The sequence below is a fragment of the Micropterus salmoides genome, unplaced genomic scaffold, assembly GCF_014851395.1.
Source record: "Micropterus salmoides isolate LMB-PRFRI ecotype aquatic unplaced genomic scaffold, ASM1485139v1 Ms_hic_scaffold_21, whole genome shotgun sequence".
NCBI classification, from domain to species: domain Eukaryota; kingdom Metazoa; phylum Chordata; class Actinopteri; order Centrarchiformes; family Centrarchidae; genus Micropterus; species Micropterus salmoides.
The window spans coordinates 24,222,408-24,283,355 of record NW_024041262.1 but is presented as its reverse complement, the minus strand read 5'-3'; the positions used below and the strand labels follow the sequence as shown (position 1 = coordinate 24,283,355).

Sequence of the window (60,948 nt, the reverse complement as noted above, 5' to 3'; positions counted from 1 at the left end):
GACTATATTTACTTTAACGCTAACCTTCACTCCTGTAATGCCACTCTGGTCTCTGGGTTATTTTCTGTTTCTGAGCAGCACACACAGAGTCACCGATAAGATGACCAGAACTCCAGCAGTCTTCATCCTTAAATCTGCATCTGGAAACAAAACACACATGTACATGTCTGAATATCCTTTACTGTAAAGCGCATTCGACATCTGCAAGTAAACTGCTGTCTGAAACTTTAAAAAATGTAAGAAAACAAACCTGCCGTGAGAGTCAAATAATCCTGTGAGGACTAAGCGGACGCTTTCTTTTGAAGTTTAGTCTCTGCAAAGGAGGGACGGTCTTCAGCCTCCACTCCCTCCTGAGGCTCACAGCATCATTCATCAGGATTTCACTTCAAAGTCTTTTCTCTCAGTCGCTGTTTTCTAGCAAGAAGTCCATTGTTAACTTTCAAGAGCATCAAAACAACATGAAAACAATTCTTGTCAATAATAATAACAAACATTTAACGAGGTATGAAAATGTATATAAGGTGTACACACTACAATGTGCTCTCTCCGTCCGCCGGGTCCTTCCACAGAGGTGTTTGATGTTTTACGGTCACGTCCACTTACACATTCCTCATCTGTTGTCCATCTGCAGTCCTGAGGAGACACTTAAACTGGACTCTGCCTGCTCTGATCGCTTGTTAAAGATTGATTATGGTGGATTTATTTTTACAGTGAGGCAGTGAATAAATCAGCATGTAGGGGACTTTTGTAACATCTCAAATTGCACCAATCAGAAACGAGACAGAACCATGAAACTCATCATGCACGCTCTCTGTGGCCATCACTCTCTGCCTGCCGAAGGACAAGCCGATGAGACATACAAACATTTTTCTGAGCTATGAAAGTAATTATTTTCATCTATCATCAGTATTTTTCTCACACCATCTTAACCATTAATTTCTATGAATTTAATGGTCTTTTTTTGATAACCATTTTGTTGTCTAACATTTGACATCATTGTCAAATATTAGCTGCAATTGTAACACCGTGTTAAATAGTATCCAGCTTAGAAAGATCTATATATATATATAATTTCTGATAATATTCAGAAAAGTCTTTGTGGTCAGTTTAAATATCTAAAGTATATTCTATATAATATGTGTTTTGCAGCATAGTCCAAAAGTTAAATCTTTTCATTCTGGTGACGGGGGTTCAATTCCCACCAAGAACCAATTGCTTTCAGTATCTTCAGTGAAATACTGTAATAACAATCTATAAACATATTTATCAAAAGACATTATTTTGATTTTTAGTTTGTAATAGTAGCATAGTACCGAAGCTCAATACAGAAAATAATAGATGATAGTATCTTTCTAATAGTGTCAGAAAAGCGTTTTCAGTTTAAACGTTTCTGTGTACGAATGACCTTTTGCTTACTACTTTGTTATTATTAGTCCAGAGCTCAGTGAGGCCTGTACTATGTTTGTCATGTGACCTTATACCACTGTGTTAATTGTGTGTGTTGTTACAATCGGCCCTACACCTGGGGGCAGATGTACCATTTCCCATCTAGTGTTTGAATCAATTTGATGACTGTTAACAAGTAAAACACAAATACAAGTTCCCTCTATAAAAATTGCCCCCAGTCTCCGCTACTCTGGTGACTGTAAAGGCAATTTAACCAGATGGAAATGTGCACAGAGGGTATTGTGATTCTGTGAGGTGAATGTGATGATGAAAACCAGGTTGAAACAAATGTTCACTTTTCTAAACACAACATATGGCCAAAAGTATGTGGACACCAGAATGTTACATAGGCGTTAATCAGCTGTAACAGACTCCACTCTTCTGGTTTTCCACGATAGGCAGGAACCTGAGCATTAATGTCCAGCTCACAGTTGGCTAAAATTGGAAAACCATTTTTTTGTGCACACATGTATTGTCATTACAGCTACAACAATATATCGGCTGATCTTAGCTGATTACAGATATACAGTATTTGAATCAGTCTATTTGTCGGCCAATTAAGTCACAAGAATTGCAGCGAGATGATGCCACACGAGGTTTGAGCTATTTTAAAAACAGCATTTCCATTTCAGTTTGACCACCAGAGAGCACAGTAGCTATAAAATGTCTCGCTTAGTGTGTTGGTCACAATTTGCATCACAATTTTCATTTTCACTGAACGAACGTATTAAAGTCATGATGATGTGACATTTGTTGGGGGTCTGTACCAAACACGTTTTCCTACATCTGGAGTTTACACTGAGGCCTCTCTGCAGCACCACAGCACTTCATCATAATGCTTTTGCTTCACATTTTAACTTCTTTAAAAAAAAAAGCTCCTGAGATTTGGATATTGCACTTGGCCATATTACGATTTGGATAATATTTCTATTGACAGTTCTATATAAAACAAATCTAAGCATCCATTTCATGGTCAAGATTTTTTTATACTTACATATATTCAGTATCAGTCGAGCTGTAATTGTCTCGTTGAAACAGAAAAGGGCATTCCCCAAACTGTTGACCCACAGCTGGAAGATCAGTATTGTCTAAAATGCAGCATTAAGATTTCCCTTCACTGGAACGAACCATGAAAAACAGCTCTAAAACAAAAAAGTAAGGGTGTCCAAATACTTTTGGTCATGTTGTCTAGAAGTGGTTCCCACTAAAAATAAAGCTTCATCTAATCTTTTATTTTTATCCTTTTGCATTATAAATACACAACAAATGAGAACTCAAAGTTATTTGAAAACACTTTGAAACACTGTGCTTCTATTCACAGTTCGATGATTTGATTTACCCAGACAGCTAACAAATCAAAGACATTATTATCTGTTGTTTTTTTTATTTTATTTTGTTTCAAATCCAGGTCAACAGCATTCAACTTTCAGGGTCCTCAGTTAGCTCAGTGGAAAGTGAGAACCTGCTGTAACTCCAAGAGCATGCTTGCTCAGCAAACGGCCCCTGGATCAATACAAAAGGAAAAGGTCACTGCCGTCCCTTAGCTTCATGACATCAGATAAATTGCTCTTCACACATTGGGAAGGGGGCGGGACAAAAAAACAAATCCTCCAAGCTTTGTAAAATTAATCTACAACTAAAAATAACTTCATCAGTGGAATTACTGTCAAGCTCTTACGAAGAAACACACGTCTCATAGATAGCAAATCTGCAGCCCTCTTAATCGAAGAGGCCCACTTCCCCGTCAACGACCCCAACGAAGATCAAAAGGATTTAGAGATTCGCTCGGTTTTCCTGCCGGTTGGACCATCCTTTCACCCGAAAAAACAAACAAAAACAAAAAACACCATTTCTTGAAACAGTGCACGGAGTTATGAGGGAAAAAAAGACAAATGCAGAAGCCAAAACATGAACAGGTGATAAAAAGTTTGAGGATGTTTTCAGGGACGCGGAGTCAAAGAGATCTTGCTGGTCAAAAACTAGTTAATCAGGATTATTATTATAAATGTGCAGTTTGTAGCTTTTCGTTTTAGCATCACTGTCATTAACTTTTGTAATATTTATTTACTTTTTAATCAGTCGTAGTTAATCCTCCAATTCTACATGAGCACTAGAAAAACTGCGAAAGCATTCAAGTCACAAAAGATCATTTTGGTCAAATACATCAACCACGCCACATCTGCCAGCTTCAAAAATGTACGTATGTATTTTACATCTGGACTGAAAGGCGATTCGTTTCCGGCACCACACGAGCTTAACAAGATCCCTACACAACTGTGTGCGAACAATATCAACGTGTTTTGATTTTGCTGAATAGGTGCATGTTACAAATGCTAAGAGCGTTTGGGTGGAGCGGCTCAAAGTAACATTCTGCTGCCAGATGTTTAACCAGAAGTGAACTTTCATGACTTAAATGATCTCATGAGGTTTGGTCCCAATATCAGCCTCACGAAAGAAAATCCAAAACATTAAAGTAATAAAAAGAGCCATCGTAAAAGCCGTGTTAAAGGGTTAGTTCACTGACTTTAAATTAAAACATTTATCTACATATGGATTAGTGTTTGTTTGTTTTGATGTTTGTGAAGATGTTTCTTTCTGAGATTTCTGCCTCCTCTTTCAGACAACTTTCTGCCTATGAAAATTGTTGACAGTATTTAAGGGTCACATTTTGTTGCTCTTAGCACCACGTTGTAGCGGGGTGTAGGCAGAATCTCTCTCACACACACACACACACACACACACGTATAACCTATTCGTTTGGCTAAATACAACTAGGGGTTAAGCGAGAAATGTTCACCGAGGGGAGTTAAGTGCTTTTCACGTTGTTTTCAGGCTCGGGCCCCTTCTTACGCCACTGACGCTGCAGCTCTACAAAAGCGGAGAAAACATCAATCTGGACTTGCGTGCTTCAACATCATCCAGACGGCGCTCACTTCAAGGTTTTCGACATCCAGCACAAACATCAGCTGAGACAAGCGAAATGTCAGGCATCTTTTTCCTCCCCCGTGGTGACCCGCGACCCCGTGCACTCTGAGCAGCAAAGTCTTTGAAGGCTGAGTGATTTCGGAAACGGCACCAGCAAGAAAACAAAAGGCAGAAGAACCACAAGTAGGGAGTGACAGAGAGGGAAGTGGCGAGCACCAGTTGTTTCTAGAAGCACCTCGCGGCTAATAAGAGTGTGATTCAGTAACAAATATGATGATGATGATGATGATGATGATGTCTGGGGGCGTTTTTATCAGAAACAGAGCATACAGCTGATAAAGTAAGCTACATATTATGCCTGTTCAAGTTCAATCCTCCAAATCCAAAAGCTACAACTCCAACAAACCAGCGAAAAAGATCTTTAGGAACCACGATAAGCTGGTGGGACGTCAAGTTAATAATCACCAACAGCAGCACACTTCTGTAGTCAGTGGAGAAGGTGTCAGGGGTGAAGAGCTTTTTGCGTGTGCCTTTTCAAATATGGGATTTATTTCTAAAGTAATTTAATACTGAAAATATAAACTCTACTAAAGGTGGAATTACACTTTTCAGGTCTGAGCTTTGACCAATGATTGTACTTTAAAGGAGCTTGGCAAAGAGACCAAGACCTATAAAAACCTGACTGAGTCCGTGCTGAAGATTCAAAACGTTAAGGTATCGCTACAATCAGATAAAAAAAGGAAAAAAAGAAGCTTAATTAAATAACAGTATCATTCCTCAAACGTATTTATACACAGCAAGATTTTCAAGAAGACATTGTGAGAGTGAGCGGGGCACTGATGTGAGAGAACATCCAAACACTCGAGTCTTTGCTGTCGTCCTGAGTCACAGCAGGATTTATTTGAGGAGGGGGGTTATTCAGGGGGGGACGTGGGTTGGGGGAAAGGGGCCTCAGTCAAAAGTGCTTTAAACGAACCCTGCCAGAGTCGCTGTGGGGGGGGGGGGTGTACGAAAATCATAACACACAGTCTGGTTTTATTTTATTGAACGCATTGAATTCGATGTAAACGAGTGCGTCCCTTTCAAGCGTCACAGCAGCCCGTGAGATGGGAAGGACAGAGGCTTCAGAGTGAGGCGGAAAGAAAACACAAAGGGGGTCCAAATCTCGCAGCTGGTCCTGGAGCAGTGATGTCATTGGCGAGTTAAGAGGAGGGCTGGGTGGGTAATAAGATCAGGGCAGGGCAGTGTGGAGGGAGGGGTTTTTTAACTGCGGGGCAGGCTGCACATTTCACAGTGCTCTGTGCCAGGCTGGTTCATGAAGGTGCAGTGGAGGCAGGACCACATGGCTGAGGACGAGGCGGGGACTGAGGGGCCGCCCATGGCCCCGTAACCCACAGAGCTGGAGGGCTGCCCGCCCACTGTACCTGGAAGGACGGGAGAAGGATTACAGGATATCAGGACAGCTATCATTTATCAACAAAATGTTTTTTTTTTTGTAATCTAATCAAATGTGTTGGTTTGACAATAAAGTTGTTTATTATACTAGTGTTGTATACAAGAGACATTCAAAAGCAGCGACACAGGCGTTTCACATTGATAGGCTGTCAAAACAGTCAACAAATCAACTAATTATTTCAACCCTAGAGTACAAACTAAAGTAAGATCAGGCCAGGTAATCAGAGTGTGTGACTTACTGCACAGCTGCTCGATGGTGGCCCACTGCTCTGACTTCTTCCAGGTCTGTGCCAGATCCTCATCAGAGGTCCTCACTGCGTCTAGCAGCAGCCCGATGCTGTCCTGCAAACACAAACACCAACTCTGTTCTCTGCACTGGACAACAACAGATTCAGGAAACTGAAAAACAACCCACCAGATCAACGTTTTGTAAATCTTGATTTACTGCAACAGTTCATTATTATCTAAATACTTTTAAAATCCACTTTTTTTTTTAAAACAAAAGATGCTTTTGATCGTCATAAAAGGGCCACAGGCCAGTTTTGAAAGCATCCACACACCAGTAACCACTTCCAGACTGGAAAAGAATGCAGAACATATTTTCTGCAATACTAATGGAAAACTCTAAAAGTAGAGGTTCTGAAGAGTTGGCTTACTCTCAGGGGCATGACGTCATTGGTAACGAGGAAGAGGAGCAGATGGAAGTCTGACACGATGTCCAGGAATGCTGTGGAGGTGCACTGGGACAGGTATGTCGCTAAACTGTGGAAATTCTGCAGAAACACAAATAACAAAACACAAGATGTATAAACTTCTTCTGACCTCTGGAGGTTATGGAATCCAAAGGTTATCTTTATTCACTCACTGAGCTGTGCCTGGTCATGTCAAGTTAAAATACAGGCAGAGATAAAAGCTTAAGTGGACTCAAGTAGGTCTGACTGGCACTACGATTATCTGGGTTATCATGTATCTGCTGGAACTCTCTCTGCAACATGCATGCTCAATAATTTGGGTTGATTTTATTTTTTACTGCTTTCCATTTCTACACATCTGATCTAAACAAAAACAAAAACTAAAAAAGAAAGAACAACTTTGGATGTGGTGGAAGGTTTAAAGAATATTTCCCAAATTTAAGACAGTTTCTTTAAAACACAATATTCCTCAAAACTATATTTAACATAACAATGCAGGAAATCATTTTGCCAGCGACGTTCAGACATCGTTTTATCTCTTCACGGGTTGAATCAGAGGCGAGAAGGTTCAGATAAAACAGAAACAAGTTACTTGTGTCTCCCCCAGGATATCACGGTTCTCGATAGGGAAGCGTTGTGTGGAGCAGAAGGTGTACTGGGGGTCCTTTGGAAAAGTTGTAGTTATCTGTAGAAGACAAAAAAAATCCGGTAAATGATCTAGCAAGGCAGTGGCAGCACATTTACTTTTTTTAATGGAGAACTGATCCTGATTTAATGGAGAAAAAGATCTGTAAAACAAAACACACACCTGCTGACTACAGACAAAAGCCATGTCTTACTCACATCTATGATAAGGTACTCCACGGGGAGAGGCCGGGCTAGAAATGTGACATCATTTCCAAATTTGTCTTTGTCCTTTTGGATGGAAGGAGGAAAAAAATAGCAGGGTCAGAATCAAACAAAAATGTTAACATCTGGATGAACCGACTCTTAATACACGGACCCAATAGCAAAATAAGTCACTGTGTATTCTTAAAAACAAACCACACACCATTATATAGTATGGATATTTCGTTGTAACGTAGGTCGTTGCTTCATGTGTGGAGTCTTACCTTGTAGAAGACGTCCGGTACGTACTGCTCAGGGGTGGATTCTTTAGCGAAGCCGAGCTCGGGAGCGTCTTTGCAAGGCAGTAGGCACTCGTCTCTCACCAAAGCCATGCACTGATTGGACACCTGATATCCTTCAAAGTGCACCTGGTTATCTGGACCACCTGCACACAGAGTACAGGGACAGAGAAATGTATTATAGTATTGGCTGAAGCAGAATCTTAAGCCTGGAGTGGAAAAGGGGCTGATGACCTACATTTTTAGGGGTGGTGATGGAGCAGTGGATAAGACACATGCCTTTTGTGTGTGAGACCTGGGTTCCATTACCCACTTGTGTCCTTGAGCAAGACACTTAACCCCAGAGGCGTGTGACCTCTGACGTATATAGCAATTGTAAGTCACTTAGGATAAAAGCGTCAGCCGGATGAAATAACGTAAATATTGTAAAATCGATAACACTGACATTTGTCAACTTTTTATATCACTCATGAAACAAGTGGTTGTTGAAATGTGTCACTTCACTTGTCTATAAAGATATTTAAATTTCAAATGCCCATGACAAACTAATGATACCATCAAATGTAGTAGTAGGAGTAGTAGTAATGTCATAAATGTAAAATACTCAAAGACGTTGTGCACACTACTTTAACATTATGAAGCCGTTATGTCAGTGTCAGCCGGGTTTGCTCAGAGCCTGTTTAAAGGCTCTTTACACATGAAAGTCATTTACGAAACAGACCTCGTCTTTTCACAAGGGAAAGTAGAACAGATGGACTTTGAGATTCCTGGCGTTGGATGTGTAGCCATGACATCAGCTTTGCCTGCCAGTGCCTCATTAATGCAAAGACAGGGTCGCTGCTACATTTTGTGCTTTTCTGGAACACATTTACAACAAGAGGTCTTAAAAAGTTGTAATGGAGGGAAGTGTAAACACTTGGCCTTTATCCCATCGACCAAACAAAGTCTCAGAGAAAGCGCCTGGCTTGTATTACACAACTACTCAAACTGGCACCTCACAAGCCGGAGCTTCACTTTCACAGTGTTAGCTGCAGCTAAAGCTGCGTGTCGACCAAAGGAACGATACGGCACTAGGAACCTTGAGAGGAACACACTGCGTTTCCACCGCAGGGATCAGGGTCTAAATTTAGTTCTAAGGTCTTTATTTTACCCCCCCCCCCAAAATAAGTGGGTGAGTGGAGGCTACTGGCTTTAAATCGAGCATGTTGGCTGTTTTTCTAGACTGCTCCTCTCTTTTTCACTGATGTTTGCAAACCAATAAATCACAATCAGATAGCCACACAAGTCCCGCCGACGTCCGCCTGAGATCGTACGTCGTGCATTAAATGTACTGCTCGGAAACAGCAGCCAGCGTGCAGCGGCGTGTTTACAGTGAGTTACGCTAAATATCGGAACTGGAGTTCTATGTTGAACCTCTCCTGCTTCAGATGTCAAAAAATTACATTTTACAAACAAATTAAGGGCTTGAGGGCAGAAAACAAGACTTAAAAAAGGAGAAGAGTAAATACTTTAGCTAATATTAACACGCATTTTTTCATACTATCATATGAAATAAGCTAGATTATTTTCAGCGCTCACTTCAGAGAGCACCAAAACGTACCTGTTGCCACCACCGTCACAAATTTGGAACCAAACTGTCCGTCTCGAGAGAGTCTGCAGGGGTTTGGATGATGATTCTGGAAGTATCCCGCTGTGATGCACTCCTCTGCGCTCAGGTAGTGCGAGTCCTAACAGAAGGAAGGACAATGATGAAACACGGTGGAAAGCGGCTTATTAGTCTTTGAGCGAACTGCCTCCTCACATTGTTTCTCGTGTAGCGGACAGTGCCTATCCTCGTATCCTCAGAGAGCAGGTCAGTGAAGATCCAGCCCACCTGAAAACCACAGGAGAGAAAACCGATCAAACAATTAGTTGATTAATCTACAACAATTTTGATTATCAAATCTACAGATTAAACCATTTGTTTAAAAGCAAAATATGTTTTCAGCTTCTCAAATATGAATATTTGCTAGTAGTGAACTGAATATCAAGGATTTTAGACTGTTCGTCAGATAAAACAAGACATTGGAACATGTCATCTTGGGCTTTGGGAAATTTTAATGGACATATATACTATTATAATCCAAATCATTAATCATGACAATAATCGGCAGATATGAAAAGAATTGTTGTTACGTACAGCTAGGTTTGTTATCATAACTGCATTTTATGCCTTACATAATATTAATCTAACAGAATAACAAGTACACCGTTTCAAAGAGCAACTGAATATCTGATACATTGAATTTGAATTTAAATGTAAAAAAAAAAACCAAAAAGCATTCAAATATCCTAAATAAATAAAAACAAATAAAATAAAACCACACAAACAAAACCATAAATAAAACTGACTCTCAGGCACAGGGGCAAAGAGAGTCATTCAAGATGAGCCAAGTAACATAAAGTCAGGCAACACATAAATTCAGTTTAGGACTCCTCCTTTAAGAGACTCTATTAAACTGGACGGGTTGATTATGTTTCAGATGACCTTTTAATGTTCGCTGTATTGCCAATTTTCGTTGCCACTGTATTTAAACAATTGTCTCTCCTCTCTCGTTCCGCTTAAAGCCAAAATGTTCCCACACCCGAGGTGTGGAATGCGGCCTGGAAAGTCCATTTGCACTTAGCCTAATCTTACAAACTTTCTGGCTGGAGTTACACAGTGTTCAGGAAAAACACCAATTAAAACACCTAATAGACTCGAGTAACACGTTATCTTCACCTGTCGCTGTCCGCTCTGTGTGTGGAGGAGCTTCCTGGGCCCCGCCTCCGACACAGAGAGCAGCTGGCTGAAATGTTGCGACGATCATGGTTATGTAAACAAACACGCATGAAAACACAATGGGCTATATCGTCATATTATTGTTTAACAATGTGAAGCAGTTTGCTTTACTAAAAAAAGCTTTTATTAATAAATCACTTCCTGCGGCGAGACAATGCTAAAACCTTAAAAAAAAAAAAATAAATGCCTTGAACCTTAAAATTTTCCACGCTGCTGGAGTGCAAACTAAGTATTTAGTGTGAAAATAAAAGGTAAGAAAACACAGTGTTAAACAGAGAATGCATGACAAGAAGATCAACCTTGCAGAGGCCCAGTTTGGCAGCGATTTCATCTACAGCTGCAGCTTTAGGATCTTCCACCAATTCCAGACTGTTCTGAGAGGCATTCTGAAACACAAGTGTTACGATCAAATTAAAACTAATAGTTACAACAAGGTTAAACAATTACAATACATTAAAAACCAAGGAAACTAATCACTCAAATTGAGTGGAGTTGCAGCAGACAGCGATGTATTTAAAAGGAACCCCTCACCTGTGGTGGCTCGTAGATGGCAGCCACCTCAGCTCTGATGCCCAGAGGGATGTCTGTGTGCTCAGTGTATTTGCCATACAAGTACCCCATCCTCTGACTGCCCGTCTTCCTCCAGAAGTCCAGGAAGCGGTCAGCAATGGTGTGGTTCTCAAACATGATGTTGTCCACGTGTCTGTATTTCTGGGAGAAGAACAGAGAAGGCTAAATTCATGCAACTCGCTCATCAGTTCTGAGCTGAGGTTTGTTTTCTCAGTCACGAGGCAGCTCATGAGGTAGAATCCACACTGCTACGGCAGACAATTGTGTCCTCTTAAATTTAATCTTCTATGCATGTTCTTTTACTATTATTGTTATTGACTTATAGATATATTTATGTATTGTGTTTTTATCCTTAACGTTTCCTTCTTCTATGCTCCTTATATTAGTCCGTCCACATTTACTGGGACATTTGGGTCAGAGCTGCGAGATTGTTTTGGTGTTTTCCTCTCTTGTTGTTCCTCTCCTCTCCTTGAATGTTCATTCAAGGTCGAGAGAGGATCTCTGTTCCCAAAAACATAGAAACCTAGACTGTGTAAATGATTACGCATCCCTTTGCCCCGCAGATTAACGTTGTAGTACTTCTGTTTATTCTCTTTTTGTTAAAAAAAAATTCTTCAAAGACAACAGTTGGTTATTACTCAATTATTTGCTCAATCCCTCACCAGCAATATACAATTTCCACACATCACATCACGTGGTTGGCGGTTTGGTCCCCAGCTCCTCCTTTCCACATGTCAAAGTGTCTTTAGAGAAGACACTGAACCGCAAATTGCACAAATTGATAGCTGCCCAGCACCTTGCATTGTAGCTCGCTGCCATCGCTGTGTACATGTAGGGACTGGCCCGAATGTCATTTTTGAGCTTTGAAGCGTTATATAATAATTAACAGGGATTAATTGCCGCAGCAGGGGGGTAGGGTGGGGGGGGTACAGCGGTTATGCAGATTGTCTAAAATTGTCAGTTGATAAGCTGGCTGTCATGAGCTACAGCTACGATAGATATTAGCAGAACTGCTAGGGAAGGATAAATACCCAAGAGGTTCTGGCAATGACATGAGTGAGGGAGAATCTGCTGGGGGAGAGATGACAGCGGCTGATTAATGTCTGTGTGTGCGTGTGTGTGTGAGAGAGAGAAATAATTATAATACTCACAGCGTAGGCTAACTAAAACAGCAAGTTAATTGTTACCAACACTTTGTTTTTAACTGTTATGTCAGCGCTAGTAGACCCTCGTGCAGGACTAAGAGAATAAGGAGTTAGATAAAAGAGGAATATTTACTGCAGGGTTGAAGGGACGGGAGATAGAGCCGGCGAGGAGGGGAAGATTAGGTGCTCGCCCTGCAGAGCATGTTTGAACCGTACCTGCCTGAGAGTCCAGACTGAGAGGCTTATAATAGACGGACCGGCGTCCAACCAGAGCACACAGGATGAGCGCTATTTTCAGTAGAGGGACTAAAACAACACGTTAATCTGCGTGATCACTTTTAATTTAGTATATTAGACCAGTGTTTCCCATACGTTCATTTATTTGTGGCGGCTCGCCACAATATCAACGCTGACCGCCACATGTTGATTTTTATTTTTATTTTAACTAGGCCTATTTAAAATCGTATTTGATTGCAGAGCGCTGTAGCGTGTTAACACAGCACATCCTCTCGCTCGTCCCTCGTGAATACAGCTGCACAAATCAGTCCAACACAACGATGTCAATGTCGGAGACCAAGCTTAAAAAAAAAGTTATTAGCAAGCATGTAAGGAGCCTAGCTGACACTAAGTTATTGTTAGAATGCAGCTGGGCTTTTAGCCTACTGTTTAGGCTGCTGATTAAATGTAGGCTATTTCTCAAAATCTAAACTCGAATCTGTACCCAACAATCAGATATTCGGGTCCAGCCCTGTTTACATGCATCTCAAAAGAGATACGTGCTGCTGCAATATTATGCGCCATTCAAGCATGACAGGTTCCCTGTTTTGTCTCTCCCAAGAGTCTGAAAAGTCTGAAAACTATACTGTTTTTCAGGCACATTTCAATGGAAATTGTACAATCTGATGCTTTTAAATATATGTTGTTTTGTTATATACTTAATTATTTTCTACTCATTCCAATAACTTCTAGACAAAGTATCTTTTCTGAGGGTATCAAGGACAGTATAAGCAAAAATGAAAATCAGAAATATAAACAAATGATTAATTGTAACAGCAACACAGGTGATGATCTGATTGAAGACGGACTCTGTATTGAGTGGAAAAGACTAGAAAGGTTCTATACAAGTACGGAGCATTTTACATTTAACACTTCTTGCTATTGGCTGTTTGTAATTTTGGTCATCAACTCTACTGTTGCTCTCACTGAAAGCTTCACTGCCACAGACATATTGGTGCGGTCACATACCTGTCTGTTCAGAGTGATGGCACTGGGCTGGCACTTGGTGCAGATCCCCTCCGGCCAGGGAGGGTGGCCCTCACAACCCGACTTGATCTTACAGCTGATGTTCTCCAAAGCCGCAAACTTCCCTCTGCAGGAAATCAAAACCTGTGTTAGAAGTTGACTTTAATTTTTATGTTTTTCCGCTGAAGAAATTGAAATGAACTTCTCACTTATCGGCTCCACCGGTCAGCTTGCGAAGGTATGCGTGAAATGACATGTGCTTCACTGGTGGGTCGAGGTGATTCAGGTAGTCTTCGTCAAAAGGCTGACAACACCAAAGAAGCCAGGGTTTCAGTACGGAAAATCAGAATGAACTTGTCTTACATTAGTGGTGCAAGCATCACAGCTCGTCAAGTTTAAGAAACAAGAATGGATCGTCTTACCTCTAATGGTACACAGTGCACACATTTTCCAAGGGCACCATGGCGACATCTGTAACGAGAAGAGAATCAGTAGGTATATGACATTTGCATGTCATTTGCTTGCAGTGGCTGTTTTTCTTACAGCTGTGGATCTTTGTTCCTGTAGATCTTGCCGTCTTGCTTGGCCAGATACTGATCAATCTCATCCTCCTGGACCTGGGGGGCTGAGAAGGACCGGGGGATCATGGAGGACGAAGAAGAGGATGAAGAAGATGAGATGGATGGTAGTGATGACGATGAGTGTGGGGTGGCCGTGTCCATCACCTCCCCAGAAGAAGAAGAAGGGGATCCTGAGGGGAACAGATACAGCATGTCGCCATGCCTACGAAGGAGACGAGACAAAAGAAAAAACACGTTAAAAGCTACAAAAAAAAAAAAGGGAGATGCAAGTAGCATTTACTGAATTCTCAATTCTTTTCCAATAAATGCAGAATTCCGACTACACTTTGTGTATCCCAGAGTGGTCACATTTATTTCACCTGAAATTCAATAACTTATATTTAAGTATGATCAATGAGAACGTTGAATCACTGCATCTACGCTTGGGTGTCTAAATGGTAAATCTGAATATCATCTATTGTTTTTTCTTTTTTGATGAGCTACAACCTTTAACTCTGATACTGAATACTGTTTTACACACTGGTCACTTACGAGCCTTGAAAATCTTCAATGGAAAACCTTTTTCTTTTCATCACTGCTTAATCCTGCAGAAACATAACTTGCTAAGCTAGCAGCAAGTTTAAATTTGCCTACTTATATCTATATAAATCTCTCTCTCTCTATGGAAAAAAGCCTTCAGGCTTATTCTGGCATATTTACATTGCTGAAAAGTTAAGATGTCCATTGATATGCACTGTCTCTTTAAGGCTTTTATTCCTTGAAGCAGATGCATCCTTTTAGCAAACACTTGATGTCAATCAACAAAAAATAAAAATACATACTACAGGTGGGTCGCAGAGCTCAACTAAAATGAGGCATGAGTTGTAAACTTAGACATAACACTTACTTGATCTTAAGCAGGCTCAGGGTTTTGTTCTGTGAAACGATTTCTCCGGTCTTGTTGCGGTTCAGGTAAACGGAAAACCCATTGGAATTGAACCCAAACTCTTTGCCCACCTGAGAGAGAAACAGTGTGCTGATTAGACTGGACAACAACATAGTGTCTAAAATTTTAAACAACTTTAACTACTAAATTTCAGTCCCATGAAATACATTTGATGTTTAGAGGATCAAAATACATACAAGCTTAAATCAGTCTGAGCTAATCATTGACATAATGTCTCAGAAGATTTCCTCTTCCTTGGAATCCACTTTAGGAAACAATTCAGATCAACATGTGCACGTGTACTTTCAAAATGATGCCAATTGCCATATTACAGCAGATTAGCATAGAGCCTCTTGGCACGAGAGAAACTCAGGTCAGGTCATCACAAAAGGGAGCTGACTAAGCTATTAGGAGCAGTCTGAGGTGGCCAACCAACAGTATCCCCGAGCATTTATCATCACAGGCTATCTGCGTGATTTCATCACTTGAGGTACCTAATTCAACCATTAGTGAACATTTGAACTGTTAAATGGTCATTTCAGAATTTTTAAACAAATGCCCTATTTCTGACATCTTTCAACATTACTAGTAGGTGCAAAAAGCTGGCAGCTGTGAACATTACTCCAACACAACAAATTCCTTTCTCCAACGCTGTCAGACCAGAAACTGAAGTCTCACTCAAGGACAATTCGCCCTCTGAAATGTCATGAGAGGCCGGTTGTTGCAGGAAGATGCTGGTGGAAACGTGAGTAAGAGTTGGAGAGAGGAGTTTGTTGTGTTGAAGTAACGTTAAGAAATAAAGTCTTGCTAGCAGCTCCTCTACGTACACAACAAACTTGTCTCTCCAACTCTGACTCCTGAGATTTCAAAGTAAGAGTTGTCCTTGAGTGAGACAAAGGAACGTGTTGCAGCCGGTTTTCAGCCGCCGGCCGACGCCATCTACTGCACGGACTCCAAAATGTTTTGTACCTAAACCAACAGGCATTATTTATCTTTAAGGTCAGTGCTTGTAAAACTGAGTGGAGAACACTCAGAGGCATTGAAGTTCTTGGAGCATAAAATCATTATTTTTCTGAAGCCACAAAAAAGAACACAGTGTAAGAATTATTACTGTGTGCCGGGTGAAACTGTATGAGACAGAATATCACTCTGAGCTCCTTTTATTCTGTGTCAGCTGCAGAAATACAACCTGCAGGGCTCCACCGTGTCTGCCCATGGTTTTCTATTCCACCCATCGCTGGCTGCATATCAGCAGGGAATGAAAGCTACTCTTTCCATCGATCTGCAGGCAACACCATCCTGCCTTAACACGGATACATACATTTTTAATGAGGTCCTGCTGCAACGCTCCGCTGTGACCGGTCTGCTGGAATACGGTTCTATTTTAGGTTCAAATCAACTGAGTCAAATAAATCTGTAATCATGTTTGTGTGCTTATGTACAAAATAGAAGTCGTATGGAAGAAAACTAAGATAGGATCGTTCTTACAAAACATATCCAAATTCAGGACCAAATGTATATCTATTTATTTTATGCGTTTACCATCTCCATCTATATTCTCTGTAGTGACTGGGTCGTAAACCACAACCTGGTAAGCAGCGTTGATGGAGGCAAGTGACCAAAGCAAAGTATTCACTACATGCTCTGAACACAAAGCTACATGACAGTGGTGGAAGCCAGCAGAACACACAGGAGCAGCGCAAGGCTGACCGATTCTGGCACCTTCTGCACAGCGTCCTGCATAAATGAACAATGAGCAGGCACGAGCAGAAACCCACAGAAACACAAGTGGACTGCATATCGACAGTGTAGACTTTGGCTCTCGCATTACTGCAGAGATGTAGTACATGTGGTGTACATGTAGTACCCTTTAGAGAATGACTTGTGACAATGTGATTAATATATAACTAAAAGACAAGATGACAGCATACTGCTTGGTAAACAAAAAACAAATATTACTTAAAACAGAATAACTTTTGTTTGTCTGACTGCAGCAATAACGTTAACTTATACACAGATGTGTACCTTACATAATACTTACGTGCAGATACCTTTCCCTGAAATTTATTATGCTTCCATTCTTACAGTCTAACAAAATATGATACTCGTATCCCAGACTCGTATCCCAGACGATAAAATTCTACATACATATCACATGATGTCGTACTTCTAAGCTCACTCTGCCACTTTTACATAAACTGGTCTCACAGTCTCGGCTTGACATTTAGTTTTAACCAGTTTATGTTTCTGCTTTTAGTTAAGCTAAAAGCAAGACGAACCACAGTCATCCAGGATGTGCTTCACATGCAGTACCCATGATGACGCAGATAGTTTTACATTATTCGGGTTGTGTTTAGTTTCTTTAACTTTTATCGGCTTCCCATAATAACCATTAATTCTCATTTTAATTGCGACACAGCGGGTACCTTCCCAGTTCCCCGCACACCATATTAATGCAGACTGAACTCTTAACATTTAGGATGCATTCAAAATGAAATCTGGGGTGTAGTTTTTCCCCAGTATTTCTATATTTTAAAATCCCCCACACTAGGGGTGCACTCAAATCCGTTATCGCAATATCATATCGAAAATGCCACGGAAAGTTTGCAATATTAGGTTTATTTTGTGGAGAGATAAGTCCGTTACTGTGTGGCTCAGTTATGTTCGATTTAGTCGAAATCGCTGTATAATAATCATGTCTCATTGTGAGTGAACGGGTCGACTACAGGAGCATACCCCATAGAGCGAACCATATCATGTGCGTGCACACTTCCACATCGTGCGAGTAGAGAGAGAGAAAACAACAACAACAACAACAGCAGCAACGGAGATCGAAGAAGAAACATATCAGAGACAGGGCCCATTCAACTTTTGTGTTTTAAACATAAGAATAGGTACGTGACTGTCTCCACCATCGCAGCTGCCGTCTTGGTTCCAACAGACGTAACTCGGGATTTTCCCTGGCAACTTGCAGTGTTATGAAAATAAATGCTCATGTTGGCTTGATTCTTGATTGATTACACCACCAGAAAAACCATAGATACCTCCTCGTTTCAAATCTCTGTCTTTTTCACGTTGAAATACCGGCATTTTGAGCAAGCCAAAGTTTGTCTGTAACTGTAATAGACATTTAGTTTAGTTGCTAAACTACAAGTGAACGAATTTTCAATGAATTTGAACGACGACCTTGGGAGTTTTATTGCCCGCAAAATCTGCTTCCATTGGCTAACAACGTAAGAAGCAGCCAGCAGAGTGTGCTTTAGCCGTGCCGCAGGGTCACACCTTTTGCTTTGACTTCAGTGGAAAACAGAGGACAAAATAAAGTGACTACTTTTGGCTGTCAAATGACCAGTGTTGTGCGATTATTGAACCTATAAACACGGTCTTGGTATCATTTTAAAGGATATTTCAAGCTCTTTCTATCTGTACAATTTGTTTTAGCATTTAACCATGAAAATTTTGTTCACATACCTAATAAGAATATCGAAATTAATATAGTTATCGTAACATTCATGATCAATATCGTGCAACCCTACCCCACACGCACATACAACAGACAGTACCTTCTTTAAAAAAGCAGCAGCTGTCTCTCTCTTGGTGGAAGGAATTTTCTTCATCCCATCTGGGGATTGAACCCTGATGATCTGAAACAAAAGACAAAAACAACAACATTAAAAGAACAGTCAGCTGTCTGAAGTCAGCTCCATTGTTAGGCACTCACTCAAACAAAAATAACATGGACTTGACACAGCTTCAATATGACTTCCCTACACCTGTCAGTCCTAACTACTCCCCCCTCTTCTCCCCTCTTCACAGTGGTGTCAGTGTCAGGATATTATGACAGCGATGACAGTGCAAAAAAAGTAATGTTAACGTTAGCTTATGAGCCTCCACTTCTCAACAAATTAATTTTATAGTGGGCCATTAACATGCTGACGCTGAACCAGCCAGCGTTTACTAAAGCCGTCGCAGTCAAGTCAACATAAAACCACTTTCTTTTTAATGAATCAACAACATCTTGTCTTCCATTACAATCCACCGAGCATATTCCAGCTAACGTTAATGTTTGGCTAATGAGCCGAGCATGCTAAACGCTGTTTCATTCGTTTTTATTCCTGATTTTGCGCCGGTTATGCGGCTTTCCAGTTGACCGTGGATGCCTTTATTTATTCGGATGTCTCCAGCTAACCAAAGAGCGAAGATTAGCCGGTTAGCTAAACAGGCCTCAGTCACTTTTTTTCGCTAATGACAGCGAGCGTTAGCTACCAAGCTAATTCTGCTGCCTCATCACTCCGGACTTGTGCTAACAGCGAAGCTAACGTTAGCCGAGTCGACCGCCGTTAATACAACCTGCTGTTATACTCACAATGTTATCTGCCATGTTGGACCGGTGAGCGCTTCCGATAGATATCAACGTGTTAGTAGACAGACACACTAGATAGAAAATTCACGTAGCGCTGCTGTCTGTCAACGAAACTCCATCCCGCAACTCAAACACCGGTGTAGCACACATAAATGACCGACCGTGTCCCACCGGTCCCACACTGAAGCGACCCCGGTCGAAACAAGCGTTGTTGTGTTTGTGTTTTTTTTTTTAGTTGAAAACGCACGTTACACTTTTATTTTTTAACTGTACGACAGCTACAATGTAGAACATTAATAAATTCAGGGCAATTTTCTTTAAGATTTTGCATTTTGCATGGTTTTTACCCAGTGAAATCCTTTCTGGTGAAGAAAGAAAGAAGGAAAAAAGATCTTAATGAAGAAACTATAGCTCATTTATTCTGGCATTGTAGGCTACTCACACCAAGAAACTGTGGAAATGTCCTTGTTTCCAAAAGAAAAACACAGTTTTGTCCATTAACACAACAACAGATTCATCCGAAATACAGTGTGGATTTAGTTACATTACGCTTTTATCCAAAGCGACTTACAATTGCTATACATGTCAAAGGTCACACGCCTCTGGAGCAACTAGGGGTTAAGTTTGCAGTCAGGGCCCCGAGGCTCTGGAACAGCCTGCCCGAGGAAATCAGGTCGGCTGAGTCCGTGAACTCTTTTAAGTCCCTTCTTAAAACATACTTTTATAGGAGAGCCTTTCCTGATCTTATTTGACTTTATTTTATCCCTTTTATTTTATTGTATTTTACTAATTTTATATTTATCTGTATTTTAGTCTTTTCAATGTTTTCATGCTTTTATCTTGTATTGTTTTTGTATTATTGTCTCTTGGGTATTATTGTCTTTACACTTGTTAAAGCACTTTGTAACTTGTTTTTGAAAAGTGCTCTACAAATAAAGATTATTATTATTATTATTATTATTAAGTGTCTTGCTCAGGGACACAATGGTGGATGTCTCACAGTGGGAATCAAACCCAGGCCTTTCACACCAAAGGCAAGCATCTATCTATCTATCTATGCGCCATCACCACCCCTTTAGTTATTTTTGTAAATGACTGTTGTTGCAGCAAACGGCTGAGTTGTAATTGAATATCTACAGAGGCATAAAGAGGCCCATTATCAGCAACCACCAGCCCTGTACTACATGTAATGGCATGTTCTAAAATTATAAAACGCTAATTGATCATTAGAAAACCCTTTTGCAAACATGGTAGCACAGCTTAAAAACTGTCGTGTTGGATTAAGAAGCAACAACACTTCTTTAGACTGTGGACGAGGACAAATACATTAGAGGGTGTAGTTTGAGAAACAGACGCCTCAAAGGTCCACGACTGGCAGCGTATTTAAAAAGTACCTGAAAAAACAACAGCCTCAACATCAACAGTGAAGAGGCAACTCCGGGATGTTGTTTATAATTTAACTCTTTCTGAGTATTCTTTGTTTTTCCCTTACTATGTTTATACTCCCCTGGCAAGTTCTACGTTTTGTATCCACATTTTGTCTGTATGTTATATTGAAGCAATAAAGGTTTATAAAACAAACAAACTACAATGTGGAACAGTGGTTCTCAAACTTTTTTATATCAAGGCCACCTTAACTGACACAAATTAGACCACGGACCGCATTTGATAAGATTTTTGCTTTTAGATGTATTATTACATAAAGTGTAAACTAGCCACATATTCTGTCATTGTGTTACTAATGTAAAAACAAAGTTCCCTTTTTTGTTGGGGACCCCCTGGAATCCCCACAAGGACCCCTGGGGGAGATACAGTGCAACAAAGCAGCCACAAACATTAAATAACGTTGTAAAATATTGGCAATTTATGCAGGACCAAGGCTGGATTATCTACTGCGGCTCATAATGAAGCTGCTATTCACAGTCTGCTGTGTGCATTTATTTAGTGGGAACTTGGAGGGACAAGGTACATACACAATGCACATGCTGCGAAATGTTCATATCAGTCACATCTGTATAGTGAACATAACTCTTATTCTTATTTTTCTATTCCCACTATTTCTCAACTATATTTTTATTTTGATCTAATGTGTATTCATCTTATCTGTTATGTTGTATCTACAGCTGCCGTAATAAAGGTGATCTTATCTTATCTTATGTATATATCGTTTTTGTCAGAATATTACAGGTGAGTGCACAACTTTCCCTCCTTACTTTGCATTAACTGGCAGGCCTATTGTTTCACAGTGAAATGCTACCACTAACACTACTTTATTTACTTTAATAATAATGAAGTATCATTTATTTTAGGCCTATGGTAAGGTGTAATGTTTAAAATCTCAAAGATAAATTTCACTTTTCCTAGTAATATATTTTACATTAATGAAATGAGTTGCAATAATTCCAAAATGTTGTAATGTGATTGATGTTTTTTATATAGTTATCTATTTGTATTGTAACCACACTAATATAATGACATGGCTGAGATGATATTATATTATATTATGCAACTTAAATTTTTCTGGCGTTTGCTGTGACACCATAACATATTTAAAATGTGTTTTTCTGGTCGTAAAAGCTGCATTCCAGACCTGCTTTTCCACTCTGCAAATCATTGTTTTTCTCAGAGACTTTTGATTAAATACTGTATAAAAGCACCAATTATAAAACCCAAAATGTTCATAATAATCCAAGAAACAGTTTTGGTGAGAATAAAAAAAATCTCCATTGGTATTTTCCTCTTTTTATGTTTTATTTTTTCCCTCATCCTGTAGAGAGGTCAACGCCCCATTACACATCTCGTCACACCTGTTTGTGTACTGAAACATCCATCCCACTCATCCCTCTGCCATCCCTCAGTGCACGATTGTAAACATAATTTGAAGAAAAGTCCACCAACTCTTCCATCACCGGCTTTATATCACCAGGGAAAAGTTACCAAGTTCTTTGTTATTATCTTGTTGATTAGAAGAATGTTGCTGCTGAAATAATCAGGACTACAGAAACTCCATTACATGTTGAAAAGCTAAATGCACCTAAAGGCGTGCATGCATTGATCTTATGTGTACAACACATTAGTACAAGTTTGACTGAGGAGTTCGATACTTTATAAACTGTCTAAACATGAACAGAATGACATTTCAATGAAGATGAAGAGGAGAATGGAGATTAAAAAATGATGGAATCAAACACATATAAGGGTAATGATGGATGAAAGATGAAGGACAATGAGGAAAAATGTAAAACATTCTAATCTACAAGATAACAACAAAAGAGAGCTAAAAAAAACGAGCTTAAAAACACAAATATAAACACAAAGTTCGTGTGAAAGTATGAGAAATAAACATACATTTTTTTTTCACATATACACGGGAGATTTACAAAGAAGAAATATGAAACTAACGTTAACACAAGCTTACAGGATGATCAGCTAAGATGAGTTGTCAGTGTGGGCAAATGATTCAAACTACTGCCCTGCCAAATCACACACTGGTATGTTGCAAAGATGGAACTATTCCCCACGTGCATCAGACTTTATCATGTTATGAGTGAAGAAAATTTGAGGTTGGTCAAAACAGAGGGAAAAGAGGGATATCTGATGACAGAAAGATTACGCTCAGCAACGGCATGCTGGTGTCCGGTCTCTACAGAACTCAGGTTTTGTATTTTATATGTTCGGCGTTGATGGACAAGCCTCTGAGAGGGCGAAAGAGGCACCGAAGCACGTGAAACGGGAACCCACCCACTTCACGGGTTTGTCACTTAAACTCAACTTGAGGCTGCCTTGCTTGCGTAAGTTTCGTGTTTTGGTTCGTGAGAAGAATAGAAAAGAAGAGGAAAGTAGAAAAGAGCAAAAGGAGAGAAAAGGCTGCTGTTAGTTGAGAGTGACAGTGCAGATCTAGTGAAGATGTGAGAATCAAATAAAAAGATCCTAAACATGAGCAGATGTTGTGTGTGTGAACTGCAGAATCAGAAGAAGAATCCAGAGAAAGATGACAGAAAGGTATTTTTTAGTAGATATTTTTCTCTTTTTCCATTTTTTGTGTTTGTTACGGTTCATTATGGTATTTTGTTTGGAATAGTTCCATTCAAGGTTAGCAGATGGAGCCTGAGGCAGATGGTTTGAAGTGCATGGACATGGCCTGTAATCCCCAGAGGATTTCAGGGAGATGCAGAAAGGCTCAGATGATCCCGTACTGGGCCAGCTCATGCAGCTCCAGGTGATTGAAGGCCTCCCAGGGGCAAATGACAGTGATGTCTGCAAAAAAAAAAGACAGGGATTTCAGGTTGTTCATGGCCCCCCCAGATCATAGAAACTGACATGAAATGCTTTTTTTAAAAACCTAAAGCAAACTCACCTGTGCCTAAGCCCTCCATTCCAGGGATATCGTCACCAAAACTGCAAAGAAAAAACAAATTACACTCCATGACCTGCCATTATTTCTGAACCGCTATACAAAAAAATATGCATTGCTTGAGGCATACCCCTGGATTCCCTTCTTCGGAGGCTTGCTCTTGAACTGACGGGTCTGCCTCTGCTTGAACTTGGGTGGTCCCTTGCGTGGGGTGGCGGGGCCTCCGCTGACACGGGTGGCCGACTTGATCTCAGCTTTGGGCGCCTCAAGATTCATTTTGACCAGTTATGATACCTTTGTGCAGGCTGTGGACTTTAGAGACACCTCTCTGAAACGTGTAGTCGTCGTGATGATGATATCTTTTCATTTTGGGAAGGAGAAAGAAAAAGTCAGATAATTCATGCAAACCTAAAGATGGAAGGAGTAAGCCACTTTCACCTGTTTAGTCTCTCTTAAGATGCTCTGTTTAACCAGTAATTTCATGTAACAGATAACGTGCAGCCTCTGTCACCTCTGTCTGACATTACAGACCTTAATCTTCTTACTGATCTGACAAGCACCAGGCAGGATTTACACATTTCCCAGTGCTTGAAATGTATGAGACAGCGTGTTCTGTGAGGATGACCCAATTTTCCCATAATCCCTGGCTCAAGTTAATAAGTATGCCCCCCCCCACACACACCCCTTTGTGTTTCAAGCTGGCCGTCCACATGTAATCTCGTTAGAGCAAGGACAACACGGCCGATATGCTTAGCATGCACTGAGGGTCTAAATGATCAATCCGCTCAATCCCAGTGACAATGACAGTCCTGAACAAGTCTGAACCATTAATGTGGTTATAGTGGTTTAATAATAATATGAATAATAATAATGTGCATAATTTAGCCATGAAAGCCTTGCATACATTGTTCATGCCAAATATACTGCATATTTAGATATCAAAATATAACTATAAAACTGTTGACACATGTAGTTTTTAAGTGGCTTGTTTATCTAGTCATGTAGGACATCCAGCATTTTCAGTAAGCTTTTTAACTGTTGGTGAGAGATGGTGATGCGGCACTCACTTATTCAATCTTAAATTATCTTTAAAGCTCTAGAATAAAGTATTCTGTGTATCGAAAATAAGTTGCATCGTTGATCTGACAGTGTTTGTAGGGCTAGGTATCGAACATTAATACTTTCTTGGTGCCAGCCGAAAACGTGCGCACTGAAAACTGGTACGTACCAAAAGCTGGCATTGGATTATTTGATCAGACAGTTTTATCCTTGCATTGTTTTTGTACATTTGATTGTACTTGAGTGAGATTTATTATTATTTATATTCATAAATAATATTTTATTATTTTACTACATGTACACTAGTGTCAAAACATTTCAAACAAACCTGACCAAACCATAACTACAGAACATCTACAGCACGACTGATTGATCAATCTTTCATAACTGCACAAAGGAGACCTGACTGATCTAATCAAAAACCTGTGTCCTCTACTTACTACACAATGTATACAATTTTAAAAATTTAAATAACCTCCTGAAACCTTAAGTGTTAAAAAAATAATACCAAAAAGTATTTGTATAATACTGTGATCTATGGCACTAATTAATACATAGTAAGCCTTTTATTTTGAGCAGTATAGTTTGGAGCCTGATCGATTATTTTCACACTTATTTAAACTGACATTATGGTCAGCTAAAATAATTTAAAAAAAAAGTAATATCCATAATGCCCATTGACTTCCATGCAATTCCAGGAGAGCCACATCAATCGTCTTTCACTATAATAAATACCAAGTATCTCAATAACAGCATTGTTTGTGGTCGTGGTAGTGATGTAGCGGAGAGTCTACTCACCGGCTGCTTGGGTGAAGAACAGCCAGACGAGCGGTCTGTCTAGCAGATGAGTGTTCTTTGCTAGGCTTCCTGTGAGGGCCAGTCGAGGCTTTGGGCCCCTCTTATATGCTGAGCCCCGCAGAAGATTATGAACGCACCGCCTCCCTACTCTAATGTCAACAGTACAACAACATGCAAGGGGTTTGGGTCAAAGAGGGTGAGGGTGTGTAGATGTGAAAAAACTCAATTTGGAAGCGTCGTGTTGATGTAATATGTGGTTTGGATTTGCAGAATATGTAAATTTTCAAAGATTTAGTGTAATTTCTGGATGAACATTTGCGATTTGAAAACCATTACAATAGTGTTATTATTTTACATACTTTCTGTGTTTTGACACAGTATTTGTGATGAAACTCAGATAAGGCAAGGTGAGACAGGTGCTGCTGATCACCAACTAAATATATAGGTTCAATCAATCAATAACTGAAACAGAAACAATTGTGTGGGAGGAACACAAATGCATGAGGAACAGCCAAACTCAACTAACAAGGTCAAAGCCTCCGACATGGAAACAAGGCCAAGCGACTCAACTATACACGGAAACACAGGAAATGAGGTGCAGCACGACAGAGAGAGTCATTAAGGATTTATCTTCAACTCAAAGAAGAACAAAGAGTTCTGGGCCATTAATATTTATAGTCTTTGATTGCATTTTTGCTTCACAGCATTTTTTCCACATCTAAAACCTTTGCACAGTACATTATTTCTATATACAGTGTGTACAGTATCTCACAAAAGTGAGTTCACCCCTCATATAATTGTAAATATTTTATTAAATCTTTTCATGTGACAACACTGAAGAAATGACACTTTGCTACAATGTAAAGTAGTGAGTGTACAGCTTGTATAACAGTGTAAATTTGCTGTCCCCTCAAAATAACACATCACACAGCCATTAATGTCTAAACCACTGGCAACAAAAGTGAGTACACCCCTAAGAGAAAATGTCCAGTAATAACAATGTACATTGTAGCAAAGTGTCATTTCTTCAGTGTTGTCACATGAAAAGATGTAATCACATATAAATGTACTCACTTTTGTGAGATATTGTGTGTGTGTGTGTATATATATATATATATATATACAGGCCTATATTGTTCTAATATAGTTGTAATTTTCTGTTATGTTCCATGTGTGTAGCTTGAAGGGACTACACACTTTCATTTCATTGTACAACCCTGTGTTGTATAATAAATGACCTTGGTCTTGTGGTTAATGTAACTGACTTTAACTATAATAACAGTTAGGCAGACAAATAATATCGATTTATCCCAGTTTCTTTCTTTCTGTTTTTTTTTTTTTGTAGTACATGTGCAGTGGGAGGGGCTCATTGTTTGTCATCTCTCCTGGCCACTCCTGTTGACCACTAAGCACCCAGCAGGGAGGCACGAGGACACGTGAATGAGAAATTGCTGCATATGTATAGCACTTTTCTCTCTCACTCACTCATCTCATTCAGCAAGAAGGTCTCTGGTTCGAACCATGGTCGTCCCAGGCCTTTCTGTGTTTGCATGTTCTCCCCGGGTCTGCGTGGGTTTTCTCTGGGTGCTCCGGCTTCCTCCCACTGTCCAAAACATCTCTAATTTGCCCTCAGGTGAATGTGAATGGTTGTTTGTATATGTGATGGGTCCAGTTACCTTCTGCCCAACGTTAGCTGGGATTGGCTCCAGCCCTGAGCAGAGGATAAGCGGTTGACGATGAACGAGTGACAAGTAACCCAGTAACTGAATATTTATGTAGGTTGCCAATGAAAAGAAAAAATCAACCTCAGTAAGGCCAATTGTCATGAAGTAATAGTTATGGACATGTATATCAGCACAAACATTGTTAGTAACTGAGCTGACCAAATGTTTTTGTTTGACTTATGATCAGATGGTGGGAGGTTACTGCACTCAGTCGTGATGTAAAGTGAGAAATTGCAGCAGCGGCATCAGTAATCTGTCTGTTTCCATCACGTCAGTCACTGGGTAAAGTGTTCTGCACACGATCAGTTGAACACCTCATTTGTAATCCGCTGCATAACCCAGATCAAAGAATATGGAGACTGGAGCTGCCCACTGGCACCTGTGTAATCAGGACTTACAGTGCATCGCTATTACCAGTCTACTGCTGACTCAGTCAGGGAGATCAGGGTCATCCTCGCCTCAAAAAGTGGCCCCCGAGAGATTGCGAGATGCACAGGCACCAGGCTGTGTTCGCCTCAGCTGACCGAAAGACGTCATTCTGAACGTGCTCTGCTTCTTCTCTGACATCAGGCTGTTCCTCCTGCTCTGCAAGAAGCCTCCTTCATTCATCAAAAACTCATTTAGATCAATTTAAATAACAAAATGTAGGGGAGACCGGGGGTTGTAACATGGGGAGAGTTGTAACAACACCAATTGTAACAACACCAATTCCACCAAATAGAGATAAGATAGGAGTTAGGTGATCATTTCAATTTTTACCTGCTTCCTCCCTGATCAGGCCTGGTGGTTTTTTGACTAAGACTATTTTTTGTTTAGTATCTATACTATTGCAGGTAGAATTGTTTGACTTATATGAGATTGAAATATAGTTTCTCAGGCAACATGTGATGCATTTTTTCCTTTCTAATTTCAAACCACTATGGTAATACAGCTAGCTAAACATTGGCTGACAGGGGTGGGGTGGGTTGTAACACTTCTTTAAAAAGTGTTACAACCATCCACGATACATAAAACTTGGTACTTTCTTGATTTTAATATTTCCCAGATTGCCCTATGCAGTCTGGGTCCACCAAAGCCTCACTCCAGGGTTACCAGCATTAATTTGTCAGCACTGTGACCTACTACCCCCTCTATTGGGGCAGGTTGTAACAAGGGAACACAATGCATTTTTAACATCAACTCACGAGGTCTGTGATATTCTAGTAGAGGATTGAATTGGTGCCATTTGTAGTGAACAAACTTGGGTATTTTGCATAAAAATTTGAGAACTCTAGCTAAAAAAATTCAGTGAGTTATAGTTACTGAAGAAAAAAAGTGTTACAACCATACCTGGTCTCCCCTACATTTAGAGTCAATATTGAACTTGTTTACATAAATTTACGTATGTTTGTACTATCAGGTTGAAAACAATGAACTCCAAAGGAAACCAATTGTTGAATATGCTGAAACATCTTGTTTACTATATTTATTTTTAACTGTAGTAAAAAAGGCACTGCAACTCCTTCCTGAAAAGGAGCTCAAAGGGCATGTTGGATAAATCCACACGATGATGAAATGAACAAGTTAAGAGGATCAACCGAAATATATCATCCTCATGAGAACAGACACACAGTTTTACGTCTATCTGGCACTCCCTGGTGGCCTTTCCTTACGCTGAAGAGATGCCGAAGAAATCAGCTGACATCTGAGACAGAACATTTATTTAACAAACTCTTCAAAATAAATTTCAAATACACAATTTAAATACTCTCAAATATAATAAAGCAAATGCTCAGTTAACACATTAAATACACTTCAAACTTCAAATGTGCAAATGAGCTTCACGACTAAAGATACACAAATGACTGCATCAAGCAGTACAAAATGAAGAAAATAAAAGCGAATGGATTTTTTTTTACAGTGACCTGAAACCCCAGCAAACAGAATAAACCAACAATTCAGGCATTCCTGAATTCCAGTTTCAACCTACTTTGCCCTGATTTCTCTAACGTTTGGCAGTAATAATCATGTTGCTGCTGTACAAGGTAAGTTGCTGTGATCTGGGAACACCGCACATCACTAGAAATAAGTCTAACAAGTCAAGAAGTTAGTGAAAACACTGTCATACTGCCTGATGTAAACAATCTTAATTGTTTAGAGAGAAACTTTCTGACTTACTGTCCTAATCATCATTTACCTGTGTAATGAGGCATTTTTACAAACATTTCCTGTGTGCTCACTTTCAGTTTTACCTCCAAATAAAGTGTTTTTCATAACCTGGACAACCTGTACGATCCTCCTGTTCCTGTCGGACTTTGTTGAAGAGATGAGCGCGTAATAAAGTGGAACTGTTCTTTAACTGTTTCATCAGTTGGACTCCTTCTGTCCGCAGCTACCTTTACTTCTCACATGCCATACCTGTAAGCTTGTGGCTGTTCTCTGAAATGTTCTGCAGACGTGAGCTGTGTGACCCACAGGAGGAGAAGGTGTAAATGTGAAGGTAAAAATCAGTGCCTCCAGCGTGTTAAAAAAGGGTTTACACTCAGAAAGGTTTTTGTTAAGAAAGCTCATGACTGGCGATGCACAGATCTGATACTGATATCATCCTCATACTGGCTCAAATAGCTGAATTGGGTAACAAAGGGGCAGATCGACTCAATTACGCCCGTATTACGCAATGTGTCAGCAGTGTGCTGGTAGACATGGTATTTTTGGACTCTTCAGAAAGTTATATGCATAAGCAAAAAGTATAAAATGTACAATATAAGTCCTTTGGAAGAAGCTAGCTTGGTATTCTCGGTACGGACATCGTGGCAGAGGTTGTAAAGAGACGTTGTAGAGGAAGAGAAAAAGAGAGAAGGATGAACAAGAGACCGGACCAGAGTAAATATCAGACTGACTTGGACTCGTTGGCGTGAGCAAAAGGAGCTGAGAGGACGCAGGACAGATGCTGAGCTGGCCTTCTTTCTGTTGGACTAGTCAGTAATAACTTATTAGCTGCTCACTTTGTCTTGTGTTGTTGTGCTTGTTTGATGTTTGGCTGTTAGCAAAGTTGTGGATTTGCTAGTTTTTTGATTAATCATAGGAAACGCACATGTACAGTTGAATCCGCAGCAGCACCAAATCTTACATGATGTTGCTTTACACATCGAAGAGTGCCAGTCTCGTCCTCACAGTGAGGAAACAGCTTATTAATTTGCACTGGTATCAGATCTGTACTCAGTAGGGGCGTAAGGAGACACTTGGCTCACAAGATCGAGATGAGACGAGATTTTAACAGATTGTGATCAGGCAGAAATCTCACCACAAATCCACACACACGTCAACTTCAGCAGCTCTGATAAACTGCAGCTCACAGTCCCAAGCAGAGCAAGGTTGTGCCTCAGTTTTTACATGTTTATATCGCAACTATACCAGTTACGTTACCACTCGATCACAACTTTCTGGACTCACAACGTGAGAGCGGGTTCACTTGATTGTTATCATGGCGTACGGCGGTGTCGTGTCAATGGGGCGGAGTTGATTCACCGGGTGAGAAAATTGATGTGTGGTGTGAAAGCAGGAGGAAAATGTAAATTTAATGAGCCCTGTGAGACAGCTTTTAACATGAAATTGTCACGTTTCATCATGTTTGGGAGTGAAAAAGTCGGCTGGGTGCGTCCCTACTCAAAACATATTCCATGTCAACACTGTGGTCGAAGCCGCTGGCAGTTAATACATCAGTCACGTCTTTTTCAAAAGTCTAATCTCCATCTTCAGGTAGGTTTTAAGGTTCTCGTCGAGGACGTTCTCCTCAATAGCGGCGAGCGCCCGGTCGCCTCCGTCGTGGTAGTACGCCAGCAGCTGCTCTGCATGTTCGATCCACACGCAGTTATGACAGCCACTCATGCAGCAGTGGGTGGGAGCAGGCGGCGGACCCTGGTCAGGAGACCAGGTAGAGGTACTGCGGCTGGGGTCTGGGTCAGCGCACTCAGAGGAGTCAGTCCGTGGGGGAGCAGCAGGTGAATCTGGTCCTGCAGAGAGGCAGCGAATGGCGCCGCTGCGTTGACCTCCACTCCACAACTGCACAGGGCAACAACACAACCGATGTCTCAGGTTTAGCAGGGAGAGGGCGCACAGCTGAAAAACAGAAATATATATGTTATATAATCTATCATAATAAAAATGCTTCCCTGTTTATAATCTTCTGTTCTAACCTGGATAAGCAGCGTGTTCTCTGTGCATATGTCAAAAAAGCTTGCATCTAATGTTTTGTCTAAGACAGTGGGGATCTGAGATGAAGGACATCATTTAAATGTGTGAGGCACTGGGACAGAGGCAGATTGGATCTCAGGGACAGGACTGTTCACAAAGCTGTGATATCACTGGACTCTAAAGTAAAAATGCTGTGATTAAAAAAAAATGTATTTTATTTTCCCCACAGCTGTATATTATGGCTCTGTTACATTTAGGTTATTATCATTTGCACCTTTACTGATATAATATGTACCAATCAGTACCATATATCTATTTAGTTCTTTAAATAGATACCAGTATGTGCCTCACTTATAATTAAATATCACTTTAAAGGACTGACACTTGCATTGATGTTTAAATGTCGTAATTATCACTGTAATGTCATTGTCAATTTTATTTCTATAGCACATTTAAAAACAACAACAGTTGACAAAAGTGCTGAACAGGGTCGATGTCAAATACATAAATAGTACAAAAACTAATATAACCAAAGTGAATCACAGGGAAACAAAACAACAACACTTTAAAACATGAGAACATGAGACGTTTGTAGAGTCTGTGCAGCTTTAATATGCATGGGGAGGCTGTTCCATAGAAAGAAACTGTAAAACATGCCTAAACACAGGATCGACTTGGCAGTAAAGGGAAAAGTTAAGCGATTTCTTTAAAATAAAGTTTGACATTTGTGAAACCTTTATTCTTTTTTATGAAAATTCAAAAACAGGGTGATTTCACTGTTTATACACATAAACCAGGTCCAGATCAAAAACGCTTTGCTTAGAGCTGCCAAACCTAGACTAGATTATTTCATTATTACACTTTCAGATTTGTGAAACCTTTTATTGTATTTGTGAAAATAAAAATGTTGATATGTGTTGTTGTTGTTGTTGTTGTTTTCATTAGACCATATAAATCACTCTGTTTATATTTTCACAAATAGAATAAAGGTTTTTCACAAATCTGAAACTATATTTTAAAGAAACTTTAGCCTCTCTGGGACAATCTAGTCCCACAGATTTGACAGCTGTAGGCATAATTACGCGTTTTTGATCTGGACATGACTTTCCCTTAACTTCAGCGTCGTCTTGAACACGTTGGCAGATACAAACTGAGGTTAGAGATATCAAAGAGAGTGTAAACACCTAATGTTAGTGAAGGCTATCTCAAAAACTTCAGAAGCTCTTGTTTTTATGGCATCGAGCTTTGACCCAAAGTTGGCTAAGCTAAAATTCATTTACTGTTTTAGAAAGGAAAGTTACATCTTCCCGCTGTCATAATATATAATTAAACGGTGTGTTTTCTGCATTACCGACAGGTGTAACTAAAGGAAAGTCAACCTGTCAGGTCTGCTGGGGTTGGGAATAACTGATGCTAGTTTAGCTTCTCTAAACTTACAGTTAGCTTCGCCCTTCTGTTAAGTTAGCTTAGTTTACCAACCTTTCGTAAAGACATTGACGACCTCGCAGCATTTCCACCCAAACACAGCATCTTCGGGGAATATAAGAAGCTTGGTCATGTGCCTATATAATTCATTTTCTTTTAAATGTCACACAGTTCCTCGTCCTCGGTGTTTTAACCACGGGTTTACCTGCCTTTCAAGCTACTTCCGTACCTCAATCTTTCCGCAACTATGACCTCTGTGTGTAGTTGGAAACAAAAACGCTGATTGGCCCACAGAAAATAATCTGACCAATGAAATGACACCATTCTAAAATGTAAACCAATGGAAAGAGTCGTTTCTGGGCGGTTTACAAAATGCGAGTTGCAGTTTCAATATCTTTCCACCAGGTGTCGGCATTTCATCTGAATGTCTCATGTAAAGACGCGATTGAAGGGTAGTAACCTAAATACAGTATATATACAGTACATATATGCATATTACGTATAATTTAATAAAGAAAATATTATTTCACCGTGAGTTTTTGTCAGGATAAAAAAAACTCACTGAAACTGTTAAAATTTTATGTTTATTGTGTATTATTGGCACTTAACAGGCCGAGCTGGTTTCACTGAACTGTTGCAGTCTCTATTTAGCTGCGCTATGATGAGGGCCTTTTTGTTGTGTGATAATAATTTCCTTTAAAATCTTTTTTCTCTTTGTTGAAAGGCCTTTTTTATCCTCACACTTATCACTTCTTCCTCTGGATCACCGTTAAATCCATTAAAACAAAAGCAGCAGTAAAGAGAAGCTTCTCTATTTAATGTCACTTGTCATTTGTTATGTCTGGGCTTTTGATGCCGTGAATCGAGTCAAGATCAGAAGTACTGTAGAGGACCTAGGCGTGGACCTAGTCACATGATTTTGGACTCTAGTCACACTCACGTCATGAATCTGAAGACTTGACAAAATCCAAAAAGGCTTGCAACTTGACTTTGACTTGAACACCAATGACTCGTGACAACTACTCAGGCCTTATCAATTAGAATAACTTCATAACCTCTCCGAGCCCAAAGTGATATTATAAAAAAAGTGGTTGTGGTGAACAACATCAACATTCAGCTTAGAAATAACAAATGACTGAACAGTAACTGTGTCTCAGGAATAACACACCAAGACACAACCGTTGAGTTTGGTTTTAATATATTAAAGATTATTATTTAAAAACACATTTAAACAATACAGTCATCATTCCTGCCCTGCATTCAAATCTCCTTCTCTAAATGTTACTCTGTGTCATTCAATTTAATGAAGGACTTATTTAAACACAAAGTTTGGGACTTGTTGGACTTGACTCAGGACTTCATGGCAAAACTTGAGACTTACTTGTGATTTACAAAACAATAGCTATTTCCCACCTAAAGGAAACTGATTTGTTTCCCGCACGCCTGTATTGAAGCTGAATGACATAACGTAAGCAGAAACCATTATTAAAGGCTCCAAGAATGTTTTCTCCTCCAGGTACTTTCAGTGAACTCTATTTTGAGAAGGTACTGAAAGAGCATTACAGCCACAGTGAAGCAGATTTGCTGGGTGGAACGGCTCCTTTATGCTCGTGAGTGAAAGTAAACCCTCTTTTGATGTAGCCTTTCTTTGTGCGAACGTGTTTCTACATTTCCGTAACATACCCGGCTAATTTCTCAACCGTTTAACCCATTCACTGACATTCACTGAGATGTGTGTGTGTTTTGTATATGGAAGAGAAGCAGTGTGTGAGTCTTGGGTCCCCACAGACCTCACTATGTTTGCAAGCCACATCCATGGCAACGTGGTGTGGAAACACAGCAGCTGCTCCGTCTGGCATGAGATACCAGGTGTGTGGTGGGGCATGCTATCTCACCAGAGACCCACAATGTGACTTTATCCCAAGGAGAGGTTCTCCCACTGTCTTTTATTCAAACACATAAAGCCAACCAGACTTAAAAGGCTGCTAATATTATTCTGAAAGAATAGGTGGAAAGCAAACAACCTCTGAAGAGTAACAAATAGATTATAGGAGGCGGGTGTGTACACAGACAGATGAATGAACACATACATTAGTTTTAACAGCCACAGTGATTCAGTTTTAGTGTTGCGATAATGGGTTTTTATCATTATCACAATAGATTCCATTCCTCAGAGTTTTTTTGTTATCATGAGGCGTGCCTGATGGTTCATATTTCACCATAAATGGAGTGACATCATGAGGTGGATGTAACAAAAATGTATGGGTGGATCAAACCTGAGCTATCTATCCACAATACCTCAGACAGATTTGTGTAAAACCATTTAAATTAACTGAAAAAAATGAACGATTATTCTCTGTAGGTTGAGCCTAGGTGACCTCTTTCACATTGCAAATAGTCATATGATCCATTTTTATGTATATGTATGTAAATATTGATATGTGGAGTTTTTAAGAAATATTTTCCATGCAGAACTTGAGTATTTTCACACACTTATACATATTGTAAGTAAAGGATCTGAATAGTCCTCTACCACTGACTGCGTGTAGTCTGTGCGCCCCCTCACCCCCTCTTTGCTTTACGAACTACTTTTGTTTAACTCCTGGACTCCTGTGGGATCATGATCATGACATTTGATCCCATGGACACTTAACAATGGAGCCAAGATCCCTAACATTGTCGTTTGACAAATAACATCTCTTAGACTACAACAAATACAGAAGAGTCTGTCCTAAGGCATCTATTAGTTTCTGACTCTGAGAAAATTCTCCCAAACTACTGTATCTCTGAACTCTCTTCAACCAAATCACACACATTTAGGCTCTCCTTTCGATAACTAATGTAATAACTAATTAAACTAAGTAATAGTTTTCACATCCATTCACTGAGCCTCCCCTGAAACAGTGTGTAGGCCCCCTGGGGAGACCTACCTCCCACAAATCCTCTTGGGTATATACACACTGAGGTACATTACCACACTAACACAACAACAATCAACAATGTGGCATAAATTATTTTTCATATTGTATCAAAAAGACGCTGCATTCATTTCTGACGAGATTTAATGTAGGTCACAGCACAGAGAATCTCTTAAGTATGTCGGGTATGTGAGGAGGCTGTGGGGTCCGTTTTCTCACAACACTGCCACAAACAGTCCCCCTCACAGCCGCTCCGCTGGATTAGGTTTCTCTCAACACCTTTTCCTTTGGAAATCCTGGAGCCCTGCTTTACCTCTGGCAGACGTTTCCTGAGGGGCCCCTTTGCTTGCAGACTGGGGGAAAGATAGACCAAGGCAGGCACATGAAAGATACTTAAAGAAAAGAAACTCAAGTGGGGGCAGACTGTTCTTGATACAGTTTGATGCTTTGGAAACATTTCACAGGACCCAGCGGTTCATAAAATATGGTCTGGGGACTCCCATGGGTTCCAAGGGAATTCCTGGAGGTCTTGGAAAGATAAGTTCAACAAATCAACATAATTCTACGATTATCATTATTAATATTGTTTGCATAAAGATGCTAATAACAGTTGTGTAGCAGTTGCATTAAGTCATAAATAAAGTTAAATTCCCTTTTTTACTGCTCTAAAATCGGACACTTTTGCTTTAGGTGGGATTGTTTTTTAAAACACAGCTCGGTTCACTGTTAAATGTCACAACATTAACTGCAAGAGAGTCATTTTTTGCCAAGCTGGAAAGGTTTGGCTCCAGGAAATCCATCACTTTAGTCCAGACTGAAATCTCAACAGAGACTGGATGGATAAATTAGAAGGCAGCCCAGCCACTCAAATATATCAGAAAAACAAAGTTAAAAAGCCTTTTTATAGGGCTAAGTTTCGACCACTGCAGGTCGTCTTCAGGGCTTTTTCTTACATTTATTTGCCTCACAGGTTGTCGTCGTTTCCCCAGAGAAGGTTAAAGTCAAGGGCAGCTGGACTTGATTGAAGATAAGACATTTTGTCCCTCATCCGAGAGGCTTCTTCAGTTCTGACTGGTTGTCCTTGACCTTTACCGTCTTTAGATAACCATGACCTGGATGACCTTTTCCCAGAGTCCCTGACACATTTTTTTTTAAATCTACAGAGCAGCCAGTCATATTTTTGCCATGAAATTTGATGGAGCTCTTTATGGTGCCTAGACAACAAAACCTACTGACGTTGGTGACATCTCATCCAGCCACGAGGGTGACATTTGTGGTTCAGAATGAAATTCTCCAGCGTCACCATCAGGTCAAAGTTTTAATTTATCCAGTACTTTGGTTTCTGACCAAATACCTGCAAAACATTCACACATACCCACCAGCCTCAGCTCTTTGTTGTGTTTACTGCCAAGTAGCAAATATTAACATGCTAATACGCTAAACTAAGATGGTGAACATGGTAAAAATGGAACTGCTAACCATCACCGTGTCAGTATTGTCATTGTCAACATGTTGATGTTAACATTTTGTTCTCTCACAGAGCTGCTAGCATGGCAAGAAAAAACGTCAGAGGAAAAACAAACCTTCATAGAAGAAGAATAATGCAGAAATGCTCATAAACTACACACAGCTCTGGCTGCAGGTGTTCTGCTTGAGAGGGATTAGCTTCATCGCTATTAATCCTGGTGAAACCCCACGTGCACAAAAAGGTCTGGCAGTATTTCAACAACTTGTTGGATATTCTACAACACTGCACTGTCCCACTACGTGTGGGAACGTTTAACCAAGAATGCAACCAAAACAAAGATAAGAAAAAAGGGAATTTTAGAAATGCATCACTGTAAAATAACGGTGGCATGTAGTGAATGACCTCAAACCTGAGGGAAAGGTTAGCACTAGATGTTTGGGTTATCTGGGCTCATGTCATGCACCTCTGATACAGTAGTGGTCCCTGTGAAGAATAATTTTCTAGCTGCAGCTGTGTCAATAGTCTGGGCAAACAGCTTCCCTCAAGTCCTTCAAAACAGGAAAAAGTGGCAGCAAGGTTTTTCTGTTTCACTGCCCCCACTGTATGTGCTGAAATGCACTCACAATGATGTCTCTGATAAGAAAGCATCTTTTCCATTTGTGGATGAGCAAGGATAAACTCAAAATCTGACAAAAACGTAGCAGGGAGGTGTTTTGGTGCTCAGGTGTCCTTCCTCAAGGTCCTCCCGGCTGACTCACAGCACCAGCTTTGTCCTGAGCGCACAAAGACCACACTGTTCACATCCCCGGAGTTGGCGGCAGCCGTGCCGCTGCCCCAAAATGACAAGTCAATGACACACCTCAAATGGTTACCTGTCAGAATTGGCAGAAACATGTTTGTTTATGTGACAGGAAGCTGAAACAGGAGACAAGAAGGAGTTTACCAAAAAAAAAATAAATCTGAACTGAAATTAAAATCCATTTTGGTTTAGAAATCAATATATGTGGCTGGGTTGTGTTACCCAAAACAGGAAATTTTCTGCAGCGTGCACTTTCTCATTTGGTTTTCTGCCACCACAGTCAGTGGTTTTGCGCATAAAGGGAAGGTAAACCTGCAAAGAGCTGTCACAAAGACTTTGGTGGACTTTGAGGTGCAAATGTGCAACTAATACGCACAGTTTGACATGCAAATAGGCGACATTGTTGAACTTTCAGGAAAGGAGGAGAAGCAGGAGGCTATCATATCAGCTGTGTGGCCCCATCTTGTTTTATATTACCTTGCTTATTAACTGGAGTATAAACTTCTCCACCAAAGATATGCAGCATGGTCTGCAGTCAGCAGTGAGAGAGGAGTTGACGGTAAACATGAACTGTGTAAACATACTGAGCATGACTGGTCTCTTCATCACCAAACTCCCAGTATCTTTAGTCAAATCACATACAAATGAAGTTCACTTTCTTAGCAGCTCTTGTGGTTTCACCTGGAACAGTTCCCTGCTCGCTTGTGCTTAATTAGTCTCTTCCTCTGATGACTCTCCCTTGTTTACCTCGTTACTGTCACGTCCTGTGAGGGAATGTCTCAAAAGACACAGGCAAGTTAATGTAATGGAGGAGCAAAGTAATCAGAATGTTTATTGTCTTGTTGGTCAAAGCAGAGCCTGCAACACATCTACCTCACACACAGTTAATTTAACCCCTTAATGCCAACTGTAGCAAATTCGCATCACACTGCTTCCATTCAGGCTGCAGCCGAGATAGCGAATTCCCCCAATGCCAGTTTGTACATACACTCACCTAAAGGATTATTAGGAACACCATACTAATACTGTGTTTGACCCCCTTTCGCCTTCAGAACTGCCTTAATTCTACGTGGCATTGATTCAACAAAGTGCTGAAAGCATTCTTTAGAAATGTTGGCCCATATTGATGGATAGCATCTTGCAGTTGATGGAGATTTGTGGGATGCACATCCAGGGCACGAAGCTCCTGTTCCACCACATCCCAAAGATGCTCTATTGGGTTGAGATCTGGTGACTGTGGGGGCCATTTTAGTACAGTGAACTCATTGTCATGTTCAAGAAACCAATTTGAAATGATTCGAGCATTATCCTGCTGGAAGTAGCCATCAGAGGATGGGTACATGGTGGCCATAAAGGGATGGACATGGTCAGAAACAATGCTCAGGTGGGCCGTGGCATTTAAACCATGCCCAATTGGCACTAAGGGGCCTAAAGTGTGCCAAGAAAACATCCCCCACACCATTACACCACCACCACCAGCCTGCACAGTGGTAACAAGGCATGATGGATCCATGTTCTCATTCTGTTTACGCCAAATTCTGACTCTACCATCTGAATGTCTCAACAGAAATCGAGACCCATCAGACCAGGCAACTTTTTCCAGTCTTCAACTGTCCAATTTTGGTGAGCTCTTGCAAATTGTAGCCTCTTTTTCCTATTTGTAGTGGAGATGAGTGGTACCCGGTGGGGTCTTCTGCTGTTGTAGCCCATCCGCCTCAAGGTCGTGCGTGTTGTGGCTTCACAAATGCTTTGCTGCATACCTCGGTTGTAACGAGCGGTTATTTCAGTCAAAGTTGCTCTTCTATCAGCTTGAATCAGTCGGCCCATTCTCCTCTGACCTCTAGCATCAACAAGGCATTTTCGCCCACAGGACTGCCGCATTCTGGATGTTTTTCCCTTTTCACACCATTCTTTGTAAACCCTAGAAATGGTTGTGCGTGAAAATCCCAGTAACTGAGCAGATTGTGAAATACTCTGACCGGCCCTTCTGGCACCAACAACCATGCCACGCTCAAAATTGCTTAAATCACCTTTCTTTCCCATTCTGACATTCAGTTTGGAGTTCAGGAGATTGTCTTGACCAGGACCACACCCCTAAATGTATTGAAGCAACTGCCATGTGATTGGTTGATTAGATAATTGCATTAATGAGAAATTGAACAGGTGTTCCTAATAATCCTTTAGGTGAGTGTATTTGATATGTACCTAGAAGCACTGGTTTATCAAAAACACAAATAATAAATTGGAAGTGGAATAACCTGAATTTGCACCATATTAAACTATTACAGTGTATAAAGGTTTATCACAGTGTAGATACTTTATCACTGTCTGCATTTCTGTCTCTTTAGCTGTGGTGTAACTCCTCCATACATGGCTGTAAATCCAGTGTTAGAGAAAATCATGTTGCATTATTTTTTGGGTAAAGGTAACTTAATATTAGTCTATAACTCATCCATGTGCCTAATTTAGTTGGATATAATAATTTAGGCTCCGCTGACCCCTCTAATCTTCTAGTCAAACTGTGAATCAGCCTTGTGTTTGCCCTGTGTACAGCTCAGGTCAAGCTGCTGGTAAATCATTCTCTTGCTGCCGAGGTCACCTGAAGGTCTGTGAAGGTTGAGTAACTGCAAATGAAGGGGTCTGAATTTATAATGTGTTTCTGTCACGTGTGTAAAGGTGCACTGACCAATTAGTGTCCCTGGATATCAACACTTCAGTCACTACTCAGTAGCTCTGCACAGTACCAGCGGGATGTAAAGCTGTTAATGAACAACAGACTCAATTTGCTTTCTGAAATCACAAAAGTGTTTTAACATGTTTTTAATGTGCACGATAAGGTGGACAAAGAGAACCAGAAAGGTTGAGGGCTGTAAATGTGTACCTTGACTCCTGATGTGAACTCGAGGCAAACAGGGTTTGGATGTAGGCGGAGGCGGCGGCGGGGGTGGGGTGGGGTGGGGGGCTAACTGGGTGTTATTTGGACTCGGGCTGTGAAGTGCCAGAGCTCTGAGCTCAAGTTTGGCTGCCAACTATGCTGGAGTGAGTTTATCAGTCAGTGCCACACTGGGGTAAACAGATGGCAAAACAAAATGTAGTCATGGAAAATAACACGGTACATTTAGTGCTTTACTCCAGTACAGATCTTGAGGATTAACTTGATTAAATGGGTACATGTAATGTGGAGGAGGTCGCTCGGAGTGACAAACCAGAGCGACAAGACGTCCCGCTTTATCTGGGATTGTCCCGTTTTCAAACTGGGTGTCCCGGGTCCCGACAAATAATCTGTAAAACACTGAAATGTCCAGTTTTTCACCACAATTAATTCATTCAACTCATTACTATGAGTCATAGGCAAGCATTGTGGCAAGCTTTCTGACTGAACCTGTCAGTCTTTATGCAAAGTGTTCCCCTTGAATCTAGAAAGCATTTTAGCGTCTCTCAGCTTCTTGTTTTGGTTCATTCTCACCACTCTCATCAAATTCATTTCCAGCTGCAGACATCTGTTTTTGGAGAACATGCTTTGTTAAAACAAGTAAATATAAAAGTCTTTGAGAAACATGTTGTTGTGCGCTACCTGCTCAGCACCAAACAGCAAATGGATGAAGTTGGTGACTAGCTTGGGAACATAATGGAACATTTAGCAGCTAAGGAGCTGGTGGAAACTACACAGACCCAAAAGAAACTGAATATTGAACTATCAGAACACAATTCCAACAAATGTTGACCTGCATCTGCTGCTTGTGTAAACAGGCAACTGTTTGCTAACATGTTCACCATAACAAGTTATGTTACTGTGCCACTGTGTGATTTCTTAAATTGTTTTATTTTAAACATTTTTAGAGGGATAAAGAAATAAAAGCGTAAAGTCATTTACAAGATAAAATGCTAAGATTACAGGGTACAGGGTCCGCCATTTCTCATATCATTTTTTGTCATAGCTATAATGTTGGATATAAACCCCCCAGCCCCCAGCATTAAAGGAAAAGTCATGAAAATGACTGAACTGAACTGAAATACACATATTCTTCCACATAGAACAACCTGCGATCACAAATGACCAATGCATGCTACTTAAATATATCCATGACAAACCAGCAGACTTTATCCACTGAAAAAATCGCAAGTGGACCTTGAATTAAGATATTTTCTCTGTTCCATCTCATGACCAAAAAGATTGAGCTCACCCTGCTGGGGTCTGGACCCAAGATCGGGAACCAACGCATTACATTTTCCAGCAGTATACCAGCTCCATCTCAGCCTGCTATAACATGTTAAAGCCTCATTTACAACCCACCAACAAATGTACAGTATCTTTTAGTCTTTATACTTCATCATATTTCCTGATGTGTACTTTTACACATGTTGAATGCAAACATGCTGGTGATGGAACATGTTAACAGTGTAGAGCTGCACATATACTGAAGCAAAAGATGTGAGTACTTTATCCACCCCATCTGCAAACTGTACACGCAATAAAACAAACACTGGGGAGGGTATTTGAATTGGTTATCTGCTTTTCTATTGCACGGCCTGGAAAGTGTGTTTTGTCTCACCAAATGCCTTTCACACTGTGTAAACAACCTCTGCTACAGCACACGATGTCCTCTGTGTTGAAAGAACCTCATTTATGGACATCAGAGGCTCCACTGTAGCTTCTTCTCTTAGCATTTTGTTTAGATAGCTCCCTGCAGTTCATATCCAATCTCGATTGCACACTGTGTTTTTGTTTGTGCGTGTTTGTGTGTTTCAACTAATTGGACAAACCGCTCATTGTCTCAGATACCTGCGCTATCAGCAGGATGCAGGCGCTGGCTTCTAGCACCAATTAACTCACAGTGAGACGTCTCTCACACTCCTGACACTGCTGCTCCATGAAGCTGTGGTACATTTATATTCCACTTCTTGTCCTATGAGCACACCAAACAGCATGCTGAGGCTTGTAAGATTTTACAGGCATAAAGGGGTCACAGCTTCCAGTCTGGTTTTCAGGCTTTGTTGTTCCTTTATCACCACATGTTTGAAATCTAAATGGACGTAAGGCAGTTGGAAATATAACTACTAGTACTAGTCTAACAAATCTGCAGATTTTCACACATGTTTTGTACATGAAAGATTGTTTGTGCTTGTGTGTGGGCAGACAGAGATCCAATATGGCTGCAGGACGACGGAGGATGAGTCATTAGGGTCATTTAAGCAAACAGGTAGTTAAAGGATAGTTGCAGTTTAATACAACTTGCCAAAATACTGCAAACGGCAACCATCCATCCATTGTCAACTGCTTATCCTGCATACAGGGTCGCGGGGGGCTGGAGCCAATCCCAGCTGACATCGGGGTACACCCTGGACAGGTCGCCAGTCCATCGCAGGGCCACACATAAACAGACAACCACTCACACTCACACCTAAGGACAATTTAGGCCGCATGTCTTTGGACGGTGGGAGGAAGCCGGAGCACCCGGAGAGAACCCACGCAGACACGGGGAGAACATGCAAACCCCACACAGAAAGGCCGGGACGACCGCGACCTTCTTCTATCCACCGGACCAACGTGTCGCCCCCAAATGGCAACATTTATAATCACAAATAAAAATAAGATAAAGAAATTAATTACTACATGAATAAAATTAAACAAAATAAACTATAGGCTATGTTTTGCAATACGGTTTCCTTTTGTTTCAGACATCTTTATCCTTTTATTCTGGTTACTTGTACATGAATCCTTGTCTGGAGATAATCCAAACACAAAGCTGAAAGCTTACTATCAAAGTGATCGACAATGATACCTGTTGTGTTTCTTGTCCCGTCAGCAACGTCTTCATGTTTCTAGATCTCAGGACAGTTTTGTAAATTATGGCCAAAACTAAGAAAATAAGTAATTAAATAGAACAATATATATTATTCTTATTTATAATAAGAAATCATTGTTTGTAGCTCATCTTATTCACTCATCTACCTTTCTTTCAAACAGTAAGGAACACTTTGTATCATGAGGAGTGCAACAGTAATCTAAACCAGACCTAAAATAAAGAGCTTTTCACCCTGCAAACCTCACATAATATATTTTCATACCTTCAGTATGATACATTGAGGTCAGAGGGTTTTGTAACTCAACATTATCATGTACATGGTGAAATCCTCCCATGGGACGTAAAAGGTGAAAAAGACAAAGCATATTCTGTTTATCTTCTCACACCCATGTCTTATCTGTGCCTCTGCAGAATAGTTTTGCAGAACATTTACAGCTCCGTCTGTAATTACTGAAACACATGTGATAGCAGGGCCGGCTGAGCCTAAAATAGACCTTAGATGTGGCCTTGTGTCACCTCCTCAGGAGACTTGGAGGTTATCAGGCCACAGCAGTTGGATCGCTTATAAATCACAGTCTAACCTCTTGACCACAGCAGCCTGTTACCACAGCAGCAAGCAGCCAGTTCAGTGACGACACATGAAATATGAGCACGGGGGAGGTGCAGTTCAGTGTGAGCTGTATGTGTGTGTGTTCGCAGGGAGATCCATGTCAAAAGATTGCACAAGGTCTTCCAGCAACTAGTAATGTAATTGTAAGGTAATTATATAGAACATGACAGTTATGTAAAAATGTCCTTCTAAATGGGCCAAATAAAATAAAATAACATAGTCCATCATGTAATGTATTAGAAGAAGTTTTCTTCAAATGGGACCTCGTCTCTTGTGTATGTGTAGTGTGTGCTTTTTCCAGGTATTTGAGGCACAAAGCAGGTTTTGTGGTTATAATAGTCACAGCTCTTTTAACGTCGTCTCCGATTCACATTTTAAACACATTCATACTTTGCCTGAAACTCGTTTAACACTTTAATATTTATATTTATTCAATATTATACTTTATGTACTTTAAATTATACTTAACTTTTCATTTACCCAAAACTGTAACTCTGTCTCTCCGTATTAAAATTGTACAATAGCTGTGTTAATTTGTTTTCTCCTTATACACATTATCTATTTCATGTCTGTCCATCCTGGCAGATTGATCTTTTTCAGTTTTTCCATCCAAACCAAGTGTCTAATGACAGAGAGTGTCACATGTTGCACAGATTGTACAGTCCTCTGTGTTTTGGGACTGTATAAATAAAATTTAGTTGATGCAATGACATTTAAATTGTAATAATTTGGGAAATTTGCTTTCCTCCATGAGGGTTATGAATACCAATGTTATGTCTGTGTGTTAAGTACAGAGCCAGAGTCAGGAGGCGATTAACCAACATTAGCATTAAGAGACTTGAAGCAGGCGGAAACAGCAAGCCTTGATCTCTCCAAAGTTCACCATATATAAAAATGGATGATGTTGTCTCCACTTCCTCTCGAAAAGGGTCTCCCTGCAGTCTTGCAGACTACTCGACACGCCCCCTAATACAACTTCCTGGATTTACGTACCCTTGATGTTTTCCCAAACCTACCTGAATCGTTTTTGTGTCTAAACCTAAACAAACTGGGGCTGTTTTGAGGCGTGTCCTGTTGCGCTGCGGACTGGCAGAGCAAAAGTGAAGCCAAAATGTCCCGGATATGGTGCCTGCCATCTTGCACCGTGACGTCATTTGGAGCCAAAGTCTGTGCAGTAGTGATTGGGTTAGTTCTGGACTAAATGCACAGATATTAGAGTGAGAAAGAAATCCTATAAATACATTTCCAAAAAAGTTGAACTGCTCCTTTAAACTACTCACGATGCTTATGTTATTACACTATATCATTAGTTAAACATCACTCCTTAAGATGGAGATGTGAGGTGTGATTCTATTACATTCTGTAAAAAACGGATTTCATTCACACGTTTTTAACATTTTACATCCTTTTTTGAAAATATTTGTGTTTAAGAGTTGTGGCTTTATTCAACAGTGTTTGACATCTTAACATCATTTAAAAAAAGCAGGTGCTATTTGCATACTGGAATCAACCTGCTATGTATCTGTTCATCAGCTCCTACATGTGCAGTGCAGCCAGACGGTATCTACTTCTCTGAGTTAGGGGCCCCCGACGGGCACGTGACATTCTCATCGCTGAGATGACACACAGACAGTTGACTCCACTGAGTAAACACACACCTTCTGAGGCATTTTGATGGCGAAACCTGGACACACTTAGTCGATAACGTTCCTCCTAAGCGGAGAGACTGCACTGCATCAACCTCCTGCTGTGTAGAAGTTAGCGAGGAGATACTGAAGATGATCTGGCACTGTAGGGAACAGATAACTGAAACCATGATCAATTATTTCCATCTCCTCTTGATGACCTTGATGAATTCAGCCATCTGATGTCAGTGAGGCTGGATCGATAAATCTCTTTGCGCGAGTTGATGAACATGATTGAATTTGTGTGCCTGCTGTTTCTGCTCTCACGTTACACTGGACCTCCAACTGCAGCACATCCTGCAAGAGCGAACATGTTGTGCGCGGAATAAATCATTTTGTTATCGCATGGCTGAACCCTGGACTGCCCTCATTACCTCACATGAACATCATATTCTGATTAGAAAACACACTCTTCATAACATCACAAGTGAATTTATTTTACTGGATATTAAAGATAAATCACACTGTGAACAACTGAAGTCCCATCCCCCCTTTCAGAGATCTTCCTGGACCAGACAATTGATTTTCTCTTCTAGGTTTTCCTTCATTTGTGTTTCTAAGAGTTGAAACATAAAAATGTCAATAATAAAACAAAGCTTATGTCTACAGGATGGCAGAGATTGAGCACCAAGGTAAAACAAAATCATTCACTTATTCACTATTCAGAACACGTTACAAAGGGAATTCTATGTAGAGGTCGTGTGTCAGATGGAGGGGGAAAAAAGCCCCCAAACTATCTCAGACATTCCTCAGGTTTAGTGCTTAATCGCCAGCTATTTCGATAAACGTTAAGGTCATTTATCAAGGAAACATGCCAAACATTTCGTTCCAGCCTCTCAAATGTTTTCTTTCCTTATAAATTGCATATGTTTGCTTTGGACCGTTGGCCTGACAAAAACAAGCCAGCTTTGGCTCAGAGAGTTTACAACCATATTCAGGTTCCTTTTTATTCCCTATCTGCACAATGCATGATGGTAGTTTAATAGATTGTCTACTACTTTTTACGCTGCACTTAAAGTCTCATATATTGGAGAAATAAAAAAAAAAACAGTTTACATTTAGACAACACACTTCATATTGGACTGCATAGTGAATAGTGAATGATTTCAGAAACATCCTTTGATTATTTTGTTAACATTCAACAATTACAACTCCAATGAGGCTTTGCCGATACTTCTAGATTCAATGTTATGATGTTTTATGAAGGCCGAACATAATACAGACAGTGTTTAATCTCTGTTAAAATGACATGTATCTCAATTTTTACTGTCAGGAAAAGAAGTAAGATAAATCTTTATCTGGAAATATGGACCCAAAGTATCATGTTCTGTTCTGTTTGTTAGAAAGAACGATAAAATAAACCTTTTATGAGAAACTGCAATGAGCATTATAAGCTAAAGAAACAAATTAATCAGAAGGGGGGATTTCACCTCTCTATTGAAATGATTGTTTGATTGGAAGAAATTGGATAAAACAATTAAATAGCACACAGTAGTGCTATAAATAGTATTAAATACACAGAACCATACAATGCATCCATGCAGTGTATGAACATTGACACATTAACAACGTATTTACATTAATTCAACACCAGTAGCTTAATTTCATGTGGAACTTTGTGGTTATTAACAATATTCACAATCCAGGCACAAAAATATATACTGACTCCAAAGAATTAAACTTTTTTTTTTTTTTATATATATAAGTGAATGCAACCTTTCTGATAGTGTTTCTTTTTCTCCAGCCTAAGGAATGATTCACTGAAGCATGGCTGCTGCTGCAGTGATAATTTGTTTATGGTGTGTGTAGGGGGAAGGGGTGTGTGTACATGTAAATATCATAGTGAGCCAAAGACACTCCCAATATTTAGTTAAACTGTTCTCTTCAGCCATTTTGTCCCCCACCGTCAGCACCGCCACTCTTCATCGTGTGTTTGGGTTCAGAGTTCACTGTGTTGCAAAAAGTCTTTGTTCTGCAGCAAAGCCGCGGCTTCATCCCCTCGCTTTGACTTCCAAATGAAGCTCTATACTGTCTGATACCCAGTGGCACAGGGGGAAATCAGTCAAAAGAAGGTTTAGCTGTTTTCCATCAGAGATGATGACCCAGCGGTCATCTCCACATGCCGGGGCTGAGGGTTCCTCTTAGAACCAGCTTATGGAACCATGAATAACAGCAAACATACAGTCAGCAAGTGCAAATGAAAAGACATGAAGTGAAATGATTGTAACCGGGTGTTGAGAGCCACAGCGTGATCACCACTGGGTCGTCCTGTGCAGACCATTCCCCTGCAGAAGAGGAGAGACATGGTGGAGTTGTTGGTCAAACAGCAACATAATGAGTTAAATAAGAACTGAACACTTATAAGTAACAACTACCCTCTGAAGGCGTGAAAGGTGGTTCTAAAATGTTGGAGGACAACTGTAGTCAGCGTAGATTTATAAGGCGACCCTACAAGTGCCTGAATTCACTCTCTCTTTGCTAAATAGCGTATTTACTCCCAATTTATTTGAGTTTATGAATTTTCAGTGTAAGCAAAATTCCCTTAATTGAACAAAAAAAAAAATAGTATCTACCTTCATTTTTGCTAAAAATCCCCCAATGCATCGCTGCCGTCATGCGGTGATTTAAAATCTCAATTTGCTACTCATTATGTAAGGAATATTAGTGAATGGGTGAACATGGGAGTGACTTCAGACACAGCACGAGTTTGGCAAAAAGAGCATCAAAATATTCTTAGAAACAGTTAACCAAATATGGCTAAACACACAGCTTCCGTTTGTTCCTAGCACAGTTAGCTCTTTTCCATTGTCATACTTGCAGTTGTATTTGACAAAGATCAACAAAGAGCTGACTGTGCAAGCAACAAAGTAAAGCAGATTTTTGTGCTACTCAGCGTACCTGAGCAGCGGAGAAGTTAGCAACCAAAACATATCTAAATATATAGCTTCTGTGTGTCGGTGCATGGTGACCAAATCACGCTAGCAAAAGTGAGAAGCTGTATTTTTAGCCATATTTAATAACAATAATAAGACTTTATTTATCGCCAGGATGGGGATGTAGATGCAGTAGCACAAGAAACAGTTTAAGAGGTAAAAACTATTTTTAAAAAATGCACTAAATAAAGTTACATAACCATTTTAGAAAAAATGGCATTGAAACAACATATTATAAAGATTACAGTACCTGAGACTATATTAAGCATCTAGATGGATTATGCTGCATTAGTAGTAGCAGATAAAGCTTTATTTTACCATGAAAATCCGTTTGGCAGCCATTGTAATGCTGTACATCCAAACTGACTACAGCTGTCATCCTCCCTGAAGGAAGCTTAGAAGTGTTTATTACTCAGAGACTTATAAGATACATTTTTAGTACAGAGAATTATGGAAAAAAGACCACTAAAATAAGGCCAGAGAGAGACAAATCAAGGCAAATCAAAGACTTCCCTTTTCACCAACATGTTTCTTGCATTCCAGTAAGAGAAAAGATGGAAGAGGCCTACAGAGTGCATTTAATCCAACTAGCACATTGAACGAAGTGAAAATCATGAAGCCTTGAGAGAGTGAAATCCACAAGGTAAGTAAAAAACAATCCAGACAAAGAAGTGATTCATAGTGAACCTGTAGAAGAAGTTGCTATGGATACAGCAGGAGCTGAGAGGCCGACATGCACAGAGGCAGGGGAAGAGAAAAGCATCTGGAGGCGAGCAAGTTGATAAGGAGAATCAACAAGAAGTGTGGAGTGACGAAGGCGAGGCGAGTTCAGGGCATAACCTACGCTATTTCCATTGTGTGTGTATGCAGTGTTCCCATTCTCAGCGGGTATTGTTGGGGTGCTGCTCCCGCTGCTGGCTGCAGAGTTGGTCGAAGCTCGGGGAATGATCATGTTACTGGTGGAGTCCAGAGGGTGCTGCTGCATGAAGTCATAACATGGCCCATGATAAAAACATCCAAGAAATCAGGGAGGGAATGTATCTGTAACCAACTGCTCTTTGGAAATACCTCCGTGTGCATGAAGTTTTGACTCCCACATGATGTACAAAACCATTTAACAAATCGCAGGACCCCTCAGAATTGCCTGTTCTCACCTAGGGTGTACTGGAGAATGCATATAGCCCCAGTTGATGTTACTATGCCTGTCTTCTAGCATGGCTTACAGTGATAACGCTGGCAGATTTACCTCTGTTCATTTTCTAAGGAAGTAAACAAAAGCAGACCTCTTATTTCTAACTGATGACCGATGAGAAACACACAAAAAAGGACCCTACATATACACTTAATGGCTACATACCATTCATGATATCATGCTAAAAGACTAAGGCTAACATTACATGTCCCAGATCAAAAATCAGCATCCCTACCCCTTCTGAGAAAGAAGAGCGGCTAACGTTACCCCAAACTCTAAAAGGGTAGTTTCCAGGTCTGACATTCATAAATGGAGCTAATGCAACCTGCACAACTCCTAAAATTCAGAAAATTAAAACTATAATTTACCATTGGATGTATGATAGGTGTGAAAATATTAATCCGGTTATGACCAATTACCGTATCATACATGTTTTCCACCCCTCAGTTATTCTATGAGAGTATCAGAGTCGTTTTAAATCAAATTGACACACATTGTGCTTGAACCCTGTAGACACATTTAACCTTTAGCCTACTGTGTCTAATTTTATTTGGAGGCCAGGTGCAACTGTCCAGGGTTCTGCATTTCAATAAAAATTTGCCTACCGCAGGAAATATGTACAGTAATTGTGAGTGTGCTGGGAACCGGCTTGTTAACTGCCTCTACACTACACCATATTCAAATGTGTGTCTCTGTAAACACATCACGTGGGTGTATACTCACATTTCTTACTGCTTTGCTGATAACAGCCAGCTCAGTGGGATGGTAGACCGAACTACGCAGCTGACCGTTGTAGCCGCTGTATGGAGACACAGGCTTGGATGCTGTAATGGACAAACAGAGACAAAAAACGGCATTGTTTTGTCACCCAACAGGCTCTTTGTGTGATATCCTTAGGGCTCTTAAGTGCTTTTGTTCCCTAGCAGCCATCTCCTAAATCTTTAAATTACAATCACTAAAGATACACAGCACTTAGTCACCAGAACGAGACCATGAGGCGCTATCTGTCCTTTATCTCCCTCGTGTTTTCCCTGATGTTTTTATGTAGAAACGCCCCGCAGAGACGGATGTGACAGAGGACTTTACCTTTGTGGCTCCTAACGTCAAATAATTTCCCCTGGATGAAACTTTTGGCACACCTTAGTTACCATGGAGAGAATGCAAACACAAAGTGTGATGTTTTTGATGAGAATCGGAAGCAGAGTGAGTGTTTCTGGGTCATAAAGGTTAATGTACAGATACTATGATTCAGTCCCAGACTGAAACTCTGGGAAAGCGATGTATACAGGAGTTTGATTGAACCATTATAGACTTTGTAGTCACAGCTCACAATCCAAGGACATTAGTTAAGTACAAAACAACAAGCAGTTGTCCAAAATAAAAGTAAATGTAGTGAAGAGAGTTTCAGTGAGGTGTAAAGAAACAAACATATCTCGAGTTTCAGGGGGTTTTTGCTTTCAGACTGAATGCGGAAGAAACACAAGGTAAGGACAAAGAGGGGGAGGGAAAAACAATAAATGAAAACAGTATAGGAGAGAAAGACAGAAAGGAAATTTTTTTGGTCACTGGGTAGCAAGGCTGTTTTTCAAAGTTCCTAAGAATATGAAGATACCAGATATTACTGCAAAAAAGACCTCTCATGTTGAATATCCATAAACTAACTGTAATGTTGTGGGGTTAAAAAGAGTGATTTTTACCCTAAAATGTTGTACATAAAATGTAAATTATTAAATACTGCTACTACTAATAATAATAACCTATATGTCTAAAAATTGTTCTTGCTAACTATCCACCTCTACACCACAGTGACACACCATCCACCGACTCACATCAGCCCTGATGATCAGGCGGGAGCTGTGAGTAACGACAGAGTGCAGAACTTGACGTTCTGGTCTTGGTATCTTTTTTACTGCTACATCAGGACTTAAACAGCAACATATCAAATTCTGTGCGGTCATCATGTCGATGCAAAACAACCTTTTGAGAACATTTTGCAATCCGTCTGATGTTTCTGCGGGCTTGAAACCTTTACTCATCGCTCATCTGTACAAGGTCATTCTGTAATTTCTATGATAATGCAAACAGTCAGTGCAGCGACAAAGGGCAGAATGTACAATCCAGCTTCCCCAGGTGTTCCCCTGACAAACCCTGCGTTACAAAACATGATATTATAAAGTCCTGGTAGACGTTTCACTGTGTGTGATATGTAGTTTAGGTGTAAAGTTCGTGTATGTATGTGCTTAAACTCCCTTCTAGTTATTACCTCACAAACAAACAAAAGTTTTCCAGGCAAATGGTTGATTTGCAGTAAATAGTGGTAGTGAAAACTCTTCCTGCTGAATTTAAAATGCGGAGTTTGGCACAAGGCTACAGTCATGTCATACCTGACACAACTTGATGGGCTCAAATCCAACATCCTTTTTAACTGAGAATATAAAATCAAATTGCAGCCGAAACATCTTGCTTTTCAGAAGTTCAGGTGATGGTCCAGCTGACTTTGCATTTTATTATGTCACAAGTAGGGGAGTTTTCTAATTACTGTAATGATATAATTGATGTCAAAGTCAACAAAAGAGAGAAATATGGTCCGTCAGTATAGCAGTTACTTGTCAATGCTGCCATCCTCCATGAAGTTTTCATTTTAAGCATACTGGTGGTGAGAGGATTACTTGATATGCAAAACAAATCTGTTTTTCCTGCAGCACAAACTTCACTATAAAGGTAAAATTGACAGCAATTGATATTGACTGTAGTTTTGACTTTTCACCAGGCTTCATACCTTGGTTTGGCTCGTCCATGGAGAAAGCCTTGTTTTCCACGAACATGTTCTGGGAGCTCTGTTCCTTCAGGATCGTCTCGTAGCCGACTCCTCGGTTCGAGTACAGATTTTCCTCGAAGCCTTGTTGGCTGTCACCGTCACTGGTCAAACAGCAGATTTCAGGAATGGTGTAGAGGGTGAGGAACACCCACGCATTTGCCACCAAGGCAATGGCCAAAGTAGGGTCATCCCATGTGGGCCCCCCTCTCCTCTGATTCCCATAGACGTACATGACGATCCACGCCACCCAAATACCCACAGAGAACAAGCTGGTTAGAAGGCAAAAGGCGCCATCCTTCTTCCACTGCTTGTGTTTGCCCGCCATGACGGCCAGACTTGCCACCACCACAGCCAGGATCAGGGTCATCACGTAGATCAGCGCCATGACAAAGTCCTTGTTGGCGATGTTGCAAGGCGTAGCCGTGGCTCTGTCACTTCCGGCTGTGCTGTTGAGTGGCCCCTGTGGGTGGCGCACCACTGTGATGATCAGCCACTCAGTGTTGATGACCACCTCCACCAGCCAAAGCCCTACTGCTCCCAGACACAAGACCCAAGCCCGGGGCCCTCTGCCCCGCCTGACGAGGATGTTCAGATTCACACACTGCATCAGGAGGCAGGCGAAGCAACCGCCAAACAGCACCCCGAAGAGGAACCTACGCGAAGCACATGTGGAGAAGTCCTTCCCCACGATGAAGGCGAAGGTTAGGCAGAAGAGACCAGCAGTGCAGACCAGGAAGCAGGCAAGGACACCCACCGAGTTCTTGCGGGTCTTGTCTTGCATGAAGGGTACACTGGCCAGCAGCGCGATGAAAAGCACAAAGGAGAAGACAATGCCAGCTGCGGCAAAGGCCTCCACCACGATGCCCCACACGACCGTGATGTCACAGAGGTTGTAATAGAGGGAGCCCACGTTAGGGCCACAACCCTGAGGGGTAACGTTGGCAGCCATGGCTACTGGAATAGAGTTTGATAATAGAGCAGCTGTTCAGATGGACCAACAGGGAGAGTCTGAGGAAGGAAATGTGGACAGATCTTAACAAAGACTCAAATACATCACCAGTGCTAGATAAGGACACTGCAGTCTACACCCAGTTAAGAAAATATTACACTGGCATGAGTCAGTTTACACATAGCAACATATGGGATTCTAAACAAAACCTTTGTTACGATGGAACATGTGTAATAAAAAGTGACCTTACGTTACTCAGAACAAAATCAGAAAGCTGCACCCAAAACCTCAGCAGTCACCAACGAATCAGAGGAATGTGACTCTGACATCAATCATAATGGGATCTGTCAACAAATATTGTTTCTGTACACTGAAATTACACCTGAATCAATGAGGTGAAAGTGCATAATGCACATATCAAATCTAAAACTTGGTCTGCTCTGTGACGCAGTCCAAGTTTGTCTGGCTGCTTCTTTTTGTCCCCCGTCAGATTGAATTACACTGAACCCGAGGACAGTCTGTGAGCCATATCGACGTGGTGGCGGACGTTCAGCCTTTCTCACTTCAGCGACTCAATCACGTCAAGGATCTTTCCGGTACAAAGTAATAAAGCGTCTCTGTTTCTCCACGTAGCCAGATTGGGTTGGTCAGTGGCTTTCTGAGTACTCTCTGTCCCTTAGTAAACACGCTGCTAATATGTTTGTTTTCGGGTGTGACCTCTAATCACAAAGACAGCCTTGAAGGTGCTACAGAATTCTTGCCGAGATTACGGCCTGTGTTGACAATGTTGTTACAGGTCCCGCTCTTTAGACGTCGAGGTCGTTTTCACGTCTGTTTCATGGCATGTTTGCATTTTCTGAATGCTCGAGGCAGATTTTCACCCCATTATGAAACAAAAATAAATAAGTAATGAAGAAGAGGGCAACAGTCGGGCTTTCAAAATATCTCACACACCCGGCCACTCAGTACCTTCATATAATCAACCTAAAGATAAGACCAAGGACTCCCTGCTGGACCTCAAACTGATGACATAATCAATTAACAAAAGTTTACTGATTACATCTGATTCCCAGACTTCTTCTCTATCAGGATCCAAACCAACTCAAACAATTTCTTGCAGAGGGAGGCCCGGGATCTTAGCAAGTTCTCTGTCTTCCTTACACCTGGAAACAGCAGTTCAGGAAACAGTCTCACCACATAGTCCAAAAAGCTGTTCTGGAGCTTTCAATCATGTCATGATCATGAACTTCATCAGCAGGAAGAGTTTGCCTAATTGACCCGAAGCTCCAGAATTGCTACTAAATGGACCTTGTGGTGAGATTTTTTTCTTAAAGACAGGCTTAAAGAAGTGTCTATCAGCTAGAATGATGAAGGGCCTTAATGTGGCTATTTTTATTTAACTTGTTAAGGGGACCAATATCAACATCTCTTTTTATTATTTCTTCCTGAAATAAAACTAACATGGGTAAATATAATAAAGCTGCCATGTGTTGCTTCCCTTTAGCATCCTGGTTGGTACCCCATGGTGCCTGGCAGGGTTTATGAAGAAGGACTGTTGTTGAGTTTGTTGTCATTATCTACAGCCTTTTAAAAATTAAAATTAAACAAAATCATGCTAAACGTTTTAGCACAATTTCAGCAGAGGCTCTGTCTCCTGCACATGTGCAGACTGCAGCTCAGGGTGATTTCATCAGCAAAGAAATGCCACATTCACTTCTAAAAAGTGCAGCCATGATGCTAATTATACCACTCATTCCTTTTCACTCCCACACCTTAGTATATTGGATTTAAAGAACAGATCTCTTGCAGTATTTTATGCATTTGAACCATTAAAAACTGTTTCACACACCCTTTAGGATGTGTTCAAGAATATCCACATTATACACACTTTGCATGTAGGACAAAGACCCACACAAAGTGCTAAATATCCCAAATAATCTATCAAACCGGCAAAAGGTGTAGCTACTTAGTGGGATGTTTTGAATACAAACTTCGTAAAATCTGAAAAAATCTGAACGAGATAATTAGTAATAAATTAAGAATACAAAGCCTGAAGTATTATATATACTACCTGGATGTTGTCCGCAGACCTCTGTGCTGGTTGTCGCCTCTTCACCTGCTAGAAACGGCGGGGTTGAAGTTAAATCCTATTGAGCAAAAAGAGAAGTCACAAAAAAAGTTTCCTCTCTACTCTCGTCCAAATCCCATTAAACCCAGTTCACTTCAAATTAAATGGAAAATAAAAGTTTCAGAATCCTTCACGCGCGTTTTCAAACGATCAGACTGCTGCGATGGTCTCTCCTCCCTCTCTCTCCCCCTCTCTCTCTCTCCCTCTCTCTCTCCCTCTCTCTCTCTCCCTCTCTCTCTCTCTCTGTTTCTCCCCCCCACCACACACACACACACACACACACACACACACACACACACACCGACGCACTTTAATGCAGAAAATACAGTTTTATAACAATATCTCAGACAACTACTCTAAATAATCCACTTCTCTCTACCTGATCATTTAAATTTAATTTTAACGTTTTTTGTCCTTGGTGTTGGATTAACAGACTCGATCAGTGTGAGTGGTGTGTGGGGACATCTGCTGGTGAAGAGAGTTACATCCAGCAGCAGCTCAGAGACATTCTGCCTCGTGAAGGAGGCAGTAAAATAAAAAAGGTGGCCTGCATTGAAACTCATGTTGTTACTGTGTCTGAACAACAAACTCATTAAATGTACTTTTTTTGGGTCATAATTCACAACCTTTCTAAATGAAACAGAGAATATAAAGCACTTTATTTTTTCAACAGTTAAAGAGTCTAAAATAGTAACTACAGTATGTAAAATATAAAATAAATAAATAAAACTGGCTGAAAAGCTTCTTCTGAAAGTGCCTTTTTCAAGATGGAAGTTGATAACGAGTTCATTTCCTTCATTGGTTTGCAGGAATTCTTTACTTAAGACAAATAAATACCACAATAGAAAAAGTACTTGTACAGTAGCCCTTCTTTCCAGGAAAAAAGCAAATTAATTATTTACTTTACATGCTAAATGTCTGGTAGGTGCAGGTAGCCTGAAGCTGGTGTTCTTTTTTAAATGGAGTGTGCAGTTTGAAACTTATTTAGATGACAGGTGCACATATCAAGTCTGAGTGATTTTAACCCACAGGTGGCCCTGCAGTGAGTTATGGTTAAGTACAAACTGATGCACAAAGCATCCAGAATATTTTGACCTTTTCAACTTTTTTCCACTAACTCTTTAATGTAAATTGCTGATATAGAACATTTGTTCTCAAAGCGGGGTCCGGGGACCCCCAGGGGTCCTTGAGGGGGTTCCCAGCAAAAATCTTCACTATAATTCCATCCATAAGTAATGTAGTGACTGAACACATGACTATTTTGCTCATCGATTTCATTTTCTGGAATAAAACATCCAAAAGCCCGAATCCTATCAGATGGGCGATCCTCTGAACAAATCTTATCAAATGGGGGTCTGTGGTCTAATTTGTGTCAGTTTTAGGGGTCTTTGACGTGAAAATGTTTGAGAACCACTGATATAGAATATGTAATGAATATGAATGATAGCAGGTGTGTAATAAGATTACTTTTCCGACTTTAAGGCTACTTAAGGGTCAGAGGCCACGAGTCTGACTCAGGATATTTTGCACAATCGCACCTTTTACACAGCCCTAATATTTTAAAACAGGATTTAGGAATTTAAAAAATCATTGTCTTTGATGTTCACTTTCTTTATTTTTCTTATATCTGAGGATTGTGCAGCCCTGGCAGTGCTGTACACTCTGTAGGTCCTAAAGTAAATAAAATAGGGTCCGTCCTCACTGATGGTCAGTGCTGAATCTGCCCTGAAAAATTGTTCTCTTGAAATCGGGCTTTAAGCAATGACAGTCGAAGTGAATATTTTGGTGCGTTTGAGGTCTTGGTCAATGATTAAAGGACCAGTCCCCCCAGATGACAGCTCCTCCTGCTCTTTATATGATCCTCCAGTTTACTCTCTTACTCACACTTGTTGCTCAAGAGCTGATTTTCCCTGCTTCATTTCCCTCAGCGAGGCCACTGGCTGATGTCTACACAGTGGACGGCTTCTTGTTTGGACTTTCGCTCTCCATTTTCAGCTCCCCCATATGGCTCTCACTGATGGGAAGGAAGTCCAGCTTTTAGCTTTCATTCTTTGTAATTAAATCATCCACCTGGCCTGTGAACCTACTGTAACAGGTTTTTTCCAGGGCTGAATTTCTCTCGTCGGTTCCATCCGTCTGCCTCCTTGTGGCCGTCAGATTAGTGGTAAAGTCTGAGTTGTCTGTTTCCAGATATAGATCAGCTCCATTTTCAGTGTCGTCACTTTAGTGTCCGAGTCTGACCTCCACCACCGCCGTGTCTCATTCCAGAGCTCATCCCACGTTATTTCAGTCCTGGAGGTCGCTATTGACCTTGAATCGAAAACCCAGACATTACCGAGACATTAGAGAAGAGCATCCTTCATTCTGTAACTCTGCAAGGACTAACTCATTACTGTCTGATCTTTCTATTATTTTTCTGTTCTTTCTACACAGTTTATACAACACTGACCTACAGAAAACACAGGCAGATGAAGCTCATTTAAGAGCAGAAACTGATTGTGTTTTAATGATTTGGGATAATCGCTACAATAAATCTGAAAAACATCTACATCACTGACTGATTTACATCCTCTATCTTGCTTCTAAATTAATCCTGCTTGTAAATTTTGAGGTTGACAGGTTTTCTGCAGTTTCTGTAATTTACAGTATAGCAGACTCACCTGATATACAGGCTCTCCCAGGCTCTCTGTGATTGCACAGTATAAAATAAACTGCTCCAATCCTGTGTTAAACATTTATTTCCTCTCCATATAAAACTATTCTCAGTGCTTACAGACAGTTTCATTCCGCATTACCATTATACTTGAGCCAAAAGAAAATCGAGCAATAATGTAAACAATGAAGCCACTTTAACATGCTGCAGAAGACGTCTTTGAACGTTCATCATGTTCAGATGCACCAAAGCAGAGAAACAAAATACTTTCTGACTGTACATCCAAAGTAACAGCAAGTGATCCATGTCAGGTTGTTCAATATTAAAGTAAGAGGTGAACAAGTTAGTAAGGAAACACATTTTTTTTTTACCCACCAACTACAAAAGTGAATACAGTGTTTTCATTGTTTTCCTGCCTTCCAGTCATCAGTTTTTTTTTTTCCCACTTCAACTTTCAGAGAGTTGAAACATCAATTTAAACAATTAGTTTAGTGGTCAAAAAACATGCGATTGTGTTGATACCAAATTTAAAATGTAACACAGCATTCAAAACCTGGCAAAAACTCTTGAAACATATTTTCAACAAAATAATGTGCTGGTTGTTCAGAATAATTAGACTTAGAAAGAAACTTTAAGTGAATGGGGATTGTCATTTCATTGTTTTCTAAGTGAAAGCTACCCTCTGTGGATTTATCCAGTGAAACAACGTTCAACAACGTGTCTGAAAGATATGTTACTGTTTTTTTTTCACTTTTTGAGCAACACAAATGAAACCTCCACCATACTGGGGTGACAACAGAACTCTCAGTGACAGATTTCTCTAAATCTCGACAAATAAATCCCCAAATATCTTCCACCAAGGCCTCATACCTGAACAACAAAACAGTTTATTTACCTTTTACCCAGGTGATCGATAAAACACCGTCTGCTCTGCAAATTCCACTCATATTCCAGCCTACTACTACGCTGCTCATGGCAACTATGGCAACTAAAGCATGATTAATGTTTTTGTGGTCATAGGAAACTCAAAGCTTTCGGTCAAGGTTTGGAAATGATCGCGGTGTTTGTTTAATACTGAATATCAACAATGTCACAAAAAAGGTTGTTATTTTTTTTTAACATTTAACCAAAAGCACCGTGAGAGTGAATTGATGATTGAGCCAAACAGTGTGACAAAAACGTCCAGTTTATGTCCAACTTTAACTCCCTGAATTTGTTTACAAGAAAAAAAAAAAAAAGAAAATTTCTGTTTTCATTTGCTTTCAGGTTGATGTCAAATTAAGTGAAAATTGTTAATTTGCCTATAGAACATAGAGAATATGTAAATTCAGGTATGATGTAGGTATGATGCAAATTAGCGTCAACAGGCATAAACGAGAAACCAGTGTTTGCAAAACGTTCCCAGGTACATACATGTATGAATATGCACAAACAGGCATTTGGGGATACCAAACGATATCTCAGCTGCAGTCCGAAAGGAAGAGGTGTGATGCGAATTTGCGACAATCGGCAGTAAGGGGTTAAGAATGTAACGCTACTTCCTGCGTTGCCTCTCACCGGAAATATATTTGTCATTTTCACATTTATATGTCACTTTAAACTGACTGAACAAACACCTAATGTTTTGTAAGTTTGACATTTGAGCCAACAACGAATGCTTTCGCTTTTTAAGGAAAATCATATTTTTCAAGTACCACCTTTAACTGTCCATAAAGCATGCATTTCCTTTATTTAGACATCTCATAGGATACACTTGTCACTCTCTGTGGTGCTTTGCCTTCTCATTTGATGCTTCTGTCACCTGCTGAGCTGCAGGCAGGGTTGAATAGGCGCGGAGACGGGGGACACGACCAGGTGTTTGAACAGGCACAAAGGACAGGTGGCAGGCAGACGTGTGACTAGTGGGGTCAGCCTGCCCTTAAATGCATCCTCCGCAACAGCTCTGTGGATGTGTGAAAGCTCAGACACAGCTCCATCAAACTTTAATGAAATCCTGCCCTGACATCTTAGCTTTGCATTATGGTCTTAACTGTTTATGCAGTCATCTCTTAGGACCCCCACTGTCTTCACCAGTGTAAGGTCGCCACCGCTACACGCAGTAACAGTAACAGAGGGGGGCTCTGTTACTGTCAGACATCAGGAGACATCTTCAAAGAAACTGCT

General features: G+C 40.5%; 4 protein-coding genes across 6 annotated transcripts; all 4 read right to left on the bottom strand.

Moving 5' to 3' along the window:
• Nucleotides 1–2,813: 2,813 nt before the first annotated feature.
• nploc4 (NPL4 homolog, ubiquitin recognition factor) lies at nt 2,814–19,459 on the bottom strand. Its single transcript, XM_038735404.1, has 17 exons — nt 19,296–19,459; nt 18,493–18,573; nt 14,891–15,000; nt 13,967–14,206; nt 13,846–13,894; nt 13,633–13,727; nt 13,427–13,550; nt 10,998–11,177; nt 10,766–10,852; nt 9,447–9,518; nt 9,246–9,372; nt 7,631–7,791; nt 7,362–7,433; nt 7,111–7,203; nt 6,483–6,599; nt 6,066–6,168; nt 2,814–5,795 (listed from the first exon to the last, which is right to left on the bottom strand). Exons 1-17 carry the CDS (start codon nt 19,308–19,310, stop codon nt 5,635–5,637), a joined length of 1,887 nt encoding a protein of 628 aa, XP_038591332.1. The 5' UTR covers nt 19,311–19,459; the 3' UTR covers nt 2,814–5,634.
• A 2,605-nt stretch (nt 19,460–22,064) lies between these two features.
• pde6gb (phosphodiesterase 6G, cGMP-specific, rod, gamma, paralog b) lies at nt 22,065–25,567 on the bottom strand. The gene is made up of 4 exons (XM_038736086.1): nt 25,504–25,567; nt 23,777–24,005; nt 23,650–23,690; nt 22,065–23,549 (listed from the first exon to the last, which is right to left on the bottom strand). The coding sequence occupies exons 2-4, from the start codon at nt 23,920–23,922 to the stop codon at nt 23,473–23,475; spliced, it is 264 nt and encodes an 87-aa protein (XP_038592014.1). The 5' UTR covers nt 23,923–24,005; nt 25,504–25,567; the 3' UTR covers nt 22,065–23,472.
• Nucleotides 25,568–28,677: 3,110 nt separating this feature from the next.
• oxld1 (oxidoreductase-like domain containing 1) lies at nt 28,678–33,061 on the bottom strand. The gene is made up of 2 exons (XM_038736150.1): nt 32,880–33,061; nt 28,678–31,325 (listed from the first exon to the last, which is right to left on the bottom strand). Exons 1-2 carry the CDS (start codon nt 32,928–32,930, stop codon nt 30,930–30,932), a joined length of 447 nt encoding a protein of 148 aa, XP_038592078.1. The 5' UTR covers nt 32,931–33,061; the 3' UTR covers nt 28,678–30,929.
• Nucleotides 33,062–46,528: 13,467 nt separating this feature from the next.
• Nucleotides 46,529–56,328, bottom strand: gprc5c (G protein-coupled receptor, class C, group 5, member C). 3 transcript variants are annotated; one of them, XM_038735037.1, is made up of 5 exons: nt 56,076–56,327; nt 53,017–54,063; nt 50,961–51,061; nt 49,890–50,021; nt 46,529–48,397 (listed from the first exon to the last, which is right to left on the bottom strand). In XM_038735037.1, exons 2-5 carry the CDS (start codon nt 54,002–54,004, stop codon nt 48,365–48,367), a joined length of 1,254 nt encoding a protein of 417 aa, XP_038590965.1. In that variant the 5' UTR covers nt 54,005–54,063; nt 56,076–56,327; the 3' UTR covers nt 46,529–48,364. The 3 variants fall into 3 exon arrangements, with proteins under 3 accessions (XP_038590965.1, XP_038590964.1, XP_038590966.1); XM_038735036.1 differs by having other exon boundaries at nt 49,890–50,024; nt 56,076–56,326; XM_038735038.1 differs by lacking the exon at nt 49,890–50,021 and having other exon boundaries at nt 56,076–56,328.
• Between the last annotated feature and the right edge of the window lie 4,620 nt (nt 56,329–60,948).

Excerpts from the sequence above, each read along its gene's own strand:
- nploc4 (XM_038735404.1), bottom strand. Across the intron at positions 13,551-13,632 it reads CTGACCGGTGGAGCCGATAA|AGGGAAGTTTGCGGCTTTGG; the intron begins GTGAGAAGTTCA and ends GATTTCCTGCAG. Across the intron at positions 10,853-10,997 it reads CCATCTACGAGCCACCACAG|AATGCCTCTCAGAACAGTCT; the intron begins GTGAGGGGTTCC and ends CTTGTGTTTCAG.
- pde6gb (XM_038736086.1), bottom strand. The coding sequence starts at position 23,922 with ATGAATCTTGAGGCGCCCAAAGCTGAGATCAAGTCGGCCACCCGTGTC. Across the intron at positions 23,691-23,776 it reads CCGAAGAAGGGAATCCAGGG|TTTTGGTGACGATATCCCTG; the intron begins GTATGCCTCAAG and ends TTTTCTTTGCAG. Across the intron at positions 23,550-23,649 it reads AATGGAGGGCTTAGGCACAG|ACATCACTGTCATTTGCCCC; the intron begins GTGAGTTTGCTT and ends TTTTTTTTGCAG.
- oxld1 (XM_038736150.1), bottom strand. The coding sequence starts at position 32,930 with ATGCTGTGTTTGGGTGGAAATGCTGCGAGGTCGTCAATGTCTTTACGA. Across the intron at positions 31,326-32,879 it reads CGTCAATGTCTTTACGAAAG|CTGTGCGCCCTCTCCCTGCT; the intron begins GTTGGTAAACTA and ends TCTGTTTTTCAG.
- gprc5c (XM_038735036.1), bottom strand. The coding sequence starts at position 54,004 with ATGGCTGCCAACGTTACCCCTCAGGGTTGTGGCCCTAACGTGGGCTCC. Across the intron at positions 51,062-53,016 it reads CATGGACGAGCCAAACCAAG|CATCCAAGCCTGTGTCTCCA; the intron begins GTATGAAGCCTG and ends TGTCCATTACAG. Across the intron at positions 50,025-50,960 it reads TCAGCAAAGCAGTAAGAAAT|CAGCACCCTCTGGACTCCAC; the intron begins GTGAGTATACAC and ends GACTTCATGCAG.